The 63703-nt window shown below is 36.8% G+C and overlaps 5 non-coding genes across 5 annotated transcripts; 4 read left to right on the forward strand and 1 right to left on the reverse strand.

Annotated features, from left to right (window-relative positions):
• Nucleotides 1-14511: 14511 nt before the first annotated feature.
• On the forward strand, nt 14512-14583 carry TRNAG-ACC (transfer RNA glycine (anticodon ACC)). The gene has a single exon. It is a non-coding gene; the product is annotated as a tRNA-Gly (tRNA).
• A 489-nt stretch (nt 14584-15072) lies between these two features.
• TRNAG-CCC (transfer RNA glycine (anticodon CCC)) lies at nt 15073-15143 on the forward strand. Its single transcript has one exon. It is a non-coding gene; the product is annotated as a tRNA-Gly (tRNA).
• Nucleotides 15144-20424: 5281 nt separating this feature from the next.
• On the forward strand, nt 20425-20506 carry TRNAS-GCU (transfer RNA serine (anticodon GCU)). Its single transcript has one exon. It is a non-coding gene; the product is annotated as a tRNA-Ser (tRNA).
• Nucleotides 20507-21911: 1405 nt separating this feature from the next.
• On the forward strand, nt 21912-21993 carry TRNAS-GCU (transfer RNA serine (anticodon GCU)). Its single transcript has one exon. It is a non-coding gene; the product is annotated as a tRNA-Ser (tRNA).
• Nucleotides 21994-48630: 26637 nt separating this feature from the next.
• TRNAS-GCU (transfer RNA serine (anticodon GCU)) lies at nt 48631-48712 on the reverse strand. The gene has a single exon. It is a non-coding gene; the product is annotated as a tRNA-Ser (tRNA).
• Nucleotides 48713-63703: the final 14991 nt, after the last annotated feature.

Consider the following 63703-nt stretch of genomic DNA (forward strand, 5'->3'; position numbering starts at 1 on the left):
GTAAATGCCACAAATTAGATGATTGAGATATTTGATTAGTTGAAGATTTGATTGGAGATGAAGAAATATGATAGAGACCTCCAAATTGTTCACCCGAACCAATCATCTTCTCCGTAGCCAAGTCCTGCATAACACAAGAATCAGGATAGAAGGTGACACAGCATTTCAAATCATTGGTAAGTTTGCTAATGGACAACATGTTTAAATTGAATGAAGGCACACATAAAATATTGTTTAATTTAAGGTCAGGATTAAAGAAAACATTGACCGTAAGTGACACATGTGTTGTTCCTCCATTAGGTAATTTTATTGTAGAATGATTGGAGTCTTTGGTTTAGTCATAACAAAAGCTTTTGATATTATATGATTCGAACCTCCCCTATTGAGAATCCATGAATTAGAAATAACAGAGTTAATGGATAATGTAAATGCTAGAAATAATCCATGAATGTGATGACCCAATTTTTGAGGTTTCTAGAAATCGAACCGTGACGAAAAGATAAATTTTGAAAAGACATACAACACCTGTTCGAAGAGAAAACAACTAATTGATGTCCCACGTGAAATCCCACGTGAAATACAAGTAACAGACATTTCTGGGTCGACACCCCTCTGTGTAGTTACTAGTGTCTCTTCAAGACTCATTCATAAAACTATAAAGTCATTTTGATTTAGTGGTCAAGGTGTGTGCTTGCTAATCACACCGTGTTTCCCTCCAAGAGTTGACCAAAAGTTTTTTTTTTTTTTTTAACAACCAAAGATCACTTTGCCAAAGTCATAACACTTAGGTAAGATATTTAAAGTTATTTATAAACGAAAAATTTAATGCTCTCTAAGCTAGAGCGTAGGTCTTAAAGTTCTAATTGATTCTCATTAACCATCTACCTTTTTAGTCCCTAATGTCTCTTTGAGAGATGTTTGTAAAATAAAAAAGATGCTTTGGCCGAGCCGTTAAAATGTCTTTCTGCGAAGTACATGGTTTCTCTGTGAGAGTCCAATTCTCTCATAAAGGTCCAAAATTCTAAACAAACATATCTCTCAAAATAAATCTTTCATTAACTGAATTCATAAACCTCAAAATTAAAAATAATCAAATAAACATAAACTACTAAAAATGCTCCTCATCCTCTTCCATGGTGTCCTCATCTCCACCGTCAACTGTACATTGGAGCCTTGCCTTTACCTAAAAAATGTAGGTAGCACGTGGCTTGAGTAATTTATGAAATACTAAGTAAGTCACCCCACTGTTGGAGTTAGAAATGCAAACACATGCAACATATGAGCGGGGCCTACCTTTTCATAAACTTTACCTGGCCTTGGGCGCTTTTCTATTTTGGGTAGGGTTGGATGTGTGGTACTCCTTCACACACGGCCCATGTACGTGCACATGGACCACCAGTTGGGCTCGTATACGTACCCCATGGGCCTGGCTTGGTCGGGCACAACGTAATACACATTGCCGGACGCCGCAGAACAGAAAAGGGCCCGCATGATATCATGGCGAACATAAATATCGTATTTCATTCTTTCCTAACATAAATGGGAAGTATCTCGATGCAAGGGACATACATATATGCATGAGGTCCCTTAACATACCTAACATGACGTTACATAAGCATTGCTAACATTACATGACATGTCACATAACTTACATTACATGACATATTACATAACATGAAAATACATTCAAGTTCCATAAGCATCTCATGCCATCGATCAACATTTTCATGGCATATAATACTAGCAGATCAACAATCTTTTCATAGCATAAACAGTCAACAGTCAACATAATCCATAACTTTTTAACAGTCAACAGTACATGGGGTTTCCCAGCAAGAGTTCGAATCTCTCAGGCGATGATAAGTTTATTTTTTTGTACTAGCCAAAGGTCACCGCTAAAACATGTTGTCCACTTTGGCCCGTTACCTCTCAAACCGATATTGGATATGGGATGGAAGCGATGAAAAGATAAATTTTTTACACTTTAAAAGACATACAACACCATTCCCCTCTTAAACGGATGTTGGATCTGGGATGGAAGCGATGAAAAGATAAATTTTTTACACTTTAAAATACATACAACACCGTTACCCTCTCAAACCGATGTTGGATCTGGGATGGAAGCGATAAAAGATAAATTTTTTACACTTTAAAAGACATACAACACCATTTCCCTCTCAAACCGATGTTGGATCTGGGATGGAAGCGATGAAAAGATAAATTTTTTACACTTTAAAAGACATACAACACCGTTCTCCTCTCACACCAATGTTGGATCTAGGATGGAAGTGATGAAAAGATAAATTTTTTACACTTTAAAAGACATAGAACAAGTGTGTCAGAAATTTCAAGTTATTTACAAATGCGAAAAAGGGCTTGGGATACAAAAGAATTACAAATCAACCAAAAAAATTATACAACTAATTCATGGCTCAGGTCAAATACAACTAACAACACTCCGGGGCGACACCCCTTTGTGATAGTAGAGCTCCCGAGCATCTCCCCACCTTGACCAGTACACTAGAAAAGGAGAAAGGTGTAAGTATAAAAATATACTGAGTAACAAACCTACTTGTAGGCCCTCATCGCTTCCTTCTTCTACTAGGTTTCCACGACTTTTTTTTGGTCTATAGGACATTGGGCTTACCCTTTACTACGCTCTAAGCTACCGTGTATGTCCCGAAGTTCTAATTGATTCCTCATTAATCATCTACCTTTGTTGTCCCTAGTGCCTCTTCGAGATTCGTTCCTAAAACAAAAAAGTCGCTTTGGCCGAGTGGTTAAGGCGTGTGCCTGCTAAGTACATGGGTTTTTCCCATGAGAGTTTGAATCTCTTAGGCGACGAAAAGTTCATTTTTTTGTACTTACCAAAGGCCACCGCTAAAACATGCGATCTCATAGAGGTATTCACACCCTTATATATGGAATGTTTTGTTCCCCTCTCAAACCTTGGATCTGGGATGAAAGCAATAAAAAGATAATTTTTTTACACTTTAAATGGCATACAACACCTGTGTCAGAAATTTCAAGTTATTTACAACGGAAAAAGGGCATGGGATACAAAAGAATTCAAAATAAACCCAAAAAATTATACAACTAATTCATGGCCCAGGTCGAACACAACTAACAACACTCCGGGTCGACACCCCTTTGTGATATTAGAGCTCCCAAGCATCTCCCCACCTTGACCAGTACACTAGAAACGAAGAAAGGTGTAAGTATAAAAATATACTTAGTAACCAACCTACTTGTAGGCCCTCATCGCTTCCTTATTCTACTAGGTTTCCAGGACTTTCCTTTGCTCTATAGGACGTTGGGCTCACCCTTTACTGCGCTCTAATCTACCGTGGATGTCCCGAAGTTCTAATTGATTCGTCATTAATCATCTACCTTTCTTGTCCAAAGTGCCTCTTCGAGATTCATTCGTAAAACAAAAAAGTTAGAGAATAGAAAGAAGCTCTACTTGACGGTATATATATATAGTTCAGTTTACTATATATAGCTTTACTAGATTTAACCATCTACTATATATAGTTATTTACTATATATAGCTTTACTCGATTTAACCATCTACTATATATAGCTATTTACCATATATAGCTTTACCGGATATAGCTTTACCAAATATAGCTTTACCGGATATAACAGTTGACCAAGCTATAAATAAGCATCAGGCTCCATAACCTAACAGTTCTCCCACTTGGAGACTGATCTAGTCAACCAAGAATTTCATTCTCAAACGACCATGAGCATCTTCATGGTCTTCATGGCACCATATAAATTGAGGCTTTGCACAACCTCAATATTCCAACATCAACACATTTTGTCAACATGTTTGCTGGATTCTTCGCACCCTCTATCTTCTCCAAACACATCACCATCTTCCACTAACCTGCAAGTGAAATGGTATCGTCTTCTGTGTTTTCTCTTGAAATGATAGATCGGGTTCCTTCGCCAACTGTTTGACACTTTGACTATCTCTGTAAAGAATATCTTCGTGCTATTTCTTGCCCATTCTTCCAGATAGTCAGTCATCCATATCGTCTTCTTTCCAGCTTCAACTATTGCCACGTTCTCAATCTCAGTACAACGCATTTTTGAAGCCTAGACGTCTCATCATCCATGGCTTGCTCCCACTTGGTTGTATCCTAACAACTGGTATCAGAGCTAGGCGAAATTCACCACGATCTGTGAAGATGAAAAGTTCAAAGATTGGAATTGAGAAGTTCAATGGATCCGATTTCGGTTTCTGGAAGATGCAGATTGAAGATTATCTGTACCAGAAAGATCTTCACGAACCTCTGTTGAGGGTGAAGCCGATACCATGACCACGAAACAGTGGAAGCTCAAGGATCGACAAGCCTTAGGGATGATCCGGTTGACACTATCCAGAAACGTGGCGTTCAACATTATCAAGGAGAAGACAACGTCAGATCTGATGAAGGCGCTGTTGAATATGTACGAAAAAATGTCGGCTATGAACAAGGTGTATTTGATGCGTAGATTGTTCAATCTACAGATGTCTAAAGGTGGACGTGTTGCTGATCATATAAATGAATTCAATATGATCATAAGTCAACTGAGTTCGGTGGAAATTAATTTCGAAGATGAAATTAAAGCGTTGATTTTGATGTCATCCTTACCCGAGTCATGTGATACTGTTGTTGCCGCAATCAGCAGTTCCCGAGGATCTGATAAACTGAAGTTTGATGAAATTTGAGATGTCGTTCTCAGCAAAAGTATTCGCAAACGAGAAACTGGAGATTCATCAGGCAATGCTCTCAGTGTTGATCGAATGGGAAGAAGTAAACCGAAGGGCCCAAACAAAGGGCGATCAAAATCAAAGAACCGAGAAAAATCTCCAAATAGACCAAACGTAACGTGTTGGAATTGTGGAGAAAAATTTCACTTTCGGATAGGTTGTACACGATCAAAGAGGAAGCAGAATCACAAATTTGGAGATGATGTTAATTCTATAAATTCAGCAGAAGACATTGGGGATGCTCTAATCCTCAGCGCGGACAATTCGATTGAATCTTGGATTTTGGATTCAGGTGCATCTTTTCATTTGTCTCCAAATAAAGAGTTGTTCCAGAATTTCAAGTCTGGAAATTTCGAGAAGGTGTATCTTGCCGACAACAAAGATTTGGAGATTAAAGGAAAATGAGATGTGTTCATAAAAACTCCAGCAGGAAATCAGTGGACATTAAAAGATGTCAGATATATTCCTGGTCTCAAAAGGAACCTGATCTCTATTGGTCAGTTGGATAGCACAAGTTATGCAACAAAGTTAGGGAAGGGTTCGTGGAAGATTATGAAGGGTGCTACGGTGGTAGCACGCGGCTCAAAATCTGGAACCCTATACACCACTGCAGGGTGTATGAACATAGCTGCTGTTGCTGAGAGTGCTTCAAATTCAAGTCTATGGCACAATAGACTTGAACCTATGAGCGCGAAAGGAATGAAGAGGCTGGCTGCGAAAGAAGTTTTAGAAGGTCTGAAATCTGTTGATGTGGGTCATTGTGAGAACGTCGTTATGAGCAAGCAGAAACGAGTTAGCTTCACAAGGACCGCCAGAGAATTGAAGAAAGTGCGGTTGGAAATGGAACCAGATGTGGAGCAAGGTTCCAAGACCACGAAACAAGTGGGAGTTGAGCTTGAGTTGCAGGGAAATTCACCTAGTGATGTTGTAGCAGATACTCAAGAAACTCCTGAGACTACGGCTGAGGAACTAGATGTGGAGCAAGGTTCCAAGACAACAAAGCAAGTGGGAGTTGAGGTTGAGTTGCGGAGAAAATCACCAAGTGATCTTGTAGCAGATACTCAACAAACTCCTGAGGTTGGTGGGCCCATAACCCACAGGTCACAGGATCGTAACCTGGCTCTGATACCAGTTGTTAGGATCGCACAACAACGCACACGCTCGATCTAGATGAACACAAAGAATGGGATAGAGAAAATTGCAAGGAGAACTCTGGCTAAAATGATTTTTTTATTGATGACTTCAGGTATGTACAACAAGAAAGAGTACCGAAAATAGAAAGTACATTTTAGAGCTCTACTGGACGAGATATATATATAGTTCAGTTTACTATATATAGCTTTACCAGATTTAACCATCTACTATATATAGCTATTTACTATATATAGCTTTACCCGACTTAACCATCTACTACATATAGCTATATACCATATATAGATTTACCGGATATAGCTTTACCAAATATAGCTTTACCGGATATAACCGTTGACAAGGCTATAAATAAGCATCAGGCTCCATAACCTAACAAATAGTACCCTGCCACGGTACTGACCCGAGTTCGATTCTCGGCTGGTGCATCCCCGAAGATTAGCTATGATGATATTAGTGCATAATTTGAAAACTTGGGGTTTGTCACAATATTATTTAAATTTATAGATGACACGAGTAGCACTATCGTGCTTTTCTTTTTGTATTTTTAAATCGAGAGGTGAAACGAAAAGTTAAGGGCTTCAGAAGAACTGCATGACCAAAATACGAGTACGTTATGGATATGACTAAATTTAGAAGAACCAGTGGTCTAAAGGTAGAATAGTTCCTTGCCACGGTACAGACCCGAGTTCGATTCTCGGCTGGAACATCGCGAAGATTAGCTATGATGATATTTGTGCATAATTTAAAATTTTGGGTTTGCCACAATATCAGTTAAATTTATAGATGACACGAGTAGCACTATCGAGATTTTCTGTTTTTTTTTTTTTAAACTGAGAGGTGAACGAAAAGTTAAGGGCTTCGGAAGAACTGCATGACCGAAATACGAGTACGTTATGCATATGCCTAAAGTTAGAAGTACTAGTGGTCTAGTGGTAGAATAGTACCCTGCCACGGTATAGACCCAAATTCGATTCTCGGCTAGTGTATCCCCAAAGATTAGTTATGATGATATTAGTGCATAATTTGAAAACTTGGGGTTTGTCACAATATTTGTTAAATTTATAGATGACACGAGTAACACCATCGTGCTTTTCTTTTTGTATTTTTAAATCGAGAGGTGAAACGAAAAGTTAAGGGCTTCGGAAGAGCTGCATGACCAAAATACGAGTACGTTATGGATATGACTAAATTTAGAAGCACCAGTGGTCTAGTGGTAGAATAGTACCTGCCACGGTACTGACCCGAGAGTTAAGGGCTTCGGAAGAACGACATGACCAAAACAAGAGTATGTTATGGATATGACTAAATTTAGAAGCACCAGTGGTCTAGTGGTAGAATAGTACCTCCCACGATACTGACCCGAGTTTGATTCTCGGCTGGTGCATCCCGAAGATTAGCTATGATGATATTAGTGCATAAATTGAAAACTTGGATTTACCACAATATCAGTTAAATTTATAGATGACATGAGTACCACTATCTGCTTTTTTTATTATTATTTTTTTTTTATTAAACGGAGAGGTGAACGAAAAGTTAAGGGCTTCGGAAGAACTGCATGACCGAAATACGAGTACGTTATGGATATGCCTAAAGTTAGAAGCACTAGTGGTCTAGTGGTAGAATAGTACCCTGCCACGGTACAGACCCGAGTTCGATTCTCGGCTGGGTGCATCCCGAAGATTAGCTATGATGATATTAGTGCGCATAATTTGAAACTTAGGGTTTGCCACAATATCAGTTAAATTTATAGATGACACGTGTAGCACTATCGAGATTTTCTGTTTTCATTTTTTTAAATCGAGAGTTGAACGAAAAGTTAAGGGCTTCGGAAGAACTACATGACCAAAATACGAGTACGTTATGGATATGACTAAATTTAGAAGCACCAGTGGTCTAGTGGTAGAATAGTACCCTGCCACGGTACAGACCCGAGTTCGATTCTCGACTAGTGCATCCCCGAAGATTAGCTATGATGATATTAGTGCATAATTTGAAAACTAGGGTTTTCCACAATATTAGTTAAATTTATAAAGAACACGAGTAGAACTATATCGAGCTTTTCTGTTTTTTTTTTTTTAAACTGAGAGGTGAACGAAAAGTTAATGGCTTCGGAATAACTGCATGAAAAAATTACGAGTACGTTATGGATATCTTAAGTTAGAAGCACCAGTGGTTTAGTGGTAGAATAGTACCTGGCCATGGTACAGACTTGAGTTCAATTCTTGACTGGTGCATCCCAAAGATTAGCTATGATGATATTAGTGCATAATTTGAAAACTTTGGTTTGCAACAATATTAATTGAATTTATAGATGACACGAGTAGCTCTATCGAGATTTTCTCTTTTTTTTTTTTTTTTTTTTTTTTATACTAGAGATGAACGAAAAGTTAAGGGCTTCGGAAGAACTGCATGACAAAAATAGAGTACGTTATGGATATGCCTAAAGTTAGAAGCACCGTGGTCTAATGGTAGAATAGTACCTTACCACTGTATACACCCGAGTTCAATTCTCGGCTGGTGCATCCCGAAGATTGGCTATGATGATATTAGTGCATAATTTGAAAACTTGGGTTTGCTACAATATCAGTTAAATTTATAGATGACACAAGTAGCTCTATCGAGATATTCTTTTTTATTTTTTATTTTTAAAGTGAGAGGTGAATGAAAAGTTAAGGGCTTCGGAAGAACTGCATGACCAAAATACGAGTACGTTATGGATATGCCTAAAGTTAGAAGCACCAGCGGTTTAATAGTAGAATAGTACCCTACCACGGTACATACCCGAGTTCAATTCTCGGCTGGTGCATCCCTAAGATTGGCTATGATGATATAAGTTCCTAATTTGAAAACTTGGGTTTGCCACAATATTAGTTAAATTTATAGATGACACGAGTAGCTCTATCGAGATTTTCCATTTTTTTTTTAAATCGAGAGGTGAACGAAAAGTTAAGGGCTTCGGAAGAACTGCATGACCAAAATACGAGTACGTTAAGGATATGACTAAATTTAGAAGCACCGGTTTTCTAGTGGTAGAATAGTACCCTGCTAACGTACAGACCCGAGTTTGATTCTCGGTTGGTGCATCCCGAAGATTAGCTATGATGATAATAGTGCATAATTTGAAAAGTTGGGTTTGCGATAATATCAGTTAAATTTATAGATGACACGGAGTATCACTATCGAGCTTTTCTGTTTTTTTTTTTGTTTTAATTGATAGGTGAACGAAAAGTTAAGGGCTTTGAAGAACTGCATGACCAAAATACGAGTACGTTATGGATATGACTAAAGTTAGAAGCACCAGTGGTCTAGTGGTAGAATAGTACTCGGCCACGGTACTAACCCGAGTTTGATTCGCGGCTGGTCATCCCGAAGATTAGCTATGATGATATTAGTGCATAATATGAAAACTAGGGGGTTTGCCACAATATCAGTTAAATTTATAGAAGACACGAGTAGCACTATCGAGCTTTTCTTTTTTTTTTTTAAACTAAGAGGTGAAACGAAAAGTTAAGGGCTTCGGAAGAACTGCATGACCAAAATACGAGTACGTTATGGATATGACTAAATTTAGAAGCACCAGTGGTCAAGTGGTTGAATAGTACCCTGCCACGATACAGACCCAAGTTCGATTTAAGGCTTAGGTGCATCCCGAAGATTAGCAATGATGATATTATTGCATAATTTGAAAACTTGGGTTTGCCACAATATCAGTTAAATTTAAACATGACACGTGTAGCACTATCGAGATTTTCTGTTTTCATTTTTTTAAATCGAGAGGTGAACGAAAAGTTAAGGGCTTCGGAAGAACTGCATGACCAAAATAGGAGTAAGTTATGGATATGACTAAATTTAGAAGCACCAGTGGTCTAGTGGTAGAATAGTACCCTGCCACAGTACAGACCCGAGTTCGATTCTCGGCTGGTGCATCCCGAAGATTAGCTATGATGATATTGGTGCGCATAATTTGAAACTTAGGGGTTGCCACAATATCAGTTAAATTTATAGATGACACGTGTAGCACTATTGAGATTTTCTATTTTCATTTTTTTAAATCGAGAGGTGAACGAAAAGTTAAGGGCTCCGGAAGAACTGCATGACCAAAATACGAGTAAGTTATGGATATGACAAAATTTAGAAGCACTAGTGGTCTAGTGGTAGAATAGTACCCTACCTCGGTACACAAGTTCAATTTTGACTAGTGCATCCCCGAAGATTAGCTCTTATGATATTAGTGCATAATTTGAAAACTAGGGTTTGCCACAATATAAGTTAAATTTATAGATGACACGAGTAGCACTATCGAGATTTTCTGTTTTTTTTTTTAAACTGTGTTGTGAACGAAAAGTTAAGGGCTTTAGAAGAACTGCATGACCAAAATACGAATACGTTATGGATATGACTAAATTTAGAAGCAACAGTGGTCTAGTGGTAGAATAGTACCCTGCCACGGTACGACCCATGTTCGATTCTCGGCTGGTGCATCCCGAAGGAAGATTAGCTATGATGATATTAGTGCATAATTTGAAAACTAGGGTTTGCCACAATATCAGTTAAATTTATAGATGACACGAGTAGCACTATCGAGATTTTCTATTTTTTTTTTATTTTTAAACTGAGAGGTGAACGAAAAGTTAAGGGCTTCGGAAGAACTACATCACCAAAATACGAGTAAGTTATGGATATGACTAAATTTAGAAGCACTAGTGGTCTAGTGGTAGAATAGTACCCTACCACGGTACAGACCCGATTTCAATTCTCGGCTGGTGCATCCGGAAGATTAGCTATGATGATATTAGTAGTGCATAATTTGAAAACTTCGGTTTGCCACATTATCAGTTATTAAATTTATAGATGACACGAGTAGTACTATCGTGCTTTTCTTTTTTATTTTTTATATTTAAACTGAGAGGTGAACGAAAAGTTAAGGGCTTCGGAAGAACTGCCTGACCAAAATACGAGTAAGTTATGAATATGAAAAAATTTAGAAGCACCAGTGGTCTAGTGGTAAAATTGTACCTTGCCACGGTACAGACCCGAGTTTGATTCTCGGCTGGTGCATCCCAAAGATAATCTATGATGATATTAGTGCGCATAATTTGAAAACTAGTGTTTGCCACAATATCAGTTAAATTTATAGATGACACGAGTAGCACGATCGAGATTTTCTGTTTTCATTTTTTTAAATCGAGAGGTGAACGAAAAGTTAAGGGCTTCGGAAGAACTGCTTGACCAAATACGAGTATTGTTATGGATATGACTAAATTTAGAAGCACCAGTGGTCTAGTGGTAGAATAGTACCCTGCCACGGTACAGACCCGAGTTTGCTTCTCGGCTGGTGCATCCCGAAGATTAGCTATGATGATATTAGTGCATAATTTGAAAACTTCGGTTTGCCACAATATCAGTTAAATTTATAGAAGACACGAGTAGCACTATCGAGATTTTCTGTTTTTATTTTTTTAAATCCAGAGGTGAACGAAAAGTTAAGGGCTTCGGAAGAACCGCATGACCAAAATACGAGTAAGTTATGGATATGACTAAATTTAGAAGCACTAGTGGTCTAGGAATAGTAATAGTACCCTGCCACGGTACAGACCCGAGTTCGATTATCGGCTGGTGGAACCTGAAGGAAGATTAGCTATTATGATATTAGTGCATAATTTGAAAACTAGGGTTTGCCACAATATCAGTTAAATTTATAGATGACAGGAGTAGCACTATCGAGATTTTCTGTTTTTATTTTTTTATATCGAGCGTTCAAGGCTTCGGAAGAACTGCATAGCCAAAATATGAGTAAGTTATGGATATGATTAAATTTAGAAGCACCAGTGGTCTAGCGGTAGAATAGTACCCTGCCACGGTACAGACCCGAGTTCGATTCTCGGCTGGTGCATCCTGAAGTTTAGCTATGATGATACTAGTGCATAATTTGAAAACTTCGGTTTGCCACTATATCAGTTATTAAATTTATAGATGACACAAGGCACTATCGTGCTTTTTTTTTTTTTTTTTTTTTAAACTGAGAGGTGAACGAAATGTTAAGGGCTTCGGAAGAACTGGATGACCAAAATACGAGTACGTTATGGATATGCCTAAAGTTAGAAGCACCAGTGGTCTAATGGTAGAATAGTACCCTACCACGGTACAGACCCGAGTCCAATTCTCGACTAGTGCATCCCCGAAGATTAGCTCTGATGATATTAGTGCATAATTTGAAAACTAGGGTTTGCCACAATATCAGTTAAATTTATAGAAGACACGAGTAGCACTATCAAGATTTTTTTTTTTTTTTTTTTAAATCGAGAGGTGAACGAAAAGTTAAGGGCTTCGGAAGAACTGCATGACCAAAATACGAGTAAGTTATGGATATGACTAACTTTAGAAGCAGCAGTGGTCTAGTGGTAGAATTGTACCCTGCCACGGTACAGACCCGAGTTCGATTCTCGGCTGGTGCATCCCGAAGATTAGCTATGATGATATTGGTGCGCATAATTTGAAACTTAGGGTTTGCCACAATATGAGTTAAATTTATAGATGACACGTGTAGCACTATTGAGATTTTCTATTTTCATTTTTTTAAATCGAGAGGTGAACGAAGAGGGCTTCGGAAGAACTGCATGACCAAAATACGAGTAAGTTATGGATATGACTAAATTTAGAAGCACCCGTGGTCTAGTGGAAGAATAGTACCCTGCCACGGTACAGACCCGAGTTCGATTCTCGGCTGGTGCATCCCGAAGATTATCCAAGATGATATTAGTGCATTAAATTTATAGATGCCACGAGGCACTATCGTGCTTTTCTTTTTTATTTTTTATTTTTAAACTGGGAGGTGAACGAAAAGTTAAGGGCTTCGGAAGAACTGCATGACCAAAATACGAGTACGTTATGGATATGCCTAAAGTTAGAAGCACCAGTGGTCTAATGGTAGAACAGTACCCTACCACGGTACAGACCCGAGTCCAATTCTCGACTAGTGCATCCCCGAAGATTAGCTCTGATGATATTAGTGCACAATTTGAAAACTAGGGTTTGCCACAATATCAGTTAAATTTATGGAAGACACGAGTAGCACTATCGAGATTTTCTGTTTTTGGTTTTAAATCGAGAGGTGAACGAAAAGTTAAGGGCTTCGGAAGAACTGCATGACCGAAATACGAGTACGTTATGGATATGCCTAAAGTTAGAAGCACTAGTGGTCTAGTGGTAAAATAGTACCCTGCCACGGTACAGACCCGAGTTCGATTCTCTGCTGGTGCATTACGAAGATTAGCTATGATGATATTAGTGCGATAATGCCACAATATCAGTTAAATTTATTAGATGACACGTGTGTAGCACTATCGAGATTTTCTGTTTTTATTTTTTTAAATCGAGAGGTGAACGAAAAGTTAAGGGCTTCGGAAGAACCGCATGACCAAAATACGAGTAAGTTATGGATATGACTAAATTTAGAAGCACTAGTTGTCTAGGAATAGTAATAGTACCCTGCCACGGTACAAACCCGAGTTCGATTATCGGCTGGTGCATCCTGAAGGAAGATTAGCTATGATTATATTAGTGCATAATTTGAAAACTAGGGTTTGCCACAATATCAGTTAAATTTATAGATGACACGAGTAGCACTATCGAGATTTTCTGTTTTTTTTATTTTTAAACTGAGAGGTGAACGAAAAGTTAAGGGCTTTGGAAGAACTGCATGACCAAATTACGAGTAAGTTATGGATATGACTAAATTTAGAAGCACTAGTGGTCTAGGGGAAGAATAGTACCTTGCCACGATACAGACCCAAGTTCGATTCAAGGCTTAGGTGCATCCCGAAGATTAGCTATGATGATTAGTGCGCATAATTTGAAAACTAGGGTTTGCCACAATATCAGTTAAATTTTATAATAGATGACACGAGTAGCACTAACGAGATTTTCTGTGTTTTTTTTTTTTAAATCGAGAGGTGAACGAAAAGTTAAGAGCTTCGAAAGAACTGCATGACCAAAATACGAGTAAGTTATGGATATGAATGAATTTAGAAGCACCAGTGGTCTAGTGGTAGAATAGTACCCTGCCACGGTACAGACCTGAGTTTGATTCTCGGCTGGTGCATACCGAAGGAAGATTAGCTATGATGATATTAGGACGCATAATTTGAAAACTAGGGATTGCCACAATATTAGTTAATTTTATAGATGACACGAGTAGCACTATCGAGATTTTCTGTTTTTTTTACTTTTAAACTGAGAGGTGAACGAAAAGTTAAGGGCTTCGGAAGAACTGCATGACCAAAATACGAGTACGTTATGGATATGCCTAAAGTTAGAAGCACCAGTGATCTAATGGTAGAATAGTACCCTACCACGGTACAGACCCGAGTCCAATTCTCCACTAGTGCATCCCCGAAGATTAGCTCTCATGATATTAGTGCATAATTTGAAAACTAGGGTTTTGCCACAATATCAGTTAAATTTATAGAAGACACGAGTAGCACTATCGAGATTTTTTGTTTTTTGTTTTAAATCGAGAGGTGAACGAAAAGTTAAGGGCTTCGAAAGAACTGCATGACCAAAATACGAGTAAGTTATGGATATGACTAAATTTAGAAGCACCAGTGGTTTAGTGGTAGAATAGTACCCTACCACTGTATAGACCCCGAGTTCGATTCTCGGCAGGTGCATCCCCAAGATTAGCTATGATGATATTAGTGCGCATAATTTTAAAACTAGGGTTTGCCACAATATCAGTTAAATTTATAGATGACACGAGTAACACTATCGAGATTTTATGTTTTTTGTTTTAAATCGAGAGGTGAACGAAAAGTTAAGGGCTTCGGAAGAACTGCATGACCAAAATACGAGTAAGTTATGGATATGACTAAATTTAGAAGCACAATTGGTCTAGTGGTAGAATAGTACCCTACCACGGTACAGACCCGAGTTCGATTCTCTGCTGTTGCAACCCGAACATTAGCTATGATGATATTAGTGCATAATTTGAAAACTAGTGTTTGCCACAATATTAGTTGAATTTATACATGACACGAGTAGCACTATCGAGATTTTTTGTTTTTATTTTTTTAAATCGAGAGGTGAACGAAAAGTTAAGGGCTTCGGACGAACTGCATGACCAAAATACGAGTAAGTTATGGATATGACCAAATTTAGAAGCACCAGTGGTCTAGTGGTAGAATAGTACCCTCCCACAGTACAGACCCGAGTTCGATTCTCGGCTGGTGCATCCTGAAGATTAGCTATGATGATATTAGTGCATAATTTGAAAACTTCGGTTTGCCACAAAATCAGTTATAAAATTTATAAATGACACGAGTAGTAATATCGTGCTTTTCTTTTTTCTTTTTTATTTTTAAACTGAGAGGTGAACGAAAAGTTAAGGGCTTCGGAAGAACTGCATGATCAAAATACGAGTACGTTATGGATATGCCTAAAGTTAGAAGCACCAGTGGTCTAATGGTAGAATCGTACCCTACCACGGTACAGACCCGAGTCCAATTCTCGACTAGTGCATCCCCGAAGATTAGCAATGATGATATTAGTGCATAATTTGTAAACTAGGGTTTGCCACAAAATCAGTTAAATTTATAGATGACACGAGTAGCACTATCGAGATTTTCTATTTTTTTTTTTTAAATCGAGAGGTGAACGAAAAGTTAAGGGCTTCGGAAGAACTGCATGACCAAAATACGAGTAAGTTATGGATATGACTAACTTTAGAAGCAGCAGTGGTCTAGTGGTAAAATAGTACCCCGCCACGGTATAGACCCTAGTTCAATTCTCGGCTGGTGCATCTCGAAGATTAGCTATGATGATATTAGTGCATAATTTGAAAACTTTGGTTTGCCACAATATTAGTTATTAAATTTATAGATGACACGAGGCACTATTGTTCTTTTCTTTTTTATTTTTTATTTTTAAACTGAGAGGTGAACGAAAAGTTAAGGGCTTCGGAAGATCTGCATGACCAAAATACGAGTACGTTATGGATATGCCTAAAGTTAGAAGCACCAGTGGTCTAATGGTAGAATAGTACCCTACCACGGTACAGACCCGAGTCCAATTCTCGACTAGTGCATCCCCGAAGATTAGTTCTGATGATATTAGTGCATAATTTGAAAACTAGGGTCTGCCACAATATCAGTTAAATTTATAGAAGACACGAGTAGCACTATCGAGATTTTCTGTGTTTTTTTTTTTAAAAAGAGAGGTGAACGAAAAGTTAAGGGCTTCGAAAGAACTGCATGACCAAAATACGAGTAAGTTATGGATATGACTAAATTTAGAAGCACAAGTGGTCTAGTGGTAGAATAGTACCCTGCCACGGTACAGACCCGAGTCCAATTCTCGACTAGTGAATCCCCAAAGATTAGCTCTCATGATATTAGTGCATAGTTTGAAAACTAGGGTTTGCCACAATATCAGTTAAATTTATAGATGACACGAGTAGCACTATCGAGATTTTCTGTTTTTTGTTTTAAATCGAGAGGTGAACGAAAAGTTAAGGGCTTCGGAAGAACTGCATGACCAAAATACGAGTAAGTTATGGATAATACTAAATTTAAAAGCACCAGTTGTCTAATGGAAGAATAGTACACTGCCACGTTACAGACTAGAGTTCGATTCTCGGCTGGTGCATCCCGAAGATTAGCTCTTATGATATTAGTGCATAATTTGAACGAAAAGTTAAGGGCTTCGAAAGAACTGCATAACCAAAATACGAGTAAGTTATGGATATGACTAAATTTAGAAGCACCAATGGTCTAGTGGTAGAATAGTACCCTGCTACGATATAGACCCGAGTTCGATTCTCGGCTGGTGCATCCCGAAGGAAGATTACCTATGATGATATTAGTGCATAATTTGAAAACTAGGGGTTGCCACAATATCAGTTAAATTTATAGATGACACGAGTGCACTATCGAGATTTTCTGTGTTTTTTTTAAATCGAGAGGTGAACGAAAAGTTAAGGGCTTCGGAAGAACTGCATGACCAAAATAAGAGTAAGTTATGGATATGACTAAATTTAGAAGCACCAGTGGTCTAGTGATAGAATAGTACCCTGCCACGGTACAGACCCGAGTTCTATTCCCGGCTGGTGCATCCAAAAGATTAGCTAAGATGTTAGTGCATAATTTGAAAACTTCGGTTTGCCACAATAACAGTTATTAAATTTATAGATGACACGAGGCACTATCGTGCTTTTCTTTTTTATTTTTTATTTTTAAACTGAGAGGTGAACGAAAAGTTAAGGGCTTCAGAAGAACTGCATGACCAAAATACGAGTACGTTATGGATATGCCTAAAGTTAGAAGCACCAGTGGTCTAATGGTAGAATAGTAACCAACCTACTTGTAGGCTGCCGTCGCTTCATTCTTCTACTGGGTTTCCACAACTTTCCTTTTGTCTATAAGAAGTTCGGGCTTACCCTTTACTGCGCTCTAACAATTGTGTAGGTCTCGAAGTTCTAACTGATTCCTCATTAAAAATCTACCTTTGTTGTCCGTAGTGCCTCTTCGAGATTTGTTCCTAAAATAAAAAAGTTACTTTGGCCGAGTGGTTAAGGCGTGTGCCTGCTAAGTACATCGGGTTTCCCAGCTAGAGTTCGAATCTCTTAGGCGACGTATGGTTCATAATTTTTTTTGTACTAGCCAAAGGCCACCGCTAAAAGACATTGTCCTCGTTGGCCCGTTACCTCACCAGGTATTCAGGCCCTTATTATAAGAAATGCTTCGTTCCCCTCTCCAACCCATGTTGGATGTGTTTTAATTTTTAGAGGTTTCGAGATATCGAACTGCGACAAAAAGATAAATTTTGCACACTTAAAAAGACATACCACACCTTCGTCATAAATTTCAAGTTCTTTACACAGGAAAAAGGGCATGGGATACAAAAAGAATTCAAAATCAACCTAAAAAATTAAACGACTAATTGATGTCCCAGGTCGAATACATCTAACATACACACCGTGTCGACACCGTTTTGTGATAGTAGAGCTCCAGAGCATCACCCCACCTTGACCAGTAACTGAACAAGGAAAGGAGAAAGGTGTAAGTATAAAAATCTACTTAGTAACCAACCTACTTGTAGGCTGCCGTAGCTTCATTCTTCTACTGGGTTTCCACGACTTTCCTTTGGTCTATAAGAAGTTCGGGCTTACCCTTTACTGTGCTCTAACAATTGTGTAGGTCTCGAAGTTCTAACTGATTCCTCATTAAACATCTACCTTTGTTGTTCGTAGTGCCTCTTCGATTTTTGTTCCTAAATTAAAAAAGTCGCTTTGGCCGAGTGGTTAAGGCGTGTGCCTGCTAAGTACATGGGGTTACCCCACAAGAGTTGGAATCTCTCAGGCGACGTAAGGTTCATATTTTTTTTTGTACTAGCCAAAGGCCACCGCTAAAAGACATTGCCCTCGTTGGCCCGTTACCTCACCAGGTATTCAGGCCCTTATTATAAGAAATGCTTCGTTCTCCTCTCCAACCCATGTTGGATGTGTCATGACCCAATTTTAATTTTTATCGGTTTCGAGATATCGAACTGCGACAAAAAGATAAATTTTGCACACTTTAAAAGACATACAACATCTTCGTCATAAATTTCAAGTTCTTTACAAACGGAAAAAGGGCATGGGATACAAAAAGAATTCAAAATCAACCTAAAAAATTAAACGACTAATTGATGTCCCAGGTCGAATACATCTAACATACACACCTTGTCGACACCGTTTTGTGATAGTAGAGCTCAAGAGCATCACCCCACCTTGACCAGTAACTGAACAATGAAAGGAGAATGGTGTAAGTGTAAAAATCTACTTAGTAACCAACCTACTTGTAGGCTACCGTCGCTTCATTCTTCTACTGGGTTTCCACGACTTTCCTTTGGTCTATAAGAAGTTCGGGCTTACCCTTTACTGTGCTCTAACAATTGTGTAGGTCTCGAAGTTCTAACTGATTCCTCATTAAACATCTACCTTTGTTGTCCGTAGTGCCTCTTCAAGATTTGTTCCTAAAATAAAAAAGTTTGCTTTGTTTGAGTGGTTAAGGCGTGTGCCTGCTAAGTACATGGGATTTCCCCGCGAGAGTTCGAAACTCTCATGCGACGTGAAGATCATTTATTTTTCTGTACTAGCCAAAGGCAACCGCTAAAAGACATTGTCCTCGTTGGCCCATTACCTCACCAGGTATTCAGGCCCTTATTATAAGGAATGCTTCGTTCCCGTCTCCAACCCATGTTGGAAGTGTCATGACCCAATTTTAATTTTAGAGGTTTCGAGATATCGAATTGCGACAAAAAGATAAATTTTGCACACTTTAAAAGACATACAACACCTTCGTCATAAATTTCAAGTTCTTTACAAACGGAAAAAGGGCATGGGATACAAAAAGAATTCAAAATCAACCTAAAAAATTAAACGACTAATTGATGTCCCAGGTCGAATACATCTAACATACACACCGTGTCGACACCGTTTTGTGATAGTAGAGCTCCAGAGCATCACCCCACCTTGACCAGTAACTGAACAAGGAAAGGAGAAAGGTGTAAGTATAAAAATCTACTTAGTAACCAACCTACTTGTAGGCTGCCGTAGCTTCATTCTTCTACTGGGTTTCCACGACTTTCCTTTGGTCTATAAGAAGTTCGGGCTTACCCTTTACTGTGCTCTAACAATTGTGTAGGTCTCGAAGTTCTAACTGATTCCTCATTAAACATCTACCTTTGTTGTTCGTAGTGCCTCTTCGATTTTTGTTCCTAAATTAAAAAAGTCGCTTTGGCCGAGTGGTTAAGGCGTGTGCCTGCTAAGTACATGGGGTTACCCCGCAAGAGTTGGAATCTCTCAGGTGACGTAAGGTTCATATTTTTTTTTTGTACTAGCCAAAGGCCACCGCTAAAAGACATTGCCCTCGTTGGCCCGTTACCTCACCAGGTATTCAGGCCCTTATTATAAGAAATGCTTCGTTCTCCTCTCCAACCCATGTCGGATGTGTCATGACCCAATTTTAATTTTTAGAGGTTTCGAGATATCGAACTGCGACAAAAAGATAAATTTTGCACACTTTAAAAGACATACAACACCTTCGTCATAAATTTCAAGTTCTTTACAAACGGAAAAAGGGCATGGGATACAAAAAGAATTCAAAATCAACCTAAAAAATTAAACGACTAATTGATGTCCCAGGTCGAATACATCTAACATACACACCGTGTCGACACCGTTTTGTGATAGTAGAGCTCAAGAGCATCACCCCACCTTGACCAGTAACTGAACAAGGAAAGGAGAAAGGTGTAAGTATAAAAATCTACTTAGTAACCAACCTACTTGTAGGCTGTCGTCGCTTCATTCTTCTACTGGGTTTCCTCGACTTTCCTTTGGTCTATAAGAAGTTCGGGCTTACCCTTTACTATGCTCTAACAATTGTGTAGGTCTCGAAGTTCTAACTGATTCCTCATTAAACATCTACCTTTGTTGTCCGTAGTGCCTCTTCGAGATTTGTTCCTAAAATAAAAAAGTCGCTTTGGCCGAGTGGTTAAGGCGTGTGCCTGCTAAGTACATGGGATTTTCCCGTGAGAGTTCGAAACTCTCATGCGACGTAAAGTTCATTTATTTTTCTGTACTAGCCAAAGGCACCCGCTAAAAGACATTGTCCTCGTTGGCCCATTACCTCACCAGGTATTCAGGCCCTTATTATAAGAAATGCTTCGTTCCCGTCTCCAACCCATGTTGGATGTGTCATGACCCAATTTTAATTTTAGAGGTTTCGAGATATCGAATTGCGACAAAAAGATAAATTTTGCACACTTTAAAAGACATACAACACCTTCGTCATAAATTTCAAGTTCTTTACAAACGGAAAAAGGGCATGGGATACAAAAAGAATTCAAAATCAACCTAAAAAATTAAACGACTAATTGATGTCCCAGGTCGAATACATCTAACATACACACCGTGTCGACACCGTTTTGTGATAGTAGAGCTCCAGAGCATCACCCCACCTTGACCAGTAACTGAACAAGGAAAGGAGAAAGGTGTAAGTATAAAAATCTACTTAGTAACCAACCTACTTGTAGGCTGCCGTAGCTTCATTCTTCTACTGGGTTTCCACGACTTTCCTTTGGTCTATAAGAAGTTCGGGCTTACCCTTTACTGTGCTCTAACAATTGTGTAGGTCTCGAAGTTCTAACTGATTCCTCATTAAACATCTACCATTGTTGTTCGTAGTGCCTCTTCGATTTTTGTTCCTAAATTAAAAAAGTCGCTTTGGCCGAGTGGTTAAGGCGTGTGCCTGCTAGGTACATGGGGTTACCCCGCAAGAGTTGGAATCTCTCAGGTGACGTAAGGTTCATATTTTTTTTTGTACTAGCCAAAGGCCAACGCTAAAAGACATTGCCCTCGTTGGCCCGTTACCTCACCAGGTATTCAGGCCCTTATTATAAGAAATGCTTCGTTCTCCTCTCCAACCCATGTTGGATGTGTCATGACCCAATTTTAATTTTTAGTGGTTTCGAGATATCGAACTGCGACAAAAAGATAAATTTTGCACACTTTAAAAGACATACAACACCTTCGTCATAAATTTCAAGTTCTTTACAAACGGAAAAAGGGCATGGGATACAAAAAGAATTCAAAATCAACCTAAAAAATTAAACGACTAATTGATGTCCCAGGTCGAATACATCTAACATACACACCGTGTCGACACCGTTTTGTGATAGTAGAGCTCCAGAGCATCACCCCACCTTGACCAGTAACTGAACAAGGAAAGGAGAAAGGTGTAAGTATAAAAATCTACTTAGTAACCAACCTACTTGTAGGCTGTCGTCGCTTCATTCTTCTACTGGGTTTCCTCGACTTTCCTTTGGTCTATAAGAAGTTCGGGCTTACCCTTTACTGTGCTCTAACAATTGTGTAGGTCTCGAAGTTCTAACTGATTCCTCATTAAACATCTACCTTTGTTGTCCATAGTGCCTCTTCGAGATTTGTTCCTAAAATAAAAAAGTCGCTTTGGCCGAGTGGTTAAGGCGTGTGCCTGCTAAGTACATGGGATTTTCCCGCGAGAGTTCGAAACTCTCATGCGACGTAAAGTTATTTATTTTTCTGTACTAGCCAAAGGCAACCGCTAAAAGACATTGTCCTGTCCTCGTTGGCCCATTACCTCACCAGGTATTCAGGCCCTCCTTATAAGGAATGCTTCGTTCCCCTCTCCAACCCATGTGTCATGACCCAATTTTAATTTTTAGAGGTTTCGAGATATCGAACTGCGACAAAAAGATAAATTTTGCACACTTTAAAAGACATACAACACCTTCGTCATAAATTTCAAGTTCTTTACAAACGGAAAAAGGGCATGGGATACAAAAAGAATTCAAAATCAACCTAAAAAATTAAACGACTAATTGATGTCCCAGGTCGAATACATCTAACATACACACCGTGTCGACACCGTTTTGTGATAGTAGAGCTCAAGAGCATCACCCCACCTTGACCAGTAACTGAACCTGGAAAGGAGAATGGTGTAAGTATAAAAATCTACTTAGTAACCAACCTTCTTGTAGGCTGTCGTCGCTTCATTCTTCTACTGGGTTTCCACGACTTTCCTTTGGTCTATAAGAAGTTCGGTCTTACCCTTTACTGTGCTCTAACAATTGTGTAGGTCTCAAAGTTCTAACTGATTCCTCAATAAACATCTACCTTTGTTGTCCGTAGTGCCTCTTCGAGATTTGTTCCTCAAATAAAAAATTCGCTTTGGTCGAGTGGTTAAGGCGTGTGCCTGTTAAGTACATGGGGTTTCCCCGCGAGAGTTGGAATCTCTCAGGCGACGTAAATTTTATTTTTTTTTGTACTAGCCAAAGGCCACCGCTAAAAGACATTGTCCTCGTTGGCCCGTTACCTCTATTCAGGTCCTTATTATAAGGAATGCTTCGTTCCCCTCTCCAACCCATGTTGAATGTGTCATGACCCAATTTTAATTTTTAGAGGTTTCGAGATATCGAATTGCGACAAAAAGATAAATTTTGCACACTTTAAAAGACATACAACACCTTCGTCATAAATTTCAAGTTCTTTACAAACGGAAAAAGGGCATGGGATACAAAAAGAATTCAAAATCAACCTAAAAAATTAAACGACTAATTGTTGTCCCAGGTTGAATACATCTATCATACACACCGTGTCGACACCGTTTTGTGATAGTAGAGCTCCAGATCATCACCCCACCTTGACCAGTAATTGAACAAGGAAAGAAGAAAGGTGTAAGTATAAAAATCTACTTATTTACCAACCTACTTGTAGGATGTCGTCGCTTCATTCTTCTACTAGGTTTCCTCGACTTTCCTTTGGTCTATAAGAAGTTCGGGCTTGCCCTTTACTGTGCTCTAAGCAATTGTGTAGGTCCTTTGTTGTCCGTAGTGCCTCTTCGAGATTTGTTCCTAAAACAAAAAAAGTTGTTGTAAGACACTGGCCAAAGTGATGAGATATCCTTGTTCGTGTAATCCTCTGATAGTTCTTTTAAGAAATCAGAGCATCGATGTTTGTGTTCTTTAATGTTAAAATTACCTTTATGACGGTATCAGCCAAATCGAGCTTCAAAACTTCGAATTTTTATTTAGTACATCCTTTTTTTTTTTCGCTCTATTCAACAAGGATATTCACTTTGTTCCAATCAAATTAAATGGGATAAATTAACAATCGTGGAGTAAATCATTTAGGTATAAACCAAGAATCAGCTCTTCAAGTTCTGAGATACATAAAAAGTAGTCTATTTTGGATTTTGCATCTTTCTCGGGAATTCAATAATTTATTGAAAGTCTAAACAGCAAACCAATCAAACTCGGTCTATTTCTAGGTTTTGCATTTTTTGTTGGGAAATTCAATAATTTATTGAAAGTCTAAAAAGCAAACCAATGTGTATAGATCATCTCGGTTTTGCATCTTATGGTAAATCAATAAGTCCTTGAAAGTCTAAAAAGCAAACCAATGGGTCCAAATCATTTCGGTTTTAAATCTTATTGGTAAGTTCAATTATTTATTGGAAGTCTAAAAAGCAAACCAATGTTTTCGAAAATTCAATTATTTTTTGGAAGTCTAAAAAAGAAAACCAATGTTTCAACTTTTGTATATTCCTCTGAAGTTCATTTATTTATTGGAAGTCTAAAAAGCAAGCCGATGTGTCTGAGCAAAAATACTGTTTAGAGTTAACTTGACACATATTTTCACTATTGGGAAGACAACAATTTAATTATCTAAAACACAAGTTGGGTGTTATTGACCTACACTCTCCAACTTGAGACACTTAACTTGGGGGAGTAAAGACAAGTTAATAATATTGAGATACCTAAAATAGAGGGGGAATTTGATGAGTAGGATCTGAAAAAAAGTTCTTTTAATGGTAGTGCTATAAATTATCTTTATTGTGCACTAATTAACGATGAATTTAATAGAGTATCCATGTGTTCTTGGGCATATGAAATTTGAAAAACTCTTGAAATAACTCATGAGGGAACAAATTTGGAAAACTTTGATCTGTCATGGTCATGCTTGTCCAAGGCGTGTTGTTTATGGCTGCATGTCGAATGTCCGCGTCATATTTGTTCGGGACGTGTTGTCCATGGTTGCATGCCCATTACAAACCCCTTTTACATGCTTTCATCTTAGATAGACCTTTACCACTTCATGTTGTTCAAAAAAATCATTTCTACACTTGTCAGGGCTAAAATGCCCCAAAATGTACTATAGAGAGATATGACTAATCGTCACTTATTCTTACTCGGGTTATATGCTATCAAAGTTGTTGTTGTTGTCTAATTGCTTTTAGCTTATAACATTGCTTTCTTTCAAAAAAATTTTAATGTATTTCCTCGCTCATGTTTTCGAGAACATCTCTCAAACGTGACTCGAAACTCGAGCATACACCGATGTATCCACGAAGTCCAAAATTCTCACGGTTGACTTGTTCATTGGATTAGAACAAGTGTCACACAATTGCTATAACGTTGCTGCAAGAGTGCAATTGTACAATAGACGTATCAATATTTACTGGGACGAATTTATGGTAAGTTGTTTCCATTGATCACGTCCATTAGAACTTCAAACCCGTTATGTGATGTAATAGAAATTTGTATTGATTATGGATCACTTCTCATTTGACGCACATCGATCTCCTCTAATATCATCAAAGCCCATCCAATTGAGTGTTTTTACTTGAATGGACTTCATCCAATTGGGTGTTTTTAAAATCGAGTCGCATATAATTATTTTGTGCAATATTAATTTTTTTAATTAAATGATTTATAAGGAAGGATTAATTTTTTTGTGATCAAGTCTTATACAAACTTATTGTATACGATACTTTCACTCTCATGTCTCTACGTGAAAAATTTGAATCAAACTATTGGTAATTTTTACAAATTAGGTAGTATCAATAGTATTATCAAGATAAGACACTCAATCATATCTATATACTATAGACTATTTAAGTTATTGATATATTAGAACAATATTATCTCATATTTCATTCACATATTGTTCAAGCTTATGCTAATAACCTTTATTACGGTAGATAACTTAACATTGGAAATAAATATAATCAAAACTATTATTAAATAATAAATGATATATTGAAATGTTATGAAGTACAAGCAAGAGCTAATAGCTAAAGCAAAACGAGTAGCGAGCCACTACTATCCCTTCCTATATAGTTTAGTTTCCTAATTGCCCAGGCTCGGTCACCTTCCCCATATCCCTTATGCTTAGGACTGGGGTCCATGGTGACTGAGAGAACCCTCCCTCTTCAAATGCTACAAAGGGTGTTAAATATTTGATTTCATGAGCTTGCGTCGATATGACTTTATCGGAGTATTGACTATAGTGACCTTTGGGTCTTTGAAAAATTTCATAAGCCCAATGAGAGTTCGAGAATGTTTGGGAAGAAGCTGCTGGATTTTTCTTTCATGGAAAAGTGGCTTTGCTACTCCTCTCTCTCATTTTCTTCTTTGTTCTTTTAAAGAAGAAAATATTTTTTATGAAAGAGAATTTTACTTTAGGAGTGTACAATTATTGCTGGTTCATTATTCTTTCATTTTCCTTAAATAAAATAAAATAAAATAAAATAAAAAGTTTCACATGAGGCTGGACCTATTTTGAGTTAACCATAAGAAAATCAGCACACATGAATGAGTTAAATTCAATCTATAATTTCCTTCTTTCATTATGGGCGCAATACTCTCTAAATTAACATACTTAAATTTCAGAACATAACTCCTAATATTTCTTGTGGATCTGAAGGAAATTCGAGAATAAAAATTCAAGAACTTACCTTCGGATCTTCCTCGTTTCTTGATGGTTTTGTGTGATTCAAGGGTTCAAGGTACTTCTCTTTGAGATTTTGTGAAGAAGAAAGCTCAATCGGAATCGGACTCCTCATGGCCGAAACGATGGTTACTTCCGTCTCTCTAGAACTTTATCTCTTCTCTCTACTTTCTTTTCTTTTCCTTTCCCTTCTTTTCTCTTCTTTTCTTTTCTGATTTTTCTTTTCTTTATCTTTCACTAACCTCATTTTTTATGTGCCTTTTATTAACATGAAATTGATCAGCTATAAATTTAAAACGAGAAAAGTAGAATGACCTAGACTTAGATGCCAAAAATCGGATGATTGAGATACCTTGATGACTTTAAGATTTGATTGAAGATGAAGAAATATGATAGAGATTTCCAAATTGTTTACCTGAGCCAATCATCTTCACTGTAACCAAGTCCTGCATAACACAAGAATCAAGATAGAAGGTGACACACCATTTTAAGTCATTGGTAAGTTTGCTAATGGACAACATGTTTAAATTGAATGAAGACACACATAAAATATTGTTTAATTTAAGGCCAGGATTAAAGAGGATTAAAGAAAACATTGACGGTAAGTGACACATGTGTTCTCACTCATTAGGCAAGTTTATTGTAGAAATGATTGCAGTATTTGGTTCATTCATAACAGAAGCTTTATATATTATATGATTCGCAGCTCCACTATCGAGAATCCATGAATTAGAACTAGCAGAGTTAATGGATAATGTAGATACTGGGAATAATCCATGAATTAGATCTGTCACGACCCAATTTTTAAGGTTTCGAGAAATCAAACCGCGATGAAAAGATGGATTTTGAAAAGACATACAACACTTGTCCGAAATTCTAAGTTATTTACAAATAGAAAAGGGCATGGGATACAAAGGAATTCAAAATGAACCCCAAAAAGAATAGAACTAATTGATGTCAAACGTCCAATACAACTAACAGACATTTTGGGCTGACACCCTTGTGTGTAGTCCCTAATGTATTTTCAAGACTCATCCATAAAACCAAAAGGTCACTTTGATTGAGTGGTTATAGTGTGTGCTTGCTATTACATGGTGTTTCCCCGCCAGAGTTGATGAAAAGTTTTTTTTTTTTTTTTTTTTTTTTTTTTTTTTTTTTTTTTTTTTTTTTTTTTTTTGTAACAACCAAAGACCACTGCGGCAGAGATTGTTCAATCTACAAATGTCTGAAGGTGGATTTGTTATTGATCATATAAACGAATTCAATATGATTGTAAGTCAATCGAGTTTAGTGAAAATTAATTTTGAAGATGAAATTAAGGCACTGATTTTGATGTCATGTTTACCCGAGTCGTGGGATACTGTTGTTGCTTCGATCAGTAGTTCTCAGAGATTGAGAAGCTAAAGTCGCTGAAATCCAAGATGTAGCTCTCAGCGAAAGTATTCACAAACGAGAAATTAGGGATTCATCTAGTGGTGCTCTCAGTGTTGACCAAAGGGGAAGAAGTAAATTGAAGGACTTAAACAAAGATCGATAAAAATCAAACCATGAAAATTTTCCAAACAGATCAAACATAACATGTTGGAATTGTGGAGAAAAATGTCACTTTTGGACCGTTGTACAAGACCAAAAACGAAGCAGAATCACAAATTAGAAGATGATGATGATTCTATAGATTCAGCATAAGACATTGGAGATTCCCTAATCCTCAGCGTGGACAGTCTAACTGAATCTAGAATTTTGGATTCAGGTGCATCTTTTCATTCATCACCAAATAAAGAGCTATTTCCAAATTTCAAGTCTGAAAATTTCGAGAAGGTGTATCTTGCCAACAGCCAAGATTTGGAGATTGAAGGAAAAGGGGATGTCTTCATAAAAACTTCGGCAGGAAATCACTGGACATTAAAGGATGTCAGGTACATTCTTAGTCTCAATAAGAACCTGATCTCTATTGGTTAGTTGGACAACACAGGTTATGCAACAGAGTTTGGGAAGAGTTCGTGGAAGATTGTGAAGGGTGTTATGGTGGTAGCGCGTGGCACAAAATCTGGAACCTTATACACCACTGCAGGGTGTATGAACATGGTTATTGTTGCTGAGAGTGCTTCAAACTCAAGTCTATGACACAATAAACTTGGACATATGAACGTCAAAGGAATAAAGATGTTGGCTGCGAAAGAAGTTTTGGAAGGTCTGAAATCGTCCTTGTGAGAACTGCATTATGAGCAAACAGAAATGAGATAGCTTCACAAAGACTACAAGAGAATTGAAGAAAGTGTGGTTGGAAATGGTCCATACAGACGTTTGCGGACCATCTCCAGTTCTATCACTTGGTGCATCAAAGTTTTATGTCACATTCATCGATGATTTCAATAGGAATGTGTGGATTTGTTTCTTGAAACGCAAGTTAGATGTGTTTGCCACCTTCAAGAAGTGAAGTGGAAAGTTGAAGTTGAAAATCAGACCGGCTTGAAGATCAAATGCCTGAGGTCTAGTAATGGAGTTGAGTACGACAAGTTAGAATTCAAATTATGTTGTGCAGCTGAGGAAATTCGATTAATGAAGACAATTCCTGGTAAACCAAGACAAAATGGTGTTGTTGAAAGAATGAACAGAACATTGAATGAGTGGCAAAAGAGTATATGAGGATTCATTATGGATTTCCAAAGACGTTCTAAGCAAATGTTCATGTTCATTATGGATTTCCAAAGACATTATGGATTTCCAATAGAGGGTCATCAATACCCTTTGAGTTCAAGTTGCCAGAAGAAGTATGGACAAGAAAAGAACTCAAGTACTCTCACTTGAGAACTTTTTGTTGTACTGCGTATGTTCATGTTGATCTAGAGAAGAGTGACAAGCTTGACGCTCAGCCTGTGAAATGTTATTTTGGGATGACAAGAACCAAAAAGTCCTGAGATACTGTGACGTGACTTTTGATGAAAATGTCATATACAAGGACAAAGAGAAGAAATGTTTCAAGACAACAAAGCAAGTGGGATTAAGGTTGAGTTGCTGAAAGATTCACCTAGTGATGTTGTAGCAAATACTCAAGAAACTCCTGAGTCTGTTGCTAAGGAACCAAAGGCGGAGCAAGTGACACCTGAGCAGGTGTTGAAAAGATCATCTAGAGCTATCAGAGTACTAGATAGGTATGTCCCGTCATTACACTATATGTTGCTGACTGATGAAGGGGAACCAGAGCCCTTTGATGAGGCCCTACAGTTGGAGGATACAACCAAATGGGAGCAAGCCATGGATGATAGGATGTCTAAGCTTCAAAAATGCATTGGTCTTCCAACTATTGAGGCTGAGTACGTGGCAATAGCTGAACCTGAAAAGGAGATGATATGGATGACAGACTATCTAGAAGAATTGGACAAGAAGCAGCACGAGAAGATTCTTTATACAGATAGTTAGTGTGTCATACAGTTGGTGAAGAACCCGATCTATCATTCAAAGACAAAACACAAAAGGCGATACCATTTCACTCGCAGGTTAGTGGAAGATGGTGATGTGTTTGGTAGAGATAAAGGGTGCAAAGAATCCAGCAAACATGTTGACAAAATGTGTTGATGTTGGAACGGTTGGGCAAAGCCTCAATTTGTATGGTGCAAGGAAGATTTAGAATGAAATTCTTGGTTGGTTGGATGAGTCTACAAATGAGAGAATATTAGGATATGAGGCCTAATGCTTATTTCTAGTAAAAGATCTGGTAGAGATATATAAAATAGATATTTCGTAAAGATTTGGTACAGATATATATGGTAGATATTTCGTAAAGATTTGGTAAAGATATATTTGGTCGATTATATTTTGTAGGCAGTTAAATCTGTTAAAGCTATATTTAGTAAACTGAAACCATGTATATATATATCCTATTTCTTTGTGTTCATCTTGATCGAGTGTGTGCATCGTTGTGCGATCCTAACAACTCATATCAGAGCTAGGCAAAATTTACCACGATCTGTGAAGATGGAAAGTTCAAAGATTGTAGTTGAGAAGTTCGATGGATCCGATTTCGATTTCTGGAAAATGCAGATTGAAGTTATCTGTACCAGAAAGATCTTCATGAATCCCTGTTGGGGGTGAAGCCGAACACCATGACCACGGAGTAGTAGAAGCTCAAAGATCGTCATGACTTAGGGTTGATCTGGTTGACGCTATCCACAAACGTGACTTTCAACATCATCAAGGAGAAGACAACGTCAGATCTGTTGAAGGCGCTACCGAATATGTACGAGAAACCGTAGACTATGAACAAGGTGTATTTGAGCAAAGAGAGACTGTGGACCGTACATAGGGCAGGCTCATATTTAAATTCCTAGTCTTAGATTAGAATAAGTTGTCAAAGGTAGATGATTAATGAGGAATCAATTAGAACTTCGGGATCTACACGGTAGCTTATTGCGCAGTAAAGGGTAAGACCAAACTTCCTATAGACCAAAGGAAAGTCGTGGAAACCTAGTAGAAGAAGGAAGCGATGAGGGCCTACAAGTAGGTTGGTTACTAAGTATATTTTTATACTTACATCTTTCTCATTTTCTAGTTCACGTACTGGTCAAGGTGGGGAGATGCTCGGGAGCTCTACTATCACAGAGGGGTGTCGACCCAAAGTGTATGTTAGTTGTATTCGACCTGGGACATCTATTAGTTGTATAATTTTTTGGGTTGATTTTGAATTCTTTTGTATCACTCATCTATTGGTTGTATAATTTTTTGGGTTGATTTTGAATTCTTTTTTCCGTTTGTAAACAACTTGAAATTTCTGACAAAGGTGTTATATGTCTTTTAAAGTGTGAAAATTTTATCTTTTCATCACAGTTCGATCCCAGATTCAAGAAACGAAGAATTCCACATATAAGGGTGTGAATACCTCTATGAGACTGTGGGGTAACGGGCCCCAAAGTTGACAATATCTTTTAGCGGTGGCCTTTGGCTAGTACAAAAAAATGAACTTTTCGTCACCTGAGAGATTCGAAATCTCGCAGGGAAACCCCATGTACTTCGCAAGCACACATCTTAAACACTAGGCCAAAGCAACTTTTTTTTCTAAGGAATGAATCTCAAAGAGGCACTAGGGATAACAAAGGTAGATGATTAATGAGGAATCAATTAGAACTTCGGAACCTATACGGTAGCTTAGAGCGCAGTAAAGGGTACGCCCGAACTTCCTATAGACCAAAGAAAAGTTGTGGAAGAAGAAGGAAGCAATGAAGGCCTACAAGTAGGATGGTTACTAAGTATATTTTTATACTTACCCCTTTCAAATTTTTTAGTTTAGGTACTCGTCAAGGTGGGGAGATATTGGGGGAGATCTAGTATCACAAAGGGGTGTCGACCCGGAGTGTATGTTAGTTGTATTCGACCTAGGACATCTATTAGTTGTATAATTTTTTGGTTGATTTTGAATTTTTTTGTATCCGAAACCCTTTTTCCCGTTTGTAAATAACTCGAAATTTCTGACATAGGTGTTCTATGTCGTTTGAAGTGTAAAAAAATTTATCTTTTCATCGCCGTTCGATCCCAGATCAAAGATCGATTTGAGAGGGGAACGAAGCATTCCATATATAAGGGTGTGAATACCACTACGAGATCGTGAGGTAATGGGCCAAAGCTAACATTATCTTTTAGCGGTTGCCTGTGGCTAGTACAAAAAAATGAACTTTTCGTCGCCTGAAAAATTCGAACTCTCGCGGAGAAATCTCATGTACTTAACAGGCACATGCGTAAACCACTCCGCCATAGCAACTTTTTTTTTTAAGGAATGAATCTTGAAGAGACACTAGGGACAACAAAGGTAAATGATTAATGAGGAATAAATTAGAAATTCGGGACCTACATGGTAGCTTTAGGGCGCAATAAAGGGTAAGCCCAAACTTCCTATAGACCAAAGGAAAGTCGTGGAAACCTAGTAGAAGAAAGAAGCGATGAGAGCCTACAAGGAGGTTGGTTACTAAGTATATTTTTATACTTCCACCTTTCTCCTCTTTTAGTTCAAGTACTGGTCAAGGTGTCGACCTGGAGTGTATTTTAGTTTTATTCGACATGGGACATCTATTGGTTGTATAATTTTTTTGGTTGATTTTGAATTCTTTTGTATCCCAAGCCCTTTTTCGTGTTTGTAAATAACTAGAAATTTCGAAAAAAGGTGTTATATATCTTTTAAAGTGTGAAAATTTTATCTTTTCATTGCAGTTGGATCCAAGATTCAACATCAGTTTGAGAGGGGAACGAAGCATTCCAAATATATAAAGGTGTGAATACCTCTATGAGACCTCCAACATAGGTTTGAGAGGGGAACGAAGCATTCCAAATATGTAAAGGTGTGAATACCTCTATGAGATCGTGAGGTAACGAGCCCCAAATTGGACAATATCTTTTAGCGGTGGCCTTTGGCTAGTACAAAAATAGAACGTTATGTCACCTAAGAATTTTGAACTCTCGGAGCGAATCCATATGTACTTAGCAGGCACATGCCTTAACCACTCGACCAAAGTGACTTTTTTTTAAGGAATGAATATCAAAGAGGCACTAGGGACAACAAAGGTAGATAATTAATGAGGAATCAATTAGAACTTCGGGACCTACACAGTAGCTCAGAGCGCAGTAAAGGGTAATCCCAAACTTCCTATAGACCAAAGAAAAGTTGTGGAGACCTAGTAGAAGAAGGAAGCGATGAGGGCCTACAAGTAGGATGGTTACCAAGTATATTTTTATATTTACACCTTTCAAATTTTTTTAGTTCAGGTACTGGTCAAGGTGGGGAGATGCTGGGGAGCTCTACAATCACAAAGGGGTGTCGACCCGGAGTGTATGTTAGTTGTATTCGACCTAGGACATATATTAGTTGTATAATTTTTTGGGTTGATTTTTGAATTCTTTTATATCCCAAGCCCTTTTTCCCGTTTGTAAATAACTTGAAATTTCTAACACAGGTGTTTTATGTCTTTTTAAGTGTAAAAAAATTTATCTTTTCATCTCAAGTCGATCCCAGATCCAACATCGGTTTGAGAGGGGAACGAAACATCCCATATATAAGTGTGTGAACACCTCTATGAGACCGTAAGGTAACGGGCCAAAGTGGACATTATCTTTTAGGGGTGGCTTGTTCCTAGTAAAAAAAAATTACAAAAAAATGAACTTTTCATCGCCTAAGAGATTCAAACTCTCACGAAAAATCTCATTTACTTAGCAAGCATAGGGGTGGCTTGTTCCTAGTAAAAAAAAATTACAAAAAAATGAACTTTTCATCGCCTAAGAGATTCAAACTCTCACGAAAAATCTCATTTACTTAGCAAGCACACGCATTAACCACTCAACCAAAGCAACCTTTTTGTTTTTTAAGGAATGAATCTTGAAAAGACACTAGGGACAACAAAGGTGAATGATTAATGAGGAATAAATTAGAAATTTGGGACCTACATGGTAAGCTTTTGAACTTTTCGTTGCTCAAGAGATTTGAACTCTCACGGGGAGACCCCATGTACTAAGCTAGCAAACACCTTAACCACTCAACCAAAGCAACTTTTTTATTTTAGGAATGAACCTCGAAGAGACACTAGGGACAACAAAGGTAGATGATTAATGAGGAATCAATTAGAACTTCTAGACCTAAACGGTAGCTTAGAGCGCAATAAAGACTAAGCCCGAACTTCCAAGATAACAAAAGGAAAGTCGTGGAAACCTAGTAGAAGAAGGAAGCGATGACGGCTTACAAGTAGGATGGTACTAAGTATATTTTTATACTTACACCTTTCTTCTTTTCTAGTTCAGGTACTGGTCAAGGTGGGGAGATGCTCGAGAGCTCTACTATCATAGAGGGGTGTCGAATCGGAGTGTATGTTAGTTGAATTCGACGTGGGACATCAATAAGTTGTATAATTTTTTGGGTTGATTTTGTTTCCGGTTTGTAAATAACTTGAAATTTCTGACATAGGTGTTGTATGTCTTTTAAAGTGTTAAAATTTATCTTTTCCAATATCTTTTAACGATGACCTTTGGCTAGTACAAAAAAATGAACTTTTCGTCGCCGAAGAGATTCAAACTCTCGCGGGAAAATCCTATGTACTTAGTAGGCACACGCCTTAACCACTTGACTAAAGCGACTTTTTTGTTTTTTGGAACGAATCTTGAAGAGACACTAGGGACAACAAAGGTAGATGATTAATTAGGAATCAATTAGAACTTCAGGACCTACAAGGTAGCCTAGAGCGCAGTAAAGGATAAGCCCGAACTTCCTATAGATCAAAGGAAAGTGGTGGAAACCTAGTTGAAGAAGCAAGCGATGAGGGCCTACATGTAGGGTTGTTACTAAGTATATTTTTATACTTACACCTTTCTCCTTTTCTAGATCATGTACTGGTCAAGGTGGGGAGATGCACGGAAGCTCTACTATCACATAGGGTTGTCGACCCAGAGTGTATGTTAGTTGTATTCGACCTGGGACATCAATTAGTTATATAATTTTTTTTGGTTGATTTTGTATTCTTTTCTATCCCAAGCCCTTTTTTCCATTTGTAAATATCTTGGAATTTCTGACATAGGTGTTGTATGTCTTTTAAAGTGTGCAAAATGTTTTTCTTTATCCATGGGCAATGAGTTTTGATGTATTAGGGGTATCCGTCTTTTAGAAGCTTTAATTTTCGTGTTTATCCTAATTGTCGGTTTAGTTTATGCATGGCGAAAAGGAGCATTGGAATGGTCTTAGTTTTTGCTGCAAATATGTCTTATTGAAAAATAAGACATGTATTGGGATATTTCCCTTCAACTCCACGAAATTTTATTAGTTATTTTTCAATAATAGTTGGAGGGAATTCTTAGAGGGTTTAAATTAATTTTTTCCGAAGAATTAGATGGTCTTCCCGAACAAGGCTTTTATTTGGTAGGTAGCTTCATCTTATTTTGTAGGTAACATCGATGAAGCTACTACGAAGGCTACGAACTTAGAAATGGAGAGCAAAGTTAAGAAATGACCTTAAATCTTAGTGTCCTAACTCCTAACTCCGAATCGAATTATTGGGCTTCAGAAGTGAAAGAAATTATTTTAGTTCAATTAGTTGTATAATTTTTTTGGTTGATTGGTGTTGTATGTCTTTTAAAGTGTGCAAAATTTATCTTGTAAGTCTTTTAAAGTGTGCAAAATTTATCTTGTAAGTCTTTTAAAGTGTGCAAAATTTATCTTGTAAGTCTTTTAAAGTGTGCAAAATTTATAAGGTGAACGAAGAAGTCCTTATAACAAGGTGTGAATACTTGGGCCAAGTGGGCAACATCTTTTATTTGTGGCCTTTGGCTAGTACAAAAATATGAACTTTTAGTGGCCTGGTAGATTCGAACTCTCATGAGGAAATCCCATGTACTTACCTTAACCACTCGGCCAAAGCAACTTTTTTTTTAAGAATGAATATCGAAGAGGTACTAAGGACAACAAGAGTAGATGATTAGTGAGGAATCAATTAGAACTTCGGGACCTACACGGTAGCTTAGAGCGTAGTAAAGGGTAATCCCAAACTTCCTACAGACCAAAGGAATGTCGTGGAAACCTAGTGGAAGGAAGAAGCAATGAGGGCCTACAAGTAGGTTGGTTACTAAGTATATTTTTATACTTACACCTTTCTCCTTTTCTAGTTCAAGTACTGGTCAAGGTGAGGAGATGCTCGAAAGCTCTACTATCACAGAGGGGTGTCGATTTTTATACTTACACCTTTCTCCTTTTCTAGTTCAGTACTGGTCAAGGTGGGGAGATGCTCGAAAGCTCTACTATCACAGAGGGGTGTCGACCTGGAGTTTCTGTCTGTAAATAACTTGAAATTTGCGACACAGGTTTTCTATGTCTTTTAAAGTGGCTAGTACAGAAAAAATGAACTTTTCGTTAACTAGGAGATTCAAACTCTTGCGAGGAAATTCCATGTACTTAGCATGGCACAAGCCTTAACCACTCATCCAAAGCAACTTTTTTTTTTTACGAACCAATCTCGAAGACGCACGAAGGACAACAAAGGTAGATGATTAATGAGGATTCAATTAGAACTTCGAGACCTACACGGTAGCTTAAAGCGCAGTAAAGGATAAGCCCAAACTTGCTATAGCCCAAAGGAAAGTCGTGGAAACCTAGTAGAAGAAGGAAGCAAGGATGGCCTACAAGTAGGTTGTTTACTATTTCAAATACTGGTTAAGGTGAGAAAATTCTCGGGAGCACTACTATCACAAAGGGGTGCGACCTGGAGTGTATGTTAGTTGTATTCGACTTGGGACATCAGTTAGTTGTGTAATTTTTTTCGTTGATTTTAAATTCTTTTGTATGCGAGGCCCACACAGGTGTTGTAAGTCTTTTAAAGTGTGCAAAATTGATCTTTTCGACCGATCCAACATTTGTTGGGAAGGAAAACCAAGCATTCCTTATAATAAGGGTGTGAATCATGAGGTAACCGGCAAAAGCGGTCAATATCTTTTAGCGGTGGCCTTTGGCTACTACAAAAAAAAAAAAAAAAAAAAGGACCTTTTCGTGGCCTAAAAGAGTTCAACTCTCGCAATAAAACTCCATATACTTAGCAAGCACACGCCTTAACCACTTAGCCGAAGTCACTTTTTTGTTTTAGGAATGAATCTCGAAGAATCACTAGGTACACCAAAGGTAGATGATTAATGAGGATTCAATTAGAACTTCAAGACCTACACGGTAGCTTAGAGTGCAATAAAGGGTAAGCCCGAACTTCCTATAGGTCAAAGGAAAGTCGTTGAAACCTATTAGAAGAAGGAAGTGATGAGGGCCTACAAGTTATGCTTTTCTAGTTCAAAGACTGGTCAACGTGGGGAGATGCTCAGGAGCTCTACTATCACAGAGGGGTGTCGACCCGGAGAGTATGTTAGTTGTATTCGACGTGGGACATCAATTAGTTGTATAATTTTTTGGTTGATTTTGAATTCTTTTGTATCCGATGCCCTTTTTTCCGTTTGTAAATAACTTGAAATTTTCAACACAGGTGTTGTATGTCTTTTAAAGCGTGCAAAATTTATCTTTCTGTCGCAGTTCGATTGCTCGAAACCTCTAAAATTAGATCATGACAGATCCAACATCGGTTTGAGAGGGGATCGAAGCATTCCTTATATATAGTGTGAATACCTCTATGAGATCGTGAGGTATTGGGCTAAAGCGGACAATATCTTTTAGCAGTGGTCTTTGGCTAGTACAAGAAAATTGAACTTTTTGTCACATGAGAGATTCGATTCTCGAGGGAAACCTCATGTACTTAGCAAGCACATGTCGTAACCACTCGCCCAAAGTGACATTTTTGTGTTAGGAATGAATCTCGAAGAGGCGCTAGGGAAAACAAAAGTAGATGATTAATGAGGAATCAATTAGAACTTCGAGACCTACACGGTAGCTTAGAGCCCAGTAAATGGTAAGGCCAAACTTCCTATAGACAAAAGAAAAGTCGTGAAAACCTAGCAGAAGAAGGAAGTGATAAAGGACTACAAGTAGGTTGGTTACTAAGTACATTTTTATACCTAGCCCTTTCTCCTTTTCTAATTCAGGTACTGGTCAAGGTGGGGAGATGCTCGGGAGCTCTACTATCACAGAGGGGTGTCGACTCGAAGTGTATGTTAGTTGTATTCGACCTGAGACATCAATTAGTTGTATAATTTTTTTGGTTGATTTTGAATTCTTTTGTATCCCATGCCCTTTTTTCCGTTTGTAAATAACTTGAAATTTGCAACACAGGTGTTGTATGTCTTTTAAAGTGTGCTATCCATTCGTCTCTGTTTTATTTCTCAAAACCTCAAGAATTTTATTGTGACAGATCCCTATGTATTATATGTCTTTAAACTACGCAAAAATTTATGCTTTCGTCGTTGTTTGATTTCTCGAAAACTCAAAAATTTGGTTGTGACAGATCCCTCATCAGTTGTTGAAAGGAATGAAGCATTCCTTATAAAAGTGTGTAAACCTCTACGAGATAGTGAGGTAACGAGCAAAAGTGAGATTCAAACACTCGTGGGGAAACCCCATGTTCATAACAAGCACACACCTTAACCACTCGGTCAAAGCAAATTTTTTTGTTTTAGCAACTAGTCTTAAAGAGGCACTAGGGACTACAAAGGTAGATTATTAGTGAGAAATCAATTAGAACTTTAAGACCTACACGGTAGCTTACAGCGCACTAAAGTGTAAGCCCGAACTTCATATAAATCAAAGAAAATCATGGAAACCTATTAGAAGAAGGAAGCGATAAAAACCTACACGTAGGTTGGTTACTAAGTATATTTTTATACTTACCCCTTTCTCCTTTTCCATTTCAGGTACTGGTCAAGGTGGGGAGATGCCCAGGAGCTCTACTATCACAGAGGTGTGTCGACTCGAAGTGTCTGTTAGTTGTATTCGACCTCGGACATCAATTAGTTGTATAATTTTTTGGGTTGATTTTGAATTATTTTTTATCCCATGCCCTTTTTTGTGTTTGTAAATAACTTGAAATTTATTGCACAAGTGATGTATGACCTTTAAGGTGTGAAAAATTTATCTTCTCGGTTCGATTTCTTGAAACCTCTAAAATTGGGCCATGACATATCCAACATCGTTTGGAGAGGGAACGAAGACTTCCTTATAATAAGGGTGTGGATACCTCTATGAGATCGTGAGGTAATGGGCCAAAGTGGACAATATCTTTTAGCGATGGTCTTTGGCTAGTATAAATAGAGGAACATTTCTTCGTCTGAGAGATTCAAACTCTCGCACGAAAACCCATGTACTTAGCAGGCACATGGCTTAACCACTCGTCCAAGTAACTCTTATTTTATTAGGAACGAGTCTCTAAAAGACACTAATGACTACAAAGGTAGATGATTAATGAGGAATCAATTAGAACTTTGAGCCCTACACGGTAGCTTAGAGCTCGGTAAGGGTAAGTCGAAACTTCCTATAGACCAAAGGAAAGTCGTGTAGACCTAGTAGAAGAAGGATGCATGAGAGCCTACAAGTAGGTTGGCTACTAAGTATAATTTTATAGTTACCCCTTTATCCCTTTCCTTTTCAAGTACCAGTGAAGTTGGGGAGGTGCTCGGGAGATCTACTATCAAAGAGAGGTGTTGACCTAGAGTGTTTGTTAGTTGTATACGACCTGGGATATCAATTAGTTGTATTTTTTTTTAGGTTGATTCTGAATTCTTTTGTATCATGTGCCTTTTTTTTTTTTTTGTTCCTAAATAACTTGGAATTTTTAACACACTTGTTTTATGTCTTTTAAATTGCGCAAAGTTTATCCTTTCGTCGCGGTTCGATTTCTCGAAACCTCAAAAATTGTGTTGTGCAGATCCAACATCAGTTGGAGAGGGGAACGAAGCATTTCTTATAATAAGTATGTGGAAACCATTATGAGATCGTGAGGTAACAAGCCAAAGCTGATAATATCTTTTAGCAGTGGTTTTTGGCTATTACAAAAAAAAAAAAATCATCTCATGAGAGAATCGGACTCTCAAAGGAAAACCCCATGCACTTAGCAGCAACACGTTTTAATCGCTCGACCAAAGCATCTTTTTTATTTTATAAATATCTCTCAAAGAGACACTAAGGATTAAAAAAGTAGATGGTTAATGAGAATCAATTAGAACTTTAAGACCTACCCAGCAATTTGGATCACATTAAATTTTTCATTTATAAATAACTTTAAATTTCTTACCATAGGAGTTAGTATGCCTTTTAAACTTTGGCAAAATTTATCCTTTTCAGTAGTGGGTGGTCTTTGGTTGTTACAAAGAATAAAAAAAAGGAACTTTTGATCCACTCTTGGAGGGAAACACCATGTAATTAGCAACCAAAATGACTTTTTGGTTTTATAAATGAGTCTAGAAGAGACACTAGTAACGGATGTTGACCCCGAATGTCTGTTAGTTGTATTTCACATACGACATCAATTAGTTGTATTCTCTTCGGACAGGTGTTGTATGTCTTTTCAAAATTTATCTTTTTGTCGCGGTTCGATTTCTCGAAACCTCAAAAATTGAGTCGTGACCGATCTAATTCATGGATTATTTCTAGTACCTACATTGTCCATTAACTCTGTTAGTTCTAATTCTTGGATTCTCAATATTAGAGCTTCGAATCATATAATATTCAAAGCTTTTGTTATGATTGAACCAAAGGCTGCAATCATTCTACAATAAACTTGCCTAATAGAGGGACAACACATATGTCACTTACCGTCAATGTTTTCTGTAATCCTGATCTTAAATTAAACAATACGCCTTCATTCAATATAAACATGTTGTCCATTAGCAAACTTACCAATGACTTGAAATGTTGTGTAACCTTCTATCCTGATTCTTGTGTTATGCAGGACTTGGCTACGGAGAAGATGATTGGTTTGGGTAAACAATTTGGAGGTCTCTGTCATATTTCTTAATCTCCAATCAAATCTTCAACTAATCAAGTATCTCAATCATCTAATTTCTGGCATTTACGCCTAGGTCATTTTTTTTTTTCTCGTTTTAAATTTCTAACGGATCAATTTCATCTTAATAATGATACTTTTTCTCATAACGGTAGTATTTGCTCGTTAGCAAAACAAACTAGGTTTTTTTTATTTTTTTTTATTTTTCAAGATGCTCAATAACAACACATTCTACCTTTGATATGTTACATTCTGATGTTTGGGGATCTCATAAAGTTTCTAGTCATTCTAGTTTGCGTTTTCTTATCACTATTGTTGATGATTTTACTCGATGTACTTGGGTTTTTCTTATGCAACATAAATCAGAAGTACATCATTTGTTAATGAACTTTGTTAAATTCGTTTAAACTCAATTTCATACTACTATCAAAACAGTACGATCAGACAATGGGACTGAGTTCCTGTCTTTACGACCATTTTTTACTTCTTGTGGCATTGAATTTAAGCACAATTGTGTCTATACTCCACAACAAAATGGAGTCGTAGAGCGTAAGAATCGTCATATCCTAAATGTTGCTAGGTCTCTCCTCTTTCAGTCACATCACAGCTTCCACTTAATTTTTGGGGAGAGTGCATTTTAATTGTTGTTTATCTTATAAATAGAACATCATCACCATTTTTATCTAACAAGACACCCATTGAAGCAGTCTACAAACAATCACCTACATTTCATCATCTTAAAGTTTTTTAATGTAAATGTTATGCAACTATAGTACATCCTAAGCAAAAATTTGAACCTCGGGCAATTCCTTGTGTTTTCGTAGGATATTCTTGTGGTCACAAAGGTTACAAGTTGTATGACGTGCAATCTCACAAATTCTTTATCTGTCGTGATGTTAAATTTTGTGAAGATGATTTTCCTTTTTCATCAGCTTCACAAACGTTGACATTAGCTCCTTCGATTCTCGTTTTACCATTTCATGATTCATCCTACTCAAACATCTATTCTAATCCTATCCCACCTCTATTTTGTCATCTCCTCCGCATTCTATTCCTTCTCCATATTCACCACTAATTCTAATCCTATGCCACCGGATACACCAGTTCCACTCTAATGTTCTACTCGTACCAAACAGCCTCCAGCTTTGCATAATGATTATGAGATGTCTTATGCAGCCAATTATTTAACCTCCAGCTCAAGTCCCAACACGGGCACCAGGCATCCCCTTCATCATTACCTTTCATTCTCGAGTTTTTCTCCTACTCAACGTGCTTTTCTATCTCTTATTATAGCCAGACAGAACTTAAAACTTATGATGAGGCAATTGGCGACCCATTATGACAGCAAACTATGAATGCTGAAATTGCAACTTTGGAACGTAATCATACTTGGTCTCTTATTCCTCTACCACCTGGCCACAAAGCTATTGGCTATCGTTTGGTGTACAAGATTAAATACAACTCTGATGGTTCTGTTGAACGTTATAAAGTTTGGCCGGTAGTAAAGGGATATACTCAGGTTGAAGGTATTGATTACAAAGAGACATTTTCTCCTACAACAAAGTTTACTACACTTCGTTGCTTACTCACTATTGCTTCTTCTCGAAAATGGTTCACTCATCAGTTGAGTGTTCAAAATGTATTTCTCCATGGTAGTCTTTGAACAGGGAATGAGGGAAAGAGTGAGGAGAAATTTTTCCCTATTACATAAATAGGACCGGAGACAGAGATTTATTCTCCATTCTAGTCCCCACCTAACTCGCTTGACCCATCTCATTCCCGCCCCATCTCAAAGAAAGATTTTTTAAGTTCCATTTCCAAGTTTTATATATTTCTAAAGATTAAGAAATCTATATATTTTCTATTCCAAACTCCGGATGGGTTTTATGTCTTCCACGCTCGTGTGGGTTGGATGTCTTGCTTTCATTTGTTTGATTTATGTAATAACAAATGTCTTGTACATTTGGATTAGTTTTTTTTTTTTTTTCTTTTTCTACATTTGTTTGATTTATGTAATAACAAACGTCTTTTACATTTGAATTAGTTTTTTTTTTTCTTTTTCTAATTGAACTCATTTATTTATGTCATTAGGGTTGCTTTATTTTTGTTGCATTCAACGTTATTATGGTTTATTTAAACTAATCACTATTTTTGTAGTGTTTTTGGATTTTCATAGATTTGAAAATTATATTTTGTTTACTAGGTAGATGAAATAAGTTTAATTGAGAGCAAGGTGGTTTTACTCCAATTTCTAATAACATGAGTGATCAAAACTAATTAATAGTTTATATTGAAAAATAAAAGGTATACATTAACAAATTTATTTAAAATGACTATTTTTTTTTAAAGAATAATAAACGAAAAATTCTCCATGGAGAATCTGATCCCCGCGAATTCCTTGGGATGAATTCCTTACCCTCATCCCCAACAAATAAATAGAAAATTTTGTGAAAATGGAGAATTAAATAGATGGTGGGAATGATGACATGGAATGGACATATCTACCTGTGGCTCCTACACGTATCATGTTTTATGATTGTATGACATATACTATGTTATGTATATGCTATGGTATACATTATGTTGCATACAAGTGATGCTATGATATCATATACACTATTATAGGATTATGTTATGTCATAGAACAATGTTATGTTTTCGATGTTATTTGATGCATGAACCTTCATGTATCATATGACTATGAGACATTAGAAAATCATGTATTATTAATGGGAGGTGCATCGAGATACTTCCCCGTTATGATTAGTATAGACACATACCTTACAATATTTATGTTCCTTATGATATTATGCGGGTCTTTTCCCTTCATAGTATTTGGTAGTGTGAATGTGCACAAGCTCGACGAGCCAGCCCACAGAATACTCTTATACGAGCGCACCTGGTGGTCAATGTGCATATTCATGGGTCGTGTGTAGGGAAATACAACATATCCAACCCTACTCGGACAGAAAAGCAAAGCCCAAACCCATGTCACAATGCATTTATGAAATGATAGGTCCCACTATATTACACGTGATTCATTTTCCAGCCCTAACAGTGGGATTAATTACTGAGTATCTATTAAAGTACTCAAACCATGTGCTACTCTTATTTTCAAGTAAAGGTAAGACACCCATTTACAGATGACAATGTCGCGTTAAAGGCCAAGGAACCAAGGTTAAGGTAGTTGCATTCATGTTATTTTTTAATGATTCTTAGGTTAGATCAGGACATTACTTAAACTCATGTTATCTATTTTCCCCTATGTTCTTCATAACAATATTGTTTTAATGCATTTATTATAAAGTTTTATGCGTTGTAAATGAATTCTTTCATGCATAGTAGTCATGTCATGTATGCCGTTGCCGTTGAATCGAATTTTAGTTTTATTTAGAATATTTTAAATAAAATTGAAACTCAAGGTTAAAATAAATAGAACAACCTACCTAAATATTTAAGTTAAATATTTAAGTTATAAGAACCGAGAATAAAAAGGGATAAGAGATGAGAAAGTAACTCCAAATGTATATTTGTTAACTTAATAAGGATTGTTTTAAATTTATGTTTGTTGTAAATTTGGCTCTATTTTCTCAACACTAATACCTTTTTAAGGTTAAGAAAAACTCAAATCTTTTATCCTTTCAATTTTTTAACTAAAAAATTATTAGAATTATAGCTTTGATATAACACACAACAAGAAATTAATATTGTATTTGTGTATACATTTTTAAAGAAAAAGGGAAATAGGGATAAAAGTAAAAATATCAACAAGTAGTGTTGATGCGCAAAAAAGTCTCGGTCTACGTTGGTATCGGCTGCCAAACAAAGTCTAATGCTTAAATTAACTAAAATGACATAGGGTAACGTAACTTACTATGAACTTGAGATCTCTGGTTCATTTTAAGGAAATTACCTATATCAAATTGTTTCTCTATAAGATTATCTTATCACTTGATTGATTTTTGAAAAAGAGCATCGAGAAAGCTTGACAGAGAGTTTTGACCCTCGAGCTTGGCGTAGGGCTTTGGCACCAAGGTGACCAGTCCAAACCTAGTGAGCTTGACTTCCTTTTATTACTTAATCTTGAATCCTATCATTTTGGGTCTAAATGGTTGGCGACCCAGCTTGACTTCCTTATTATTATTTTTTACTTAAAAAACTATTTTTAAGTGTTTGTCTTTTGTATGAATTCTACTCTACTTTAAGAACAATAGTTTAAGGATTATTTATCGAATTGCTCTTATTATGATGTTAGAAAGATATTTAGCTTTTGTATGTTCTAAAAATATTTATTTTCAATCATTTTAGATTAATTTTGTATCGCTTTCTTCAATTTCAAAATTGATTAATTGATTATAAGTTGAATGCACTTCATTGCTTCAATTGTTATCGGAGTGATTGTTGTTATAGATTTTTTTTTATATAAATTTTATAGTTAAAGCTTATGACAAACATACGTGATAAGAAATCACTACAAAAAGAGTAAGATTCGGATTACCTTGTTGATTGAATATCTCAAGACAAGAACATTGATTGAGATTCGAATCACTACACAAGCAAGATCGATCATGTCTAGCTTGAATGATTCTTGTTGATCAAATATCTCAACGCAAGAACACTTGTTTGAGATTCGAATCACTCCACAAGCACGATTGATCATGTCGAGCTTGAATGATTCAACATGCAACCTAAACTACATAGAATTGCAAAGAAACTTAGTCAAATACTTTTTTTTACTATATTTTTCAAGTCTTCTTACAAATACAACATACATGGGTTTATATAGCCTCAAAATGAAACTATTCACCATTATGTAACATTCATACTTTAGGGTCATAATTAACCATTATGTAAATGTAACCTAAAGTAAATAAAAAGTCTTAAAATATATTAATGAAATACAATAACTCTAAATTACCCTAAATTGTAATCCACAAAAAAATTATAATAATGAAACTTCATTTTTCTTCAATGTGGCATGAATTAAAATATCTTTTGATAATTTCAACAGCATTTTTTTTTAGTATACTGTATAATTGATGTCTCTTGGTTCACATCAATACATGTTAATAATGGCTTTAGTGAAGGACAAATCTATAGGCTACAATGAATAATTGTTGTAAAGCTACAATGAATAATTTATTTATAATCCAATCATAAACTAAGTCTTTTAAGTGAAAGGGTGGAATCCATTGTTCAAGTAATAAGATCCATAATTAAGAAAACTATTCATCTACCTGCCTTATATGGGAAGGAGATTCCTATTTGGTCAAGTCACTAAATTGGTAGATTTTGGGCTACTAAAGTCATTTTCCTCCATACAAATCAAAAGACAAGTACTCACATGAGGAGTTCATAACTCACTCAATGTTAAGATCGATTCGAATATGATTATCGTGTGCAATATTAATTTTCTTAATTAAATGATTTATAAAGAAGGATTAAATTTTTTGTAATAAAGTCTTATACAATCTTATTGTATACGATACTCCCACTCATATATGTCTCTACGTGAACAATTAGAACCCAAATATTGATAATTTTTATAAATTAGACTGTATCAATAGTGTTATCAAGATAAGATACCCAATCATATATATACCATAAGCTATTTAGGTTTTTAATATATTAGAACAATATTATCTTGTATCTCAATTACAGATTATACTAATAACCTTCCATTTTTATTACCGTAGATAACTTAACATCTATTATTAAATAATAAATGATAAACCTATTCCTAAAAACTTAGAGACCCAAAAAAAAAAAAAAAAAAAAAACAATTTTTCCTAAAAAAGTTGAGTGAAGAGGACGTAAGTCTCATGAGCATGAACCTAAGACTTATTTTATGACTAACCAATTTAACCTTCATTTGCATAGTGCTTTTTGTTTTCAACTGCTTTTGATCTAAGTTGCTCGAACATCTTAAACCGTGAATATTTCTCTATCGAATCAATGCACAAGGTCGAGTTATCATGAATCATTAGAGCAACGGATAGAGCCTGCATCAACCTTTTATCTAATAAATGCATCCCTTATAGAAGTCGGGATTTGTTGCACGTATTAGCTCTTGCTATAGTTATCAGAGTAGCAAATACAATCAAACAAACTAATTAATTTAATGAGTCATCGTAGTTTTATCGTCTAAATTAGTTCATACTTACACAGCTATGACTTAATCTTTAAGACAAGCATATGATTACTGGCCGGATCAACAAGGTAGCATTCCAACACGACGTTACTGCCCACTTGCCACCCCAATTTGGGGTCTCCTCCTCTCAAAGTGTGAGAGAGGCAACAATGGGGTCAACATGGGAGGAAACATCATTCATTCATGCTTCATTGAGCAATACATAGACAACATGTTTGAGGGATTTTCCAAACACATCATACCGCCAAATGTACGACATCTAAGAGTGCATGCAATCGAGATGGGTTTCATACAAATATACATCATGCCGCAAAATGCACGGATACATAAGCATTTTGTTTAATGAATCTAATGAACAAATTGGGTAAATTTGAAAGTTGAAAGTATAAAGGTCGAAACGGAGAGGCGAGAGTGTATTGCGTTTCCACTTCGTCATGATGATGATGTTTGGTCTATCAATCTTTCACTATGTATTTAGTAGACATGGATGTGTTAAAAATTTTTAGAAATTATTTGATCTATTAACTGTAAATTTAATGGTATATTTAATATAAAATTTTTAAAATATTCACTAGGTTAGAGATATAATTGACACAAAATTGAATTATGAGATCTATTAGCCACAAAATTAAAAATTTATAGACATAAGATTAGGTTATTGTACCGGTTACTTATTTATAGCTTATACATAAAAAGCTATATAGGATAAAACTATATACGGTAAATAGTTATGTAAAGTAGATGATTATATCTGTTAAAATTATACATGATACATAACAAATTATTGTTTAGAACTTGCATGCTAAAGTCATTCAAATGATAGATCAAATCTCTTGTGGAGTGATTCAAAACACGAGTTTAGAAATGAGTTTTCTTTACTCTTGATCTTGATCATCAAGGTAATTTGTTTCAAAACTTTTCCTTGGGTTGATTCCATATCAGTACCCAAAGATCGAATTAGCCTAGAGGAGTTAACTTTGAGCATCATGGAAAAGAGAGAGAGATTTAAACTACCTTAATGCCCCTAAGAACCTAGCAAACCTCCACGACACCCAAGTATGACCAAGTTAGCTCTATAGGCTATAAGTAGTGTGAACCGTGTCTTCAGACCCTCCTCTACCTTTTCTACTCCCGTAACAATACTGTTGAGCTATGCTGAGGTCAATTAAGGTAGTTGATGGTGTTAATATAACACATGCGGAAGCAATTTGGATCTTAGGCACATTTAGAACATCAATTATAGTAAATAGCTAGCATGTTCATAAGTATTAAAACTTAATGAGTTTAGATACTAACCTTTTGTAGTTCAAACTCCTTTTTCCTCACAAACCAGTTTCGAACCACCACTAGTGTCTTCTCCACTATCCTCCAGCCTTAGAACGGGATTGTGACTAAACTTGGGAGGGATTTTGTATATGTGAAGAGAGTGTTTGTGAGAGGTTTTTCACCAAGAAGAAGAAGACCTTCCATGTACCATGATCACTCTATTTAAAGAGTCATGTTTGCATGTTCATGTAAATTTGAGATCACCAAATTTTGACACTTAAAATTTCACTAAAATGTTTGGGATTATGTGGCAAGCATGCATGTTTGAGTTATCAAATGCAATCTCAGATTCTCTCTTTTTGTTTAATTCGTAAATAAAACAAAAATGCGGTTAAATATATCATGGGCTCCAACGATCTAAGATTAACCGGTTAAACTCATTAACCTTGTTAACCAACATTCGTTAACTACTAGGACACTCCACTATAGATATATTTCTGTCCATTTGATATAACCATGATTAGTAAGTCGATCCTTCACAGTTTGTTCGTAACTAGAGCTGGGTCAATTTACAGTTTTACCCCTAAAGTTACTTCTTGTTTCTTTACATCGCATGAGAGATTCGAACTCTCGCGGGGAAACCCCATGTACTTAGCAGGCACACGCTTTAACCACTCAACCAAAGCAACTTTTTTATTTTAGGAACAAATCTCGAAGAGGCACTACGGACAACAAAGGTAGATGTTTAATGAGGAATCAGTTAGAACTTCGAGACCTACACAATTGTTAGAGCACAGTAAAGGGTAAGCCCGAACTTCTTATAGACCAAAGGAATGTCGTGGAAACTACAAGTAGGTTGGTTACTAAGTAGATTTTTATACTTACACCTTTCTCCTTTCCTTGTTCAGTTACTGGTCACGGTGGGGTGATGCTCTGGAGCTCTACTATCACAAAACGGTGTCGACACGGTGTGTATGTTAGATGTATTCGACGTGGGACATCAATTAGTCGTTTAATTTTTTAGGTTGATTTTGAATTTTTTTTTGTATCTCATGCCCTTTTTTCGTTTGTAAAGAACTTGAAATTTATGACGAAGGTGTTGTATGTCTTTTAAACTGTGCAAAATTTATCTTTTTGTCGCAGTTCGATATCTCGAAACCTCTAAAATTAAAATTGGGTCATGACACATTCAACATGGGTTGGAGAGGGGAACGAAGCATTTCTTATAATAAGGGTCTGAATACCTCGTGAGGCACTACGAACAACAAACATAGATATTTAATGAGGAATCAATTAGAACTTCGAGACCTATGCGATAGGTTATCGTACAGTAAAGGGTAAGTCTGAACTTCCTATGGACCAAAGGAAATCGTGGAAACCTAGTAGAAGAAGGAAGCGATGACACTTACAAGTAGGTTGGTTACTAAGTATATTTTTATACTTACACCTTTCTCCTTTTCTTGTTTAGGTACTAGTCAAGGTGGGGAGATGATCGGGATCTCTACTATCACAGAGGGGTGCTGACCCGGTGTGTACGTTAGTTGTATTCGACCTAGGACATCAATTAGTTTTATAATTTTTTGGGTTGATTTTGAATTCTTTTGTATTTCATGCCCTTTTTTCTATTTGTAAATAACTTCAAATTTGTGACAAAGGTGTTGTGCAAATTTTTTCTTTTCATTTCTCTAAAGTTGGGTCATGACAGATCCAAGATGGGTTGGAGAGGGGAACGAAACATTCCTTATATTTAAAGGTGTGAATACCTCGTGAGGTAACGGGCCAAAGAGGACAATATCCAAAGTCATGACAAATCAAAATGGGTTGTAGAGGGGAACGTAGCATTCCTTATAATTAAGGGTGTGAATACCTCGTGAGGTAACGGGCCAAGGAGGACAATATCCAAAGCAGACAATATCTTTTAGCTGTTGCGTTTGGATAGTACAAAAAAAAATGAACTTTTCATCACCTAAGAGATTTGAACTCTTGTAGGGAGACCCCATGTACTTTGTGGGCACACACCTTAACCACTCAGCCAAAGCAACTTTGTTGTTTTAGGAACAAATCTCAAAGAGGCACTACGGACAACGAAGGTAGATGTTTAATGAGGAATGAGTTAGAACTTCGAGACCTACACAATAGTTTAGATTACAATAAAGGGTAAGTCTGAACTTCCTATAGAGCAAAGGAAAATCTCGAAACCTAATAGAAGATGGTTTAAAAAGTTTGAAAGGTACCCACGAAACTATTTAAAGTTTAGAAGTGTTTTTGAAAGTTTTTAAAAAATTAAAAGATATCATTGAAACTTTTATTCTTGAAATAAAGTACAAAAGTTATGGATATTTTTATTAATAAAAAAAAATTAATTTGGATAAAATAATTATTTCATCTTTTAATATAATAAAATTCTACCGTCAAATGGAGTATGGATTCAAAACATGTGACCTAAGTTTAAATTAATAAAATTCTACCCGTCTTTTAGTTTTAAATTTAGAATGCTCGGTATGAATTTAAGTTTAAATTAATATTAAACAAACACAATAACATATGAAAAGTTTGTTGTAGCGGAAGTAAGATCGATCGCACTCACATACCTACAAATAAAAATAAACAAAGAGACAAAGATGTACGTAAGTTGCAGAGAATAAATTTTCCTACACCTACGAACGACAATCACTATGACCAAAGTTTCTACAAGTTTATGTCTCACACTATCTATAACGGCTTACCATGCTTAGATAAGGTTGGGTGCACACTATAGCATACATCAAAGCACCAACAACAATCGCATAAGGAACATCCTCCATGTGCCCACCTTGCACACGTATTGAGATTGAGTCAAACAAATTATACCTCTGGGTCGATCTCGCTCTATCACCATTCCAAGTATCTTTGCTTCAACTAAATCTTTTATTTCAAATATTATAGAAAACTGATATTTGAGCTGGTCAATCTCCACAGTCAACATGTAATCATTATACAAGAGCAAAATATATAAACGAGCCATCATCAAGACACTGGAAATACACACAATGATCAAATTGGCTATGAGTATACTTATACTCTACATTGAAGTGGTCATACTTCTTATACGGTTGGCAAGGAGATTGTGCCCATACAAAAATTTCTTCAATTTGAATACCAAATGTTGTCATCGAGCTATACAAAAACCATTTATATGTGCCACGTATATTTTTTCATCTAGATCATTAAAAAACAAAAAAAACAAAAAAACAAAAAAAAAGACTATTTTGCAAGCTCAAGATTACATTGGGCAATCAAAGCCAACAAAATTTGAATGGAAGTCTTACGTGAGAAAATCTCATAGTCATTAATATCTTCCCTCATAGCCTTTAGCCACAAGTCGAGCCTTATAACAAATGTCAGAAGAGTCTTCCTTACTTTTTTGAAGTTGAACTAACTCCCAAGTTTGATTTATTTCCATGGACTCCATCTCGTTATTGATAGCCTCTTGTCAGTGTAAGCTATCTAAGCTTTGAATAGAAGCTTTGTAATCCGTTGTAAACTCTATCAACTATAGAGAGAGCATATACTATCGTAACATGAAACTTTGCAGGTTTTCGTATTTTTCTTCGTGGTTTATTTCTTGTGATGGACAAAGATTCCTCTACTATTTCATTTTTTAGGCTTTGTTCCTCCTGCTCCAAGTCTTCAAGACTATCCGCTGCCTACTTAGTATGTTTTCCAATAGGAGTGTTAAGTATGAGAAGCTCGATCTCACCTATGTTTCTCGGACTTTTGTTTCTCATTCTTAATGTGGTATCAGAGCTTCTCATTCTTAACATAGTATCAGAGCTTCATTCTTAACATGGTATTGAGCCATTATTCTTATCATAGTATCATAGCTTCTCATTCTTAACATGGTATCAGAGTCATTATTCTTAATAAGGAACAACTACTTTGGGAGAGAACACCGCCTTCTCTATAGGTTTCGATGCCTCATAATTATTTTTAATCATCTTCGAAGATATTCTCGACTCATTGAATGTAACATCCCGAATATTGACAATCTTCTTTGACTCAGGCACTGAAACTTTTGTTTCTCATTCTTAATATTGGGTTTTTTTTTTTTTTTTTTCACTAACTTTGAATCTGTCACATGATAAAAGACAGGACAACCAAATACATGCAAATTATCATAAATTTTTTTTTCCAGAAGCTCGTGACCATACTCAAGCAGAGCTTTTGCTCTTTTTCCTATAACAGGTAAACAATGCACAAGTGAATTATATGCATCAAACTTCTTAAGACAACAAGCATCAAACTTTCTATATGAATGTCTTGGTTCATCCTCTCAATATCTCCATTTTGTTGTGGCTCATCAGGGACCATAAAGTGTCGAACGACTCATTCATCTCGACATAATTTAAGGAATGGGTCATAAGTGTATTCTTCATCGTTTTTTGATCTGAGCTTTTCAAATTTTTTCTCTATTCGATTCTCCACAATTTTTTCCACTCCACAAAGTTTTGGAGAACCTCGTTCTTGTGCCTCATGGGGTGCATCAGAACAATCCTTGAGAAGTCATCTCACATCCTCCAAGCTTACGTGTCTCTATGGTACTGATGGATGCACCAACAACCTCCCTTCGATCATGTTCAAACTAGAATTCACCATATTATCTCATCAGAATTTTATGAGGTCGCACCACAACCTAGGTCACCGGTCATTCACTACATATAGCAAGCTATCAGGGTCAAAAAATAGAAAGGTTTTAGGACCTTTACAGACTCCAATGGGGTAAGACTTAGAAAAGAAACATGCTCGAAACGTCGAGGAACCCCAGATACTCTGATAGCACAAGAGACCATACCCGGACTTCCTAGAGCCAAGAGAAAAGCTCGTGGATACCTACTATGTTAAGGAAGCGATGAAAACCTACAAGTAGGTTGCTTACTGAGTATATTTTTATACTCGCCCCTTTTTCCTTTCTTTTTAAAGTGTTTTTAAGTTGTCGATTGTGGTGGAGCGTTAATTTGTCTTTGTTTTGTAGTATTTTATGATTTGTAATTGTATTGCAAACCTATTTCCCCTTTTATAATAAACTTCTTGAACAAGCCTTGGATTTTATTTTGTATTTAGCTTGAGTGTCGTCTTTATTTCAATTTAAGTTTTATCGGATTTAATCTTTTATTTTTATTTTTATTTGCTTTTGCTTTTGTTTTTGTTTTCATCTTTTCAATCACAGTCCTAAGTTATGAATCTTTGAAAATTGGTTAATGACAAACCCTCAACATCCATGACCCAAACTGCATGTGCACTTAGTCTAATGTCTTGAGCAGCCATAATCCACGGCACGCATTTGGCCCACCAATCACAATACCTTTAGCCCACAAGGCCCTCCGAAAGCGTACGACTCATTAATGTGCTTGACTTGCAACTTGACTCTAACAACCGTTAAAAATAAAAAGTAAAAAAAGAAAGGAAAAGAAAAGAAACCGAAATAAAAGAGTTTTAAGTTTACATAGATTTAATTCCACAAAAAGGAGGAGAGATTTCATTTGGAGAGGTCATTAGACATATGTTACATTTTCCAAATGACATTAATTTAGTTGCAGTTAGTTAGGTTGGATAGGTTGGAGTTAGAAATTAAATGATAACAATTTTCTATTTGTTTTAGAAAATTAGGTCATGATCGGTAGCCATTTTTAGAAAAAAGTACGAATGGATTAAAACATATCAAAAAAATAACTTCAAACAAAATTAAAAAAAATGAAACAATCAGAGATGGAAGATAAGGAAACAATTAAACTGTTAGTCACATATAACAAACATATATAAACATTCCAACGTTCCAAAACTCAGCTCATGCAAATTCTCTAATGTCAGCATGAAATCTAATACAAGGGTAATTCTAAAATGTAGAGGTAGAAGTTTGAACTTGAAATTGAGGTAATGACTCACATAGGTTCAGTTGGATTTCAAAGGACAAAATCGAACTTTCATGAAGGATTTCGAAGGACCCTACATGCATCATATTATTTATACTATTTGAATGTGTTCTATGTAATGACATATGATGTTAGCCTCTGTATGCATGTGATATCCATTACGCCATATTGTGAATGAAATGAAATACTATGTATGTCATGTTATATCTTGCCAGGTAAAGATATTTGATGTATTATGTGACTACTGCCATGCATACTTGATGTATGTATGTACTATGTCATGGATGAAAGGAGAAATGAAATGATGTTAATGTTATGAGTGTAAATCACGGGTACCTCATGCATGTATGTATGTGAGGTGCATTGGGATACTTCCCCATTATGCTATATTAGTACGGATGCATACCTTCGATATTTATGTTTGCCATGATATCATGTGAGACTTTCTTTTTTGTGGTGTCTGGTGACGCATTAGCATTGTGCCCGACCAAGAAAAGCCCAAGGGGTGCGTATACGAGCCCGCCTAGTGGGTCTATGTGTGTGGGAAAATACCACACATCAAACCCTACTCTAAATCAAACCCTACTCTAAATTGGAAAGAGCTCAAGACCATGTGATAGGTTTAAAGGATAAGTCACATCATTATAGGGGTGTAATTGCATTACTAACCCTAACGATGACTTACTGAGTATTTCTTAAAATACTCAAGCACGTGATACCCTTGTTTTTCAGGTAAAGGTAAAACTTCTCTGCATGGATGACGATGGATGCTGAAATGACCATGGAAGTCAAGATAGGGCAATAGTATGCATTGACTTTTCATTTAGTAGTTGATAGGTGGCTTTTCATTTTGGTATTCAAATATTAAGTTATTTTTATTCTATATTTTTAAATTAAAGTGTAACTGCACGGCTTTGTTTAAAAATATTTTATTTTAAATTTTCGCATATGTTATTAAAGACATGTATGTGGTGACGTCTCTAATTAGACAAGAAAATTAGGGTAGAAATTTAAAGTTATTTATAAATGAAAATTTTAATGTGCTCTGAGTTATCTAAAAGTTCTAATTGATTCTCATTAACCATCTACTTTTTTAATCCCGAGTGTCTCTTTGAGAGATGTTCATAAAATAAAAAAGATGCTTTGGCCGAGCGGTTAAAACGTGTTGCTGCTAAGTGCATGGAGTTTTCTTGTGAGAGTCCGATTCTCTCGTGAGATGATTTTTTTTTATTTTATTTTATTTATTTTTGTTTTTTGTAATAGCCAAAGACCACTGCTAAAAGATATTATCAGCTTTGGCTCGTTACCTCACGATCTCATAAAGGTTTCCACACACTTATTATAAGAAATGCTTCGTTTCCCTCTCCAACTGATGTTGGATCTGTCACAACACAATTTTATAGGTTTCGAGAAATCGAACCGCGACGAAAGGATAAACTTTGCGCAATTTAAAAGACATACCACACGTGTGTTAGAAACTCCAAGTTATTTAGAAACAAAAAAAAGGCACATGATACAAAAGAATTCAAAATCAACCTAAAAAAAATACAACTAATTGATATCCTAGGTCGTATACAACTAACAGACACTCTGGGTCAACACCCCTCTTTGATAGTAGAGCTCCCGAGCACCTCCCCACCTTCACTGGTACCTGAAAAGGAAAGGGATAAAGGGGTAACTATAAAAATATACTTAGTAACCAACCTACTTGTAGGCTCTCATGCATCCTTCTTCTACTAGGTCTACACGACTTTCCTTTTGTCTATAGGAAGTTTTGACTTACCCTTACCAAGCTCTAAGCTACCATGTAGGGCTCAAAGTTTTAATTGATTCCTCATTAATCATCTACCTTTGTAGTCATTAGTGCCTTTTAGAGACTCGTTCCTAATAAAATAAGAGTTACTTTGGACGAGTGGTTAAGCCATGTGCCTGCTAAGTACATGGGTTTTCGTGCGAGAGTTTAATCTCTCAGATGAAGAAATGTTCCTCTTTTTGTACTAGCCAAAGACCATCGCTAAAAGATATTGTCCACTTTGGCCCATTACCTCACGATCTCATAGAGGTATCCACACCCTTATTATAAGGAAGTCTTGGTTCCCTCTCCAAATGATGTTGGATATGTCGTGACCCAATTTTAAAGGTTTCAAGAAATCGAACCGAGAAGATAAAATTTTTCACACCTTAAAGGACATACATCACTTGTGTAATAAATTTCAAGTTATTTACAAACGCAAAAAAAAGGGCATGGGATAAAAAAGAATTCAAAATCAACCCAAAAAATTATACAACTAATTAATGTCCGAGGTCGAATACAACTAACAGACACTCCGAGTCGACACACCTCTGTGATAATAGAGCTCCCGGGCATCTCCCCACCTTGACCCGTACCTAAAATGGAAAAGGAGAAAGGGGTAAGTATAAAAATATACTTAGTAACCAACCTACGTGTAGGTTTTTATCGTTTCCTTCTTCTAATAGGTTTCCACGATTTTCATTGATTTATATGATTCGGGCTTACACTTTAGTGCGCTGTAAGCTACCGTGTAGGTCTTAAAGTTCTAATTGATTTGTCACTAATAATCTACCTTTGTAGTCCCTAGTGCCTCTTCGAGACTAGTTGCTAAATCAAAAAGTCGCTTTGACCAAGAGGTTAAGGTGTGTGATTGTTATGTACATGGGGTTTCCCCACGAGCGTTTGAATCTCTCAGGCGATGAAAAGTTTATTTTATTTTTTTTGTAATAGCCAAACACAACCGCTAAAAGATATTGTCTACTTTTGCTCGTTACCTCACTATCTCGTAGAGGTTTACACACTTTTATAAGGAATGCTTCATTCCTTTCTCCAACTGATGAGGGATCTGTCACAACCAAATTTTTGAGTTTTCAAGAAATCAAACCACGACGAAAGCATAAATTTTTGTGCAGTTTAAAGACATATAACACATAGGAATCTGTCACAATAAAATTTTTGAGGTTTCGAGAAATAAAACAGAGACGAATGGAAAAATTTTGCACACTTTAAAAGACATACAACACATACAACACCTGTGTTGCAAATTTCAAGTTATTTACAAACGGAAAAAAGGGCATGAGATACGAAAGAATTCAAAATCAACCAAAAGAAATTATACAACTAATTGATGTCCCAGGTCGAATACAACTAACATACACTCCGAGTCGACACCCCTCTGTGATAGTAGAGCTCCCAAGCATCTCCCCACCTTGACCAGTACCTGAACTAGAAAAGGAGAAAGGGCTAGGTATAAAAATGTACTTAGTAACCAACCTACTTGTAGTCCTTTATCACTTCCTTCTTCTGCTTGGTTTTCACGACTTTTCTTTTGTCTATAGGAAGTTCGGCCTTACCATTTACTGGGCTCTAAGCTACTGTGTAGGTCTCGAAGTTCTAATTGATTCCTCATTAATCATCTACTTTTGTTTTCCCTAATGCCTCTTCGAGATTCATTCCTAACACAAAGATGTCACTTTGGGCGAGTGGTTACGACATGTGCTTGCTAAGTACATGAGGTTTCCCCTCGAGAATTCGAATCTCTCATGTGACAAAAAGTTCAATTTTCTTGTACTAGCCAAAGACCACTGCTAAAAGATATTGTCCGCTTTCGCCCATTACCTCACGATCTCATAGAGGTATACACACCCTATATAAGGAATGCTTCGTTCTCCTCTCAAACCGATGTTGGATCTGTCATGACCCAGAGGTTTCGAGCAATCGAACTGCGACAGAAAGATAAATTTTGCACGCTTTAAAAGACATACAACACCTATGTTACAAATTTCAAGTTATTTACAAATGGAAAAAAGGGCATGGGATACAAAAGAATTCAAAATCAACCAAAAAATTATACAACTAATTGATGTCCCACGTCGAATATAACTAACATATACTCCAGGTCGACACCCCTCTGTGATAGTAGAGCTCCCGAGAATCTCCCCACATTGACCAGTCTTTGAACTAGAAAATGAGAACTTGTAGGCCCTCATCGCTTCCTTTTTCTAATAGGTTTCAATGACTTTCCTTTGGCCTATAGGAAGTTCGGGCTTACCCTTTATTGCACTCTAAGCTACCATGTACTCTAAGCTACCATGTAGGTCTTGAAGTTCTAATTGAATCCTCATTAATCATCTACCTTTGTTATACCTAGTGATTCTTCGAGATTCATTCCTAAAACAAAAAAGTCACTTTGGCTAAGTGGTTAAGGCGTGTGTTTGCTAATTATATGGGGTTTTATTGCGAGAGTTCAACTCTTTTAGGTGACGCTTTTGCCCGTTACCTCATGATTCACACCCTTATTATAAAGAATGCTTGGTTTCCCTCTACCTCATACCTCATGATTCACACCCTTATTATAAGGAATGCTTGGTTTCCCTCTACTTCATACCTCATGATTCACACCCTTATTATAAGGAATGCTAGGTGTGGGCCTCGCATACAAAAGAATTTAAAATCAACAAAAAAAAATTATACAACTAATTGATGTCCGAAGTCGAATACAACTAACATACACTCCAGGTCGACACCCCTTTGTGATAGTAGTGCTCCCGAGAATTTTCTCACCTTAACTAGTATCTGAAATAGTAACCAACCTACTTGTAGGCCATCATTGCTTCCTTCTTCTACTAGGTTTCCATGACTTTCCTTTGGTCTATAGGAAGTTTAGGCTTATCCTTTATTGCGCTTTAAGCTACCGTGTAGGTCTCGAAGTTCTAATTGAACCCTCATTAATCATCTACCTTTGTTGTCCTTCGTGCCCCTTCGAGATTGGTTCATAAAACAAAAAAGTTGATTTGGATGAGTGGTTAAGGATTGTGCCATGCTAAGTACATGGAATTTCCTCTCAAGAGTTTGAATCTCCTAGGCAACAAAAAGTTCATTTTTTTTGTACTAGCCACTTTAAAAGACTTACTGTGTCGCAAATTTCAAGTTATTTACATACGGAAACTCCAGGTCGACACCCCTCTGTGATAGTAGAGCTTCCGAGCATCTCCCCACCTTGACCAGTACCTGAACTAGAAAAAGAGAAAGGTGTAAGTATAAAAATATACTTAGTAACCAACCTACTTGTAGGCCCTCATTGCTTCCTCCTTCCACTAGGTTTCCACGACATTCCTTTGGTCTGTAGGAAGTTTGGGATTACCATTTACTGCGCTCTAAGCTACCGTGTGGGTCTTGAAGTTCTAATTAATTCCTCACTAATCATCTACCCTTGTTGTCCTTAGTACCTCTTCGAGATTCGTTCTTAAAAAAAAAGTTGCTTTGGCCGAGTGGTTAAGGCAAGTACATGGGGTTTCCCATGAGAGTTTGAATCTACCAGCTACTAAAAGTTCATTTTTTTGTACTAGTCAACCAATAAAAGATGTTGCCCACTTGGGCCCAGGTATTCACACCTTGTTACAAGGACTGCTTTGTTCACCTCTCAAACCGATGTTGGATCTGTCATGACCCAATTTTAGAGGTTTCGAGAAATCGAACTACGATGAAAAGATAAATTTTGCACACTTTAAAAGACATACAACACCTGTGTCAGAAATTTCAAGATATTTACAAACCGAAAAAAAGGGGCTTGGGATACGAAAGAATTCATAATCAACCAAAAAAATTATACAACTACCTTGTTATAAGGACTGCTTCTTTCACCTCTCAAACCGATGTTGGATCTGTCATGACCCCATTTTAGAGGTTTCGAGAAATCGAACTGCGATGAAAAGATAAATTTTGCACACTTTAAAAGACATACAACACCTGTGTCAGAAATTTCAAGATATTTGCAAGCAGAAAAAAGGGGCTTGGGATACGAAAGAATTCAAAATCAACCAAAAAAATTATACAACTAATTGAACTAAAATAATTTCTTTCACTTCTCAAGCCCAAATAATTCGATTCGGAGTCAAGACACTGAGATTTAAGGTCATTTCCTCACTTTTCTCTCCATTTCTAAGTTCGTAGCCTTCGCAGTAGCTTCATCGATGTTACTTACCAAATAAAAGGCTTGTTCGGGAAGACCATCTAATTCTCCTGAAAAGATTAATTTAAACCCTCTAAGAATTCCCTCCAACTATTATTGAAAAATAACTAATAAAATTTCGTGGAGTTGAAGGGAAATATCCCAATACATATCTTATTTTTAAATAAGACATATTTGCAGCAAAAACTAAGACCATTCCAATGCTCCTTTTCACCATGCATAAACTAAACCGACAATTAGGATAAGCACGAAAATTAAAGCTTCTATAAAGACGGATACCCCTAATACATCAAAACTCATTGCCCATGGATAAAGAAAAACATTTAGTATAAAAATATACTTAGTAACAACCCTACATGTAGGCCCTCATCGCTTGCTTCTTTGACTAGGTTTCCACGACTTTCATTTGATCTATAGGAAGTTCGGGCTTACCCTTTACTGCGCTCTAGGCTGCCTTGTAGGTCCTGAAGTTCTAATTGATTCCTCATTAATCATCTACCTTTGTTGTCCCTAGTGTCTTTCGAGATTCGGTCCAAGAAAACAAAAAAGCCGCTTTGGTCAAGTGGTTAAGGCGTGTCCCTACTAAGTACATGGGATTTTCAAGCGAGAGTTTGAATCTCTTAGGCGACAAAAAGTTCATTTTTTTGTACTAGCCAAAGGTCATCGCTAAAAGATATGGAAAAGATAAATTTTAACGCTTTAAAAGACATACAACACCTGTGTTAGAAATTTCAAGTTATATACAAACTGGAAACAAAATCAACCCAAAATATTATACACTTATTGATGTCCCACGTCGAATTCAATTAACATACACTCTGATTCGACACCCCTCTATGATAGTAGAGCTCTCGAGCATCTCCCCACCTTGACCAGTACCTGAACTAGAAAAGAAGAAAGGTGTAAGTATAAAAATATACTTAGTAACCATCCTACTTGTAGGCCGTCATCGCTTCCTTCTTCTACTAGGTTTCCACGACTTTCCTTTTGTTACCTTGGAAGTTCGGGCTTAGTCTTTACTGCGCTCTAAGCTACTGTTTAGGTCCAGAAGTTCTAATTGATTCCTCATTAATCATCTACCTTTGTTGTCCCTAGTGTCTCTTCGAGGTTCATTCCTAAAACAAAAAAGTCGCTTTAGTTAAGTTGTTAAGGTGTTTGCTTGCTTAGTACATAGGGTTTCCCCGTGAGAGTTCAAATCTCTTAAGCAATGAAAAAAGTTCAATTTTTTGTACTAGACAAAGTTCACCGCTAAAAGATATTGTCCACTTTCACCCAATGCTTCGTTTCCCACTCCAACCATGGATTTGGGATGATGAAAAAAATTTCACACTTTAAAAAACATACAACACCTGTGTAAGAAATTTCGGAAAAAGGGCTTGGGATATAAAAGAATTCAACTACGATTAATTTTTATAAAACTAATTGATGTCCGAGGTCGAATACAACTAACATACATTCCGGGTCGACATCCCTCTGTGATAGTAGAGCTCCCAAGCATCTAAAAAAAGGAGAAACGTGTACGTTTCCCACTCCAACCATGGATTTGGGATGATGAAAAAAATTTCACACTTTAAAAAACATACAACACCTGTGTAAGAAATTTCGGAAAAAGGGCTTGGGATATAAAAGAATTCAACTACGATTAATTTTTATAAAACTAATTGATGTCCCAGGTCGAATACAACTAACATACATTCCGGGTCGACATCCCTCTGTGATAGTAGAGCTCCCAAGCATCTAAAAAAAGGAGAAACGTGTAAGTATAAAAATATACTTAGTAACCAATTTACTTGTAGGCCCTCATTGCTTCCTTCTTCTACTAGGTTTCCACGACTTTCCTTTGGTCTATAGAAAGTTCTGGCTTACCCTTTATTGCGCTCTAAGCTACCATGTAGGTCTCGAATTTCTAATTTATTCCTCATTAATCGTTCACCGTTGTTGTCCCTAGTGTCTCTTCAAGATTCATTCCTTAAAAAAAAAAAAAGTCGCTTTGGACGAGTGGTTAGCGCGTGTGCCTGCTAAGTACATGGGATTTCCAGTGAGAGTTCGAATCTCATACTTATTAGAAATATTATTACATTAATTTAGCAAATTCTTGTAAAGTACCATTGCTCCTTCCAACCACACCATTTTGTTGAGGAAGTCATGAGAAAAACCATTATCTTCACAAATGCTACACTATCAAATTCTCTTACATGGTCCCTCCTAATTTTAGTAATTAAAAAAAAAATAATCATTTTGAACTCTTTTTACAGCAAATTTTTTTAAATAATCATTCTTATGTTTTATCATCAAAACCATGTAAATCTCGAAAAATCATCAACTAGCATATAATTCCCTCCCTAGGTAGCTATTTTAGGAGGGCCAATAAGTCTATGTAATAGTTGAAGAGGTCTAGTACAAATCACATTTTAGATTTGAAACCTAACTTGTTTATCACAAATTTTATCTTTTTCAAATTTAAATGGAGGAAGACCTCTAATTAATGAATTTTTTTTAGATATTTGAAATCAAGTACATACTACCATGTTCAAATCTTCTATGCCATAGCCAAGAGTTATCGTGCAAAACCGAAAGACATTTATCTTGTAGGACAATAATTTAAACCATTAGTTTACACATTGTTATCTCTATTTCCAATGAACAAAACTTTTATATTAACATTTTCAATTATGCAATTATTTTGATCAAATATAACTCTAAAACCTTTATCACATAATTGACTAATGCTTAGTAAGTCGTGCTTTGAACCATCAGTTTGAAGTACATTTTCAATAAGAGTACAAGTGTCATTAGCTACAGTACCCTCACCAATTATTTTACCCTCCTTGTTATCACCAAAGGTTACTAAGCCACCATCCTTCTTGGAAAAATTCACAAACTTGGATTGATTTCCCGTCATGTGTCTTGAACAACCACTATCCAAGTACCACTTGTTTTTCTTGGAGGCTTTCAAACAACCTCATCATCTTGTTCATCCTCTTTGTCACCATGAGCCATGAAGCAAAAATTTGCTACTTTTTCACCACATGCACTTTCATCACAATCGTCCCAAGTAGCCCTCATTGCTTTTTCCTTGGATTTCTCAGATGATTTGAGGAGAGGACAATCCGTTCTTATATGACCCGACTTTTTTCATTCATAGCATATTATCTTATAAATTTTCCTCTTTTCACCTTTTGACTCTTTTTGGTTGGTGAAATGTTTCTTAAATTGTTTCTTCCTTTTGATGAATTTTTTTATACTTATGTGTGAAATAGACAACACCATCTTCATCAGGGGATTCTCATCGTCGGAGTCAACTTCTAATGTGATGGACTTTAGGGCTATTCTTTTCTTCTTTTTGGATTCCTCTATCACGTGCTCCTTCATGGTAATCTCATGTGTCAGGAGAGAACAACAAGTTCAGCCAAAGGAAGCTTTGTGAGATCCTTTGTGTGATGTCCCACAGGTTGGGGAGGAGAACAAATCACCCTTTATAAGGGTGTGGAAACCTTTCCCTAGCAGACGCGTTTTAAAGCCTTGAGGGGAAGCCCGAAAGGGAAAGCCCAAAGAGGACAATATCTGCTAGCGGTGGATCTGGGTCGTTACAAATGGTATCAGAGCCAGTCACCGAACGATGTGCCGGCCTTCTCGCTGTTCCTCGAAGGGGGGTAGACACGAGGCGGTGTGCCAGTAAAGACGCTAGGCCCCAAAGGGGGGTGGATTTGGGGCAGTCCCACATCGATTGGATAAAGGAACGAGTGCCAGCGAGGACGCTGGGCCCAGAAGGGGGGTGGATTTGGGG

Source organism: Cucurbita pepo, chromosome 16 (genome assembly GCF_057944985.1).
Source record: "Cucurbita pepo subsp. pepo isolate OVF chromosome 16, ASM5794498v1, whole genome shotgun sequence".
Classification (NCBI taxonomy): Eukaryota; Viridiplantae; Streptophyta; class Magnoliopsida; order Cucurbitales; family Cucurbitaceae; genus Cucurbita; species Cucurbita pepo.